The sequence below is a fragment of the Topomyia yanbarensis genome, unplaced genomic scaffold (genome assembly GCF_030247195.1).
Source record: "Topomyia yanbarensis strain Yona2022 unplaced genomic scaffold, ASM3024719v1 HiC_scaffold_76, whole genome shotgun sequence".
Classification (NCBI taxonomy): Eukaryota; Metazoa; Arthropoda; class Insecta; order Diptera; family Culicidae; genus Topomyia; species Topomyia yanbarensis.
Genome location: NW_026684002.1, coordinates 1 through 59,650, shown reverse-complemented (window position 1 = coordinate 59,650; position 59,650 = coordinate 1). Strand labels below are relative to the sequence as shown.

Below are 59,650 nucleotides of genomic sequence, written 5' to 3'. Positions count from 1 at the left end.
TGGACTATAGGCATTTGAAAAAAATTGGTAAAAAAAAGTTTGGCCATTTTCAAAAGACAGTCTAGATCAAAAAACAAAGTATGCAAAGTGGCTTTTTGTGACAAAGTCTTTATGTACAGAAAGTTTCACTAGAATCTGAGAGGGTGCTGCCAACTCTGAATACGATTTGGCGCGAAATTCATCTTTAACCATACTTGAAATAAAAATAATGCAATTGCATCCTATTTTTAATCTGCATTTTCAATTTTTGTTGTTTTTTAGCAATTTATGATAATAGTACACTTGAAATTTGAGCTCGAAAGTTGACACGATTTTTTTTTATAACATTTTCTTAATAGCAGAGTTTTTATTGAACAATTCGTTTTTTTTTCATTATTTTTAGCTTAAAAGGCCCTAAAAAGCTTTAAAAAAGTTCAGCACGTTCGTGTCAACCTGTGGCGAAAGACTACTGAATGTTTTTTTTAATATCTACATCCCCATTATTACAAATAATTTAGATAGAATTTACCACGTTAGGAAAAAATATAGGCAAGTATGTTTACGAATCTAACAAAAGAGCCGCAACTTAATATCATATGTAATTTTTTCACATTCAATCGCCAAAAATACGCTCAAACTTCGGGCTCGGCTGTACAAAACCATATACAAGAAACGTTTTTGTTTGTATGCGGTACATGTAGAGATACAAAGATTCGATCACAGTAAGCGTACGCGTCGGGTACAGATTTTTTTCGCTCCTGACATTTCTTCAATTACAAGTTGAAAATTGTAAAATTTTAAAGTTTTTTTTATCTATACTCGTCGCGTTTTGTTGACAAGTGGAAACACACATGTTCCTAACAGTGCCTTCGGGAAATCCACCTGTTAACCATATTCCAGTTGAAGATTGGATGCCAAATTCAATACCAGCTGCTAGGTCCATTGCGGTTGGAATTGATTACTAGAATCGTGAAAAGAGATGAATTGGTTTTTCGAAAATTACCTTTCACTTAGGGTAAAAGGGTATAATACGCCCCCCGGGGCTAAATGCCCCTCTTCGATTCCCAGGATTCCTGAATTAACTAAAAAGTAAAAATGACTGATAACAGTATCGTTTCGTGAAATCAACGTACTAAGTTAGTTTGGTATTTTTAATATGTTGCAAAACAACAATATACAAAAAAGTTTCAAAAGAGCTATTTTAACGTAAGCTCCCACTTTTTCCAATAGCATTACAACCAATTAGAAAAAGTCGGATTTGATAGAACTATTCCAAGTAGCTTACTAGAATATTTAGTTACTATCTTAGTTTTTAGCTTGGCTTAAAACTATGTGTGTGTGTAGAATTATCCATGCATTCACAACAGCTCATCACCGGCCAAAACGCCCCACCTATTGTTGTGAGGCATACTCACCGATTGCTGTGGGGCATACCGTCCTCTTGTTGTGGGGCATATTACACTTTCACCGGGGGCATTTTGCCCTGGGTGAAAGAAAAAACTAGAATTTAGGCATCTTTGAAAAATGTTTAATTGTACTTGTATCAGAATGTTTTTAATAAAAAATGAAACGGGTACTAATTTCTAGCTAATATAACAATAAATTAGAGTAGTTAGTGAGAAGATCATAGCGTCGAATGGTGAAATATAGCTATTTTTGCTTAAGGGGGGCGTATTAAACCTGTTTACCCTACATCGAAGAATATCGTGGTTTTCCTGAGGACGAGTCGGCGAATAAAAACCTACACGCGGTGCTCCAGATGATTTAATATGAGCTAGAGTTGGTGTAAGGATGATTCCGCAACATACTGTAAGTTGTTTATGGGTAGGATGCCGTGCCACCGAAATAACTAGTAGGGGAAGATGGGGTAAAACGCACCCCCTAAGGAAATATGATCATAACTCAGCTATAGAACATCAATCGGGGGAATTTAATTAATAATATCGTTTTGCCAAAATTTTCCTCTGTAATCACAATCATTACGCTTTGCAGAATAATCAAGAACATGAAAAATATTCGGTTCTTCAAAATCATTAAAAATTGCGTTTTGAAAAATTAGCGGGGCATAACCTGTTCGGGGGTAAAATGCACCACAACAACGGGGCATAATACATTACAACAACGGGGCAGAATGCACCGCAACAACGGGGTAGAATGCTCGGTGAACAAGCAAGTAGTTTTGTTTTTAACGAGATTTAACAAAAGTGTGCCATTAAAAAGTCTTAGGTTATGCAAATAGTAGGTTTTCAGAACAATTTTTCTGTTTTCGATTAAAAAATTAGCCAAATCAAAGAAGAGGGCATTTTGTCCCAGATAGAGCAGAGATATAAATTTAGCAAAAAGTGAATTATTTAATAGATTTTTCATACATAGTGCGACAGAACAATGAACAACGGCATGAATAGAACTGGAATGCACTGATATAATAATCCAAATTGCATTTATAAGAGCTTAAAATCCTTGTTGCGCGAGCCACAATAATGACACGAGAAGAGCATGTTACTGTATTTTGTTTATTTCTCGAGCTGCTATTGATGTACGGTTATCAAACTTTGACAAAGTATGTTTACTATGGCGGACTTCCGACTGGTGTTACCCTTTTCTAGAATTTTCAACAATTTTCGATATAAGCAAGGGTTTTACCCCATCTTCCCCTAAGTACTACTATGACTGAACTCAATATATGCAATGTGGTACACAGTCCCAAGTCGTTCGCCGCGGTTTCGGGAAGTTCCGGAGGGTTTTCTAAATGTTACTGGCTATGGTTTCTTATCGTTTTTATCTTTCGTGTTTGTGTGTTTGTTTGAGGAATCACTATTGTTGTTTTGCAGGGGTGGGCGTAGCGTAGTTGGTAAATCGATTGCCTTGTACGCAGCGCACCTGGGTTAGAGTCCCGACCCCGCACATAGGGTTAGAAATTTTTCACAAGAGATTTTTCTAACCCGAAGAGGCGAATGACCTTAAGGTTAAAACCTCTATAATCGAAATAAAAAAAAAAAAACTATTGTTGTTTTGAGCCAAATAGAAATAGCTATGACTTCTCAGTCGATTTTTAGTATCGGTATTTACGGTACAGTTTACGGTACAGTTATTTGTGTTTTTCGTCAACGCTCAACGAACGCGGAAGGTTTCTGATTTCATGATCCTGTACTGCCTATTAGGACATAGAAGTCCTATATGGATTTTTGTCAAAGGTGAGTTGTCTGTTGGTTTGTATTTTTATGCGTTTTTTTGTTTATATTACTACAAATTAACCGATTTCGCCAATTTTCTCTATTGTTTCAGAGAGCGAGTAAGGGCGCCATTTGAGCCAGACGCTACTGATTCCTGAAGGGCGCTATAACCCTGGCTCATTAGCCAGGGCAGTGCTAAATACTTCTGTCTCATCCCAGGAACCTAGGACCAAAGGAGTGACATTAACCCTCTTAGCAAATTCACTCTTCCTTATTCAAGGTTCAAAATAATCCGTTGATTAAATTATTCATTGAATGAATATGAATTTGTACGCTGCACAGTTGGCCTGGCCGCTTTAATGATTGTGTCATATTCAATATGTGCCACATGACAAGAAAAATTGTGGACGAACGTCTGCAATTTTCCAGGATCCCTACATGTATTGGCTGTGTATGTGTAGACTAGACTAGACTAGTATGCGGCACAAGTAGAGATACAATGCACATTATCCCCAGAGTATAGGCATTTTTCAGCATTCTTACTGGAAGAAAAATCCTCATGATTTCCGCAACATATTCCATCGCTGGCCTTATTGGTACTATGAGTAGCTGTGTGGTCCAATTGTTTGAAAATAGGGCAGTTCATGACCTGCGGTACAAACTGCCGGATAAGCAAACAAGCCTTGCACAAGAAGCTCGACAAAGCAGTCCCAGCGTAGGTAATTAGATTGGGGGTATAGATGCAAATTATTACGCTTAAACTCTCATCGGTAACCACACTGCCAATCTCGACTTTGTGAGTGGGTATGTTGACATAATAGTCCATCTGAAAAGCTAGCAGCAAGTAATATCGTTTGCTTGCTTTGAACCTATGTTTCACCACCAAAGACGAGGATCTCAACACGCATCAGCAAGCTGCGTCAACAAGACCCGATGGACACATGAAAGTTAATTTTAATTTTCACATATTGAAAAAATCATAAAAGACCCACAGCTCAGTTATGCTAACGCATAGAGCCGTGTCAAATAAACAAGGAAAAAAAATAACAATATATGTTATGTTCAACTTTTAAAACTTCAGAATGATTTTAATTGATTATCTAAAAAAAATGTAAACGCGTCCTCGTTTGACACTATGTCTTCCGTGACAGTGAATTTAGCCACATGGGTTAGCATTTTTGACCATCCCAGCAAAAGGATAGGGATCAAGGTAGCTCAGTGAAAGGTGTGGTTGTGATGATTCAATTTTATAACTATCGAACTATCGTGGCATAACTTCACTCTGCGCTGGCTCAAAGTTATTTGAAATATTAGTAGGAAATGTGCTGTTTCGCGAGACCAGAGCATATATATCGAAGGACCAACATGGCTTTTTTCCTGGTAGATCGACAACTACTAATCTAGCCCAATTCACTTCGCTCTGTATTAAAAATATTGAACTTGGATCTCAGGTCGATACTGTATACACGGATCTCAAGGCTGCATTCGATCGTGTAGATCACTCTCTTCTACTGGCAAAGATGAAGCGGCTGGGCGCTTCGGATTATTTTATAGGGTGGCTTAAATCATATCTCGTAAATCGTTCTCTGTGTGTAAAATTAGGAAATTACGAGTCTTACAGTTTCATCAACTTGTCGGGAGTGCCTCAAGGGAGCAATCTAGGACCGTTGTTTTTTCGTTGTTTTTCAATGACGTTTGTTTTGTTATACCTCCTGGGTGTAGACTTATATATGCCGATGATCTCAAACTATTTCTTATTGTGCGGTCAATAGAAGATTGCAAGGAACTACAGAAACACTTAGATGCCTTTTGTTGTTGGTGTAATCGCAACTTGCTGGCTCTCAGCGTGTCCAAATGCTCCATAATATCTTTTACACGTAGAAAAAATCCAATACTGTGGAACTACACCATTTCCGGGGAATCGCTAGAGAGAATGACAGTTGTCAGAGACCTCGGTGTACTTCTGGACTCACAACTGACATTCAGAAATCATTACTCTCATGTTACAGCACAGGCAAATAGAAATCTCGGTTTCATTATAAGAATCGCCAAAGAGTTCACTGATCCATATTGTTTGCGGGCACTCTACTTTTCACTTGTGCGATCTGTCTTGGAAGCTTCAGCACCCATTTGGTGTCCTTACACAAGCATTTGGATCAACCGAATAGAAGCAGTGCAGGCAAGATTCCTCCGTTTTGCTCTTAGAACTCTGCCGTGGCGTAACCCAACAGAGCTACCACCGTACATCGATCGCTGTCGTCTGCTCGATATGGAAACCCTAGCCAAAAGGCGGAACACATTTAGAGCAGTATTTGTTGGGAAGATATTAACTGGCCAAATAGATGCTCCAGACATTCTCTCACAAATAAATATCAATGTGCCCCCGAGAAATCTCAGATCGCATAACTTTTTAAGACTCGAGTTTCAACGCACCGACTACGGTCAGAACGAAACCGTTAGGGCGATGTGCAATGTTTTTAATAGTGTTTATGGCCATTTTGACTTTTCTTTATCATGTGATGTTTTCAAAAATAGACTAAGAAGGTTGACTTAGATTTTAAGATTCATTTTTTGTAATATTTGTATTTTTTATTTATGTAATGCTGTGTACTATGTTATTATATTTTATTGTAGTGTGAATCCATTGTAATCAGGTGTAAATACATGAAAAGATAATGGGTTTTTACGCCCATTTGAGGATTGCTTCTGAAATATATCCTGAAATGGGCTTTTCCCATTCAACTACATTTCATGTAGACCAACATAGGTCAGATGAAAAATAAGAATAAATAAATAAATAAAATAAAATAAAAAATAAAATCCTTTTTTATTACTTATTTGGCGTACAAAAAATGAAAAAAGTTCGATTACGTATCTTTAACGACAGCTGCATCGGAATAAATCAAAAACAGCATGAAGCTTAATGATCCTGCCTAATGGCCTTGCGGCCGATATTTGGAAACGGTACTCGCTATAGAATCTATATATTTTTCATAAAAATTTTGTATGGTACCGAAATATTTTCGTGATTCGCTGATTGAGCCAAATCTCTGTCCAACTAACGAATTTGATTCGTTAGTTGGACCAACTGACAGATGTTAAAAACTCTCCAAAGGAGACGTTAGGAGTGTAATTGCATCTTTTTCACATCTCTAATAATTATCAGATGTGAAGAAACGCTCGACAACTTCGAACTTGATGACGTACACAAGTTTTCTAGTTCCAGCCATCGAGAAGCGCCAGCAAGTTGATGCAATATATTTTGATTTCGCCAAAGCATTCGACAAGGTGCCGCACAACATTGCGGTTATGAAACTGCAGCGATTAGGACTTCCTCCGTGGGTAACCAGGTGGTTACAATCTTACCTTTCTGAACGATCCGCTTTTGTTAGAATCTGCACCACATGCTCAAGCGTATTTGAAACACCAACCGGTGTCCCTCAAGGAAGTCACTTAGGGCCCCTTATCTTTATATTATTCTTCAACGATCTCTGCACCCGCATCAAGTTTGGAAAACTGCTCTACGCTGATGATCTGAAAATCTTTCGCTCCATTGCTTCGGGACTCGATTCAGCTGTGCTCCAAGAGGATATAGTCAATATTGAAGAGTGGTGCTCGCTGAATGGAATGCAGATCAACGTCGATAAATGTAAGGTGATAAGCTTCGGGAGCTCGACAACTCTAAGGCGCTGCGAATATACCCTTCAAGCGTGTGTCATCGAGTGCGTGGAATCTATCCGTGACCTGGGAGTGTTATTTGACAGAAAACTTCGCTTCGCCGACCACATCACAGCGACAACGGCTAAAGCTTTTGCAACATTGGGGTTTTTGAAACGAAACACTGCTGACTTCGAGGATTTCTACACTCTGAAATCTATATACTGCGTATTGGTCCGTAGCATTTTAGAGTACGCTGTACAAGTGTGGGCGCCGTACAATGCCGTGCAAAGCAATCGATTGGAGCGTGTTCAAAGAAGCTTTGTACGGTTTGCTTTAAGAAAACTGCCATGGAACGACCCTATCCGTCTGCCACCGTATAATAATAGATGTATGCTGCTAGATTTGCCAACGCTGGAGTCACGTCGTACTTTCTTGTAAAGAATGTTCATTTTTGATATGTTGTCGAGCAATATTGACTGTCCCGATATTCTTTCAAGGATTAATTTGTTTGTTCCTCCTCGTGTTATAAGAAACCGACCGCTTTTATGGATTCCTAGGCCCCGTACAGCATACGGCCAGAATAATCCGGTAGATAGATGTTACCGCAAATTTAATGAAACTTCCGAAATCTTTGACTATCATATTACTCAATCTAGTTATAAGTTAGCGATTACTAACTTTTAACACTATAACAATAAGTCGTTTACACTTAATCTGTACGGTATCTGCCGAAGATCGAATAAATAAAATTAATATAGATTGATTGTCAAAGTAAATTTGACATAAGATTTCGACATTCAGATGCTTTTTAGTTGGACAATGGTCTTACTAGCGGAGGTCCAACTAAAAAGCGGTCCAGTTAAAAAGTGTCCTACCAGCGAATCACGACTGTATTGTGGTACTAATAATCGGTCGGTATTCCCGAGATTTGCGGTACCGGTATTACCGGTACCACAACCCTACGCACAACGCCACACGGCTTAAACTGAACAATCAGCCAATAAGACAAAAAATACAATATGCTTGGGTTATTCATCTTACCCCGTTCCGCCCTCTAGTGGACTGAGACATTCACATTTTAAAAGATTTCTAGATGGATCACCCAAAATACTGCTTATCATTTCCCTTTCATATTTTTCGGATACAACTTTGCATCGCATTTGTTCACCCGCTTCAACATCATTTAACAAATAGCTCTGATTACGTCTTGTCTGTTATGTAATTTTCTTATGCTGAAGCGCTGCGTAGATTCGCACGTCATAGCCACGGATGGCATTTATTTAGTTATTTGTTTGCGTATTGACCAAAAAAACTCAAAGTAAATTATTTTTGTTCAAGTATTCGGGCTAGGAAAGTTTCATTAGCCTAACTGGAGGTTTATTATTAAACTATAGGAAAGCGACTGTAGCGGCCATCATCCGGTGTGTGCACAGGTGCTTCGAATCCGAATTTAGGATGTAATCTGCAGCAATTAAGCAGTTTTTCGTTTGATTTCTTTTGATACAGCGTGGGGCAGTTTCGGAGTAGGCAGCACATATTTTTAGCTCAGTACACTTATGCTTCCGAGAAAGAATAAATTCAAATTCATATAAAATTATTTTTAATATTGATTTTGATAGGGTAAATTTGGTCTCATTATTTTAGTAAATCTAGAACGCTGGCTAATGAGATTTGTTAACCATTAACAAGTTCTAAAATGGAAAACTTTATTTCCTAACCTATTCGCACAATGTTAAGAACCAAGATAATAACACAAATGCCCTGAAAAATGGTGAAATGCTCGGGTTTGTGCGCAATGAAAACTCGAATCGAGTGCCCTTGTTTTAGCCCTACCATTTGACTCAATGTAGGATGACAATGGAAACATGGCCAAAATACGCTCGTCACCCTATGTGTAATATTTTTTTCAAATTTTTAGTTCAAACACAACAGTGAAAATGTACAGTGAATATATACTGAAGATATCGTCAAGTTAATAAGATTTCGAAAACAACCCTGTCATCTGTTATGAATAAATCAGCAAAAGTATCTAGCAACTCGAGAAGTAATTAAAATCTGCATCGCTCTGCTATGCAAGAAAACCCAACATTTCTGATGCAGGAAGAAAAAAAAATATGATAAACGACTAAATTGATGGACGTGCGATGAGTTATGTTGAGATATGTGAAAACGCTCTGAGAACTGACTTTTGCTCACAGCTTATGCAAAATAATATACATCGGACATGGGCACCGATACTGAGCTTCTGGAACACGCTAAGAACGGAGAAAAGCGTTTTATGAGGGTTGCACACAGTTCGCAGAATTTCGGTATGAGGCTAGGATGGCCATTTATTTTAATTGCATCGACGTTTCAGTATCCCTATTAAAACTTCCAAGGTTTAATAAATCATAAGCTATTTCATCAACCCTCGCCATTGAATCAAACGTGGCGTGATATTAGAACCAATTAGTCCACCCGTGCCAAAGTATATCCTATATTATGAGGGAACTTTTGTGTAGGCGAGGGTCTGATTGAAGAAAGGATTATGAATTTTGAGCTAGCAATAGGCAGCAATATCACACGTCGGTAGATAGACGAAACTGGCCCGGGTAAAGAAGAGAAAGGTTATAGTTCTGGTGGTTGGGTGTTTTGGTCTGTGGTTGAAGAAAGACCATCAAGGAGGCCCTCTTTTGTTTTTTTTGAGACTGCACAGCTGGAAGGCATAGCTGTAGCTAGTACTGTGAAAATGAGGGGAGTATTAGTTTATCTAAGACGTTCGTCGTACGAAGAATAAATTAAACGAAGAATGTTCGATTCAAATGATAATTGGATCAAGGCTGGAGCTGCCCAATCTGTAACGGCCGATTTTTTCAATTGGAAAAATCACACTTTTGAATTTTAGTGCCTAACTAGCGCCAATTTGGTGTTGGTTTAGACTTATCGAACTAGCATTAAGTTGGTGTTAGTTATTGACGAGGAGAATCCGAAGCACTGAAAAACAAACATACAAGTCTTGTGTCCCCAAGCATAAAAACATCGGCCGTTTTCGAAAATTTTTCCCGTTCGTGAATTTCTTATTGTTAAATTGCTGATTGATTTTCATGAAGATTTAACAATCCGTGTAGATATGGGAAAAAAACGATATTAACTTGTTTGAGTTTCGATGTACACAATCTTTCTCCTTAATAAAACAACTTTCGAATAAGTGACGATTTGACTTAGAATATTTCTAACTTAACTGAAATATGTGAATGTTGGGTTGTTTGTTTCGGAATAAAAAAAACTTCTATGTATCGAATAGATTGCAAAGTAGAATAATATTTTAAATCGTTTGTGCCGCAAATCAACAGTGTTAAAAAGAACCGCCAGAGCCTAGTTTCCATTGTACAGTGCATTGGAACAGATGCATCCGTCCCCGTCGCCGACCAAAGTCTTCGCTGCCTCTTGCACGTACTGTACCAACGGGAAAATATTGCTCAAACATCTGACGAATGATTGGTGAACTCGTGTGACCTCGTCGGCGTTGCACTTCTCCCTTGCCACACCATCGATGCACTGCTGGGTCTGCGGATCGAGCAGAATCGGGTCACCCACTTGAGTGTACAAATTGTCCAGTCGGAAGCCGCTCCGGCAGCTATAGTATCCTCCACGGATAAGCAGCAAATACAAGAGTTGCGGGAAGTTAGATTCGTACATAATGTCTCCTCGGCAGTACTGGATAAGAACGTCCTGAGGTAGGTTGGAGATGATGAGTCCTGTTAGGGCCAACTGTTGTAGTTCATTCAGTTCTTTGGGAATGTATTGTCCACTTGTGATCAATTCTCCATAGTATCGGTAGTAGCATCTGAAAGTTTCATAAGCGCGCCTATACGGGCAGTAGTAGGTCAGACTATCCAACGTGGTGTAGATACATTCACGAGTTCGTCGCTCGTAGCATTTGTCGTCAGCAGATGGAGCAAAGAAGTTTCGCAGTACATAATCACGTCCACCAATGCTGTCATCCCAGCCGCCAAGATTGATCAAGGTACAACGAATCAACACCTGCACCTCTCTATCATCTGGGAATGATTCGCGGATATATTTTTGGACGGTGCAATTCGGCACTTGGAAGTACTCGGCACATTCGTACAGGGCGGTTTCGAAACTTTTATACACGGTGTAGTGGGGAAGCTCAGCCAGTACCGCCGACAGATAGCATCCCAGAACGAGCACGGTTACGAGTTTTCCCATTGTGAACGCTACGAGGTTCGAGAGTCCAAGGGCACGGGGTTAACTGACTTGCTAGGGCTACATGTGGGCGTATTTAAACCTGCCCAGAGCGTATCATCCCGGACGTGCCTTTCGTACGCGTGCGGATTCAATGAACGGTGTGCCGGTAGTTTGGTAGTGATAACATTCGATAGGACAGTTTGCAAAAGTCATAACATTCAGAAGCAGGAAGTACGCTAAGTCAATGACATGGGCGTTTTTGAGCGTTTGACTAACTGCTAGAAAGTTACTGGTGAGGAGTCGAAATATTTTGCTATGACGATTCACACATTATTATCGAGTTTGAACATTTCATGTGAATTAGAAGGTTTGACTGAAATACATAGATATATTTAACTGTTCGATATTTTTAAATACCTAATCTATTCATGACTTATATAATTTAACATTATGTCGTTATTTTAGACATCAAAAGCTTGAAATCAATAGTTCGAAAGCAATTGAGACTGCAGTTCAAGGTTAGGTATAAGGAGTTGGAGTTTAAATTAAAGTTTGTCATAGTTCAGTTTGCTTAGTGTTACACACATTTGATCCTAATGTGATTAGTAGAGTATCGTGGGGTTAAGGTTGGACAGAGAATGGGCAAAAATCGAAAACGAAAAAAGCAGTTTTTTTCCACACCGTGTGTTAGATCTTCATAAAAATCAATCAGCTTATTTAGAATGTTGTTACAGTACTGCTGATTGATTTTAAAGAAGATCTAACACACGGTGTGGAAAAATACTGCTTTTTTCGTTTTCGATTTTTGCGCTTTCTCTGTTCAACCTTAATTACGTCTGTTTTAGTGATCATTCATAAATTACATAACGCAAAAATTGCCCAAAATTGACTCCCCCTCCCCCCGTGCAACTAATTGTTACAAATTTCCCTATCCCCCCTCCACTATTACGTAACAAATTCCTCGAAAAAAATTTTTTTGTTCAGTTAAAACATGTTACATAACGATCTAGCTTACTCCCCCTTCCCCAAATGTCCCAACATGTCAATACTTGTCGTACACCCTCCCCCCTAAACGCGTTACGTAATTTATGAATGGTCCCTTATTTGGCGAGCTCATGCGATGGTACACAGATTTTGACAAACTCGCTGGAAAGGTTAAACATCTGGCAACGTTTTGGTAACAATCATTTTATGCCTGGCTAAATATTTTTCAAGCTAAATCTAAAAAAGCGAAGGTACTTTTTTCGATGTTTTTAAAATCTGGGTGTGCGATAGATCACTATCTTCTGTGCGACGATCACGTTTGCGATTCGAAGCAATTTCTTGGATTCCTTTTCCTTCTCTTTTTGGATCATGTTTTTTGCGAAATATCTGATGCGCTTTCATTGATAACGAGCACTTTTTTCAGACGAGCACATGATGTTTCGAACGGAACGTTAAATTCTTTAGAGACTGATCGAATACTTGTGCCATTTTGAACAGATGCAATTGAATTCTTTATGTCATCTTTACTTCGTTTGGCGTTATTCGCACGAAATTTCGCATAATTTTCCTGCTAAAATAATTCAAATTTACATTATAGTAGTGACCTGTGGTGTCCCCAAACGAGCACAACACTCGAGTTCAGCATTAATTTTCACGTACGAAAATGCTCACTTGACAATTTTTTTCATCGATTAAATGTAGGGCGTGTAGTTGGCGGTGTTTTCAGTTTTCAATTTTTACCGCTTTAATGTAGGTAGATTTTGCAAAATAGAATACACGGCATGAAAGAGCAGACTGTTGGCAACATTTTTTTTAAAGTGTTTGATGCACTGTCTCCATTTTAGAGACAAAAATATGTGACGCGGAAAACCCGCCAACTTACCCCGGCCCCGGGGTAAGTTGGCGGTATGTGAGAATACTCCAAAAAATAACCAATCAAATGGAGATTCAATCACGTCAAGGGTCCTTTTGGAACGTGCTGAATGTCTTTTCAAGAAAACTGTATGTTAACCGACATTTGCTATTACGACATTTGCTGCGTGTACTCCCTATTCAAAAGCTAATTTTCGAAATTCTTCATGCAATTGGCCAGAATAAATGTCTCCTACATCGGCGAGATACACAAGAAATAGATTTTCTTACTTTGGAGTGAATTCCAGAAATAAAAATTTTTGATGACTTTTTTTGCACTGTAAATAGTATCGCCAACTTGCCCCGCATGCAGCACCGCCAACTTACACCAATCGCATATTTTATTAAAAACTATTTAAAAAATAACTTTTGTTTGTGGATATAAGTAATATCTATACGGATAATGAAAGCTCTTTTCATGCGCTATCGAAAAATATAATCATTCAGGAAATGAATTGAAAATCACCCTAAATAACGCAAAGTATTTAAAATTTAGAAAATTTACTTGGTATGCTCGAAAACACAATATCACCCACAACTTCCACCAAACAAATCGTTTTGCAACAAAAACACATTGGATAACGGGCTTCGCATAACTTGAGGTACACAAGAAGAGGCAGCGCTATATGTCTAATACAAACAGAGAAAAAGGGATTCCGCCAACTTACCCCAACCGCCAACTAGCCCCAGGGCTCCCCTACTACAACGAGGACGACAGACAATGCGTTTTCACAGAACAACGCGCGAAAACATAAACGACGCCGTTACTAATACAGCTGATCCACGGCTATAGTCAAAATGACAGTCGTCAACGATGTTCTCTGCCGTGTATCTAATTCACGCAACTTGAGCGACCTCTGCACTAACATAGGAAAGCTGATTCCCTATACCTGTTGTACCCTCATTCTACCCTAGTTAACAAAACGCACGAAACGAGCAGTCAATTTTAAATCCATCTATAATTAATTCACAAGCACTCGTATAACTCGATTTCGATTTCGTCTCTTCAGAACCGTGTCACTTGATTACTGCACCAGGTTGACTTAAATTAAATTACTAAATTTAAAAAATATTAAATTAAACAACTTTCACGATGGATGATGATGATGATGATATAGAAACCCACCATCAGTGCATGGAATACTCCGGTGGCTGAAGATTTAAGTTATCAACCAACATTCACATTAACGCTGTATGAAGGGCTAAAATAAAATGAATTAAACTTGCAAAAGAAACATGATTTGATTTTTCATTAAATCGTCTCACCGATTTACACATATTCTTTACAAAATGTTTTATCAATTTTTGATCGTACACCCTTCAATTATGTCAACGAGCAAACAATATGTAGGGTAATAATTTTTCCAAAACATTTTCTTGCATTCTTTAGTTAAAAATAATTGACACGTATTGTATATTCTGGCTGAATTTTATATTTTTTCCAAGTTATTATTTTTTGAACTTTTGAAGTTTATAAAATTGTACATTTTTCAATCACTGATAACTCGGAAACGATTCGATATATTAAAAAACATATTAAATAAAAAAAGTTGCATTTTCAAATGAACTTACCGAAAAAAATTTACAAAAAAATATTTTTTTGTTATATCTATCTATCTATCTATCTATCTATCTATCTATCTATCTATCTATCTATCTATCTATCTATCTCTATATCTATCTATCTATCTATCTATCTATCTTCTATCTTCTTCTTCTATATATATATAAAAGTGAATGTTTGTATGTATATGATTTATGGACTCCCAAACGGCTTAACCGATTCCCGTAAAAATTCATGCATAGTAAGCATTTGTTATGGAGCGTGTTTGTGTGCTATTGGTTGGGGATTACCTGCCCGCCAGATGGCGCTTCGGAACAAATTGTGTTTTTCTCCTATTTCGTTGAAAGTCGCAGCAACGCGCGATGGGTATTAGCTAGTATATATATATATATATATATATATATATATATATATATATATATATATATATATATATATATATATATATATATATATATATATATATATATATATATATATATATATATATATATATATATATATATATATATATATATATATATATATATATATATATATATATATATAAAAGTCAATGTTTGTATGTATATGATTCATGGACTCCCAAACGGTTTAACCGATCGCCGTCAAAATGTATACGTAGTAGGCATTTGTTATGGAGCGTCTTTGTGTACTATTAGTTGGGGATTATCTGCCCGCCAGATGGCGCTTCGGAGCAAATTGTGTTTTAATTCTATTTCGTTGAAAGTCGCAGCAACGCGTGACGGGCATTAGCTAGTCTATATATAAAAGTCAAAGTTTGTATGTATAAGATTTATAGACTCCCAAACGGCGTAAACGATTGCCGTCAAAATTAATACGTAGTAGGCTTTTGTTATGGTGCGTGTTTGTGTGCTATTGGTTGACGATTATCTGCCCGCTAGACTGCGCTTCGGAACAAATTGTGTTTTCCTCCTATTTCTTTGAAAGTCGCAGCAACGCGCGATGGGTATTAGCTAGTAACTTATAAAATTTGCAATTATTTGAAACAAATTGATTTTTTAAATCTGGACCAAATTTTTTTCACCTATTATTTTCTTTAAATATTAAGAAATATGTTGAAAAGATTATGTAAAAATATGGTAGTGGACATCAAAATACTTTGCGAGATATTACAATTATAAACTTAAAACAAGGCAATTTTACACTAAACGCCCAGAGATAGGCCTATTATAATTGAAATATCCCGTAAAATACTTCGAGCTCCATTCTGAAAATTTCACACAATCTTCTCGATATAATTATAAATTATTTGAAAAGCTAAAAAATTTTTTTTTTGCGCATTTCCAAAACAATTATTTGCTTCTGACAATTGCAGAATACATAAATTACATAATAAAAACTGATATTTCAAAAAAAAATCCGGTGAAATCATGCGAAAACACAACTTTTATTATTTAATGGTTTTTCCACTAATCTAATAGTTTCCAAGTTATCAGGAATCGCGAAATGTTCAATTTTATTAAATTTATGAAATTTAATAAAATATATTATGAAGTTCCAAAACTCATAACTTGAAAATCATATAAAATTAAGCCAAAGCTTAAAATTCGTGTCAATGATTTTTAGCTAAAGAATTAAAAAAAATTGGAGGAAACTAAAACTGACGTGGACTGACTCACATTCTGCAAATCTAAATTTTTTTGATGGTATCCAAGTGTTAAAAGCAAATAATTTTTTTAAAAGTCGCCCTGAAAACATTTTTTTTGATAACATAACTATATTAAGAAGATTATGTGAAAATTTCGGAATGGAACTCGAAGTATTTTACGAGATATTTCAATTATAACAGGCTTATCACTGGGTGTTTAGTGTAAAATTGCCTTGTTTCAAGTTTATATTTGTAATATCTCGCGAAGTATTTTGATATCCACTCCCAAATTTTTACACATACTTTTTAACGTGATTCTTAATATTCAAAAAATAATAATAAATAAGGAAAATTTTGTCCAACTTTAAATAAATTGAATATGTTTCAAATACAGCCGACAGCCACGATCTTGAGATGCTATGTGTCGACACTGAAACATCGCTTGAAACCAGCGGCGGATCAAGAAAGAGGATCCTTGGGGTTCGTACCCTGCCGAAAATTTTCAACTTTTGTATTCTATTCTATTCTCTATTCTAACTCTTACACAGACAGTATTGACAAGCATCCTGGAAAACACTGCAGGTATCCTTTAGTGTTTTTCTTGTCAACATTAATATTTGAAGCATATTACAATATATCGCAAATATTAAAACGGGCAAGCTTACTGTGCAGAGTTGGGTTTGAAGATGTTTCAATATTATACGGCATTTTAATTATTCATTAAATGAACGATTCAACCAACGAATCGTTTTGAAACATGAAGGAGGAAGAAACGAGGACAACCGTACCGACTGTTTCAGTTTATAGGGGGTTATGATAAAACGTTGGGAGTGACTTTGCTAAGAAGGTTAATGTCACTCCTTTGGTCCTTTGGGATGGGACAGAGGTATTTACACCTTACCCTGGCTCATTAAGCCTAGATTAAAGCGCCTTTACTCGCTCTCCTCCAAACTGATGTTGTCTTCGATTCTAGATCCGAGTCGCTCTTGGTTCGCTCTATTATTTACAATAGCGATATTAAAAGAGTTAAGTTTATTAAAAGTTCAGAGCGGATCTAGAGCGACCGCGATCCAAAAATAAAATCAGCGTTAGCATGCACCTGTGCTGTAAACTTTCATTGTTCTTAGGAGATTATTTCGAGAAAAAAATATATGCGATTATTTTCTAGTTTTAGTATTTAAGTATAAATAGATTGAAGCATGGCAGAATGGTTATTCGGTGGTTCAGTTGATGACATACAAGATACAGAGAGTGCGGCATTTCACCCCTACTCGGCATCTCTCCCAAAATTACCCTATGACTAATAACAATGGTCGATAAGAAATAAATTGAAATACTCCCTTATCCTTCAGGTCCGCCTTCGACTCCTTGGAGCTGTCTGCAATAGTTGCTCGACCACTCCCACGTAACACAGTTTGATGCAGTGAGTGAAATTCAGTGAGAAAAATCTCTTCCAGTAACTCCAGTTGAGGCCGGAAAAGTTCACCGGAAACACTTGCCGTCAATTGTTCAGAGTAAACAGTATTTATCCAGACAGCACACAACACTGTCAGTTCGTACCCTTTCGAATAATATTCCGAGCAAATCCAATCATTTCTAACATAAGGAAGAAGGAAGATTGACACAAAAATTACGCATTGAACATTTTCTCTAAGCCTGCTCCTGCCGAAAATTTTCAACTTTTTTAACTTTTAGAAATTTTAACTAGTTTCAATTTTAAAGTAGCAACCCCTCATTGCATACTCTTCAGGAATCAGAATATATTGGCTCAAATGGCACGTTCCCCGTACATAGTCGGGGATTTGTGCCTTGCCGTGTGTTTTCATCATTTCCTGAGCGGAAGGAAAGGACAAGGAGGTGTGGGGAAGTAGACTTGGAAGGGTGGGAAAAACAGCACAAAACAAAAAATAAACAACAGGTAAATTAAACTCACAAGTAGTTCAACTTGCCTGCGAATAAGCCTAAAGCTCTTTACCACATTGGATAAGAAACTTTAGTATGTCTCTGAGTTTCAGTCGACCAAACATGTTTTCGTCTATATAAGGACGGCTGAAGACTCGTAATCGCAATTGCGCTAGCGCTGGGCAGTTGCATATCAGATCATATGAAGTTCCGTAGTCGGATTCACAAAGATCACATGAAAAAGACTCAGCGCGCTGAATAGTTGCCATGTGATAATTGAGTTTGCAGTGGCCGGTTAAAGCCCTGGTCAGCAAGCCGCAGTGGAGCTTCGAAAAATGTAAGAGATTTTTCGAAACCACTGGGCATGGTTGTTCTAGAAACGCCTTTGTTTGGCGACACGTTTGTAGATTTCTCCAATAATTGCGGTGCTCGGACGAAGCCCAGGACCGTATTTTTTCCCTTATCCAACTTGTCGAAATTGGCAGCGCGGGCTCAGGACCAACGAAGTCAATCGCTGAACCTGCCCTGGCCAATTCGTCAGCCCATTCATTTCCAGTAATACCGCAATGTCCGAGCACCCAGACAAGGTAGATAGTGTTGACAATGCTTAGTTCTTCGATTTGGGTTCGGCACGCGATCACTAGCTTGGACCGGGATTTGTCTGAGCTAAGGGCCTTGATTGCAGCCTGACTATCGGAGTAGAAGTTTATAACTCTGCCGGACAAACTCAGTTGAAGGGCCGATTGCACCCCGCACATAATCGCAAAGATTTCTGCTTGGAATACAGTACAGTATCTACCTAGTGAGTGAGATTGTTCCAGTCTCATTTCACGACAGTAGACACCAGCACCAGCACGTCCCTCCATCAGAGAACCGTCAGTGTAACAAACCACTTGCGTTTGTTGTTGTCTTTCCATAAAGCCAGACAACCACTCCTCTCGAGAGGGAATCTTAACATGGAATGTCCTATAAGGAAAACTACAAGTGAGTGTAATATCGCTGGGAGCAAGAATATCTTCACCCCATGTAACCATTTGTGACCACAATCGTGTATGACTGGTAGCAAGATCAACATGATTACTGTTCCACAGCCCAGTAACCTGCAGTCTGTATGCACATGATAGTGCTTCTTGTTTTAAGTGTATGTGTAATGGTTTGATATTTAGAAGTGCCTCAAGAGCAGCAGTCGGAGTCGTGGTGAAAGCACCAGTCAACGCCATGAGCGCCATTCTTTGCATATGGTTTAGCTTTGACTGGACTGTCACCACCTCTCCCCTCTGCCACCACACAAGGCATCCGTATGACAGTATTGGACGTACAATTGTCGTGTAAATCCAATAGATGTATTTAGGTTTGAGACCCCAGGTCTTTCCAAAAGTTCGTCTGCACTGCCCGAAGGCCATGCACGCTTTCTTGACTCTGAACTCAATGTGAGCAGACCAATTCAGTTTGGAATCCAATATGACTCCAACGTATTTGACTTGATCTGCACACAGTAGCTCAGAATCAAAGAACTGCAAGGGACGAACCCCGATTGTTATTCGCTTCTTCGTGAAAAGAACCATTGAAGTTTTGCTTGGGTTAACTGATAGTTTAACTTGTCGACACCACTGTTCGACAGCTCTTAATGCCTGTTGCATTAAGTCAAAGATTGTTCCGATGCAAAATCCAGTAATTAGTATTTGGTAATCGTCAGCAAACCCGTAGGTTGGAAATCCAAGCTCATTGAGTTTCTTCAACAAGCCGTCAGCTACTAAGTTCCATAACAAAGGTGACAGAACGCCCCCCTGAGGACAACCGCAAATACTCAACTTCCGTATCTCAGCCTGTCGCAGTGACGAGCAAAGTATGCGGTTACTAAGCATTGCGTTTATCCAACCTGAGATACATGCAGGTATCCCATGACCGCGCGTCGCTTCCAGAATAGACTGGAAGGACACATTGTCAAAAGCACCCTCAATATCTAGGAATACACCCAAGCTAGATTGCTTGAGCGAGAAGGCTTTCTCAATGTTGTAAACAACATCGTGAAGCAGAGTGATCGTGGATTTCCCACACTGATATGCATGTTGCATTTTGTGCAGAGGATATTCAACTAAACTAACGTTCCTGATGTGATGATCGATTATCCGTTCCAAAGCTTTCAGAAGAAAAGAACTTAAGCTGATAGGCCTAAAACTCTTGGCTTCTTCATAGCTTGAGCGCCCCCCTTTGGGAATAAATCTAACAGTTATTTCTTCCCAAAGGGGGGCGCTCAAGCTATGAAGAAGCCAAGACTTTTTTAACTTTTAGAAATTTTAACTAGTTTCAATTTTAAAGTAGCAACCCCTCATTGCATACTCTTACCTACGGCTAAAAAAGTAAAAAAAATCGCGACCGGGATTAGGTTGACGATTTTTAGAGTGATTGCATAACCTTTCTATATGAGAAAGGCAAAAAGGTGCCAAAGTCCAAAAAAGTCAATTTTCGCCAATTTTATTTTTTTTTAGATTACATCAAATCTCGACGTTTCATGCATTTTAAAGACATTTGGCATCAAAAATACACACTCGATTTGGAAATTTTCAGTTTTGAACATATTTCTATATGAGAAAGGCAAAAACGAAATTTTTATGTGGTACGGAAAAATTTTTGACGCTCCGTGGTGCAACTGGACACACACATATATATATATATATATATATATATATATATATATATATATATATATATATATATATATATATATATATATATATATATATATATATATATATATATATATATATATATATATATATATATATATATATATATATATATATATATATATATATATATATATATATATATATATATATATATATATATATATATATATATATATATATATATATATATATATATATTCACAGTAGGCATTTGTTATGGAGCGTGTTTGTGTGCTATTGGTTGGGAATTATCTCCCGCCAGATGGCGCTTCGGAACAAATTGTGTTTTCTATTTCGTTTAAGGTCGCAGCAACGCGCGATGGATATTAGCTAGCCATTAATAAAATTTTCGTGAAGGAATAATAAGGATTATTTTACATCTCCAGTGTTGAAATTCTTCGAAAGACAATTTCACAATATCATATTATCGTATAAAGTACGATTCACACGATACATCAGACTTCCGTCACAGGTTTGGAACGTCAACGGAACGTCAAGATTAGCTACATGCAGTTAAATGGAAGCATTCACATCAACAACGGCACGGCAACATCAACGGCACGGAACGTTTTGACGCACGGCACGTGTGAACGGGCACAAGAGAAAAGTATTAAACTTATCCTGACGGAACGGTGACGTTCCGTTGACGTTGACGGAATCCGATGTATCGTTTGAATCGTCCTTAAAAGTGACCCCATATACGAGATATAGAGAGTGCGGCATCTCTCCTGACGCGGCACTCTCCCGAAATTATCATATGATAGGTGGAAATGTTGCGAAAAGGTTTTCGTAGTAGTGACAACTAGGGTTCGTCGCGGTGCGGATGTGGGCGGTAAATGGATAGTCCGCACCGCAACCGCAAAAAAATAATAAAACCGCACCGCTTACCGCAACCGCATTGCATTTACCACACCACGGTAATGCGGTAATTGCGGCAAAAATCATGTATTTTAAAAATTGTGCTGAAAAATTATTCATTTGTTTTGTATAGCCATATATAGTAAAATGTTATTCTTATTTACACGAAAATTATCTTTGACTCCTCAGAATGTAACATTTATGAAAATATTCAACTTTGCAAGTTTTATTAAGAGGGGTAAGGGTTTTGGCGTGAAAAAAACACCTTTTCTCGAATTTTTTTAAACTTTGCGTGAAGCGAACTGATCAAAACTTTTATACATTATAGTGTATCATTTCAAAAACATACTGTAATTTTTCCATGCAAAAATATCGACAAACGATACGGTGACGAAGCTTTTTGTAGAACTTCTCTGGAAAAACATGATTAGCGGTGTTACCTGCCATTCAAAAACTACTTAACCGATTTATTTCAAACTTTGTATATAGATTCTATGTAAAAATACCTAACCCCTACGTTAAAGTTTCGAGATAAATTTTCATTTAGGGCAAAAACTGTCCAAACTATGCAAAATTTGGCATCTGGGCTAACTTTGACACTTGTCACAATATGAAGAAAGACTTTGAGAAACACAAAAAATAGCAATGCCCTACACTAACTTCGAAAGCTTTACTTTCAAAAAGTTACAAAATACTCCTAACTGAAAAATATTATTTGTTTATTTGGTAAAAAATTCACAGTTGGACGAACAATGGACGAAAAAAAATTCTTCTAAATTCGTTTGGTTTGATGAAGATAATTACATTCTTTGGATTGTTTTTAAGTCGTAGTATCATTAGTTCATCTCTAAGTTCTCCAAATTAATCAAAATTCACAGTTGAGAAAATGTCATCGAAAACGATTCATAATTCCACAATTGCCAAGAAGAATCAGGAGAAATGAAGCATTTGGTAATTGGATTTGACAGTAAAATTCAATTGTTTTTCAATGATTGGATTTTGCGTTTTATGTATTTGAAAAGGTTCGTTTCTAATTTTTTTCTTTGAAAAATAATGATGCCAATTTATATTGGACACAGCTTATAGATTTTATTTCTTAGTAACAGTATGTTTTATCATATTTGAATGACCAAAGTGTAAAAAATCAAGTAGCTATAAGTCGAAAACAGATTATATTCGGATTTCTTTTCAAATCATTGTCAAGTCTATGGAAATTAGAGCAATTAAATGTTTATCATGTTTCTCTATTGTAGGGTAATAAATAAAACTCGAACGTTCTGATAGAAAGATGTTCCTAATAATGACATTTTGCTAAGCATTTGTTCAGAAAATAAATCTAATTGCGCCTTTCTCAAATGGTAAAAGTCGGAGTTTTAATTCACTTTTTAAAGCAGACAGCAGACTTTATCAATTATTTTTTGAAGCGCGGTTGCGGTAATACCGCGCGGTAAAAGTTAATTTTCCGCACCGCATCCGCGGGAAAAAGTGTCTCACCGCACCGCAGTTTTTGCGGTGCGGGTGCGGTAAATACCGCGCGGTTGCGGTAATTACCACAACCGCGACTAACCCTAGTGACAACACAGCATCGTGTTTTGCAAAGTTTATAAAAAATATTCAGCAACCCGCCAAAAGGCGGAGTTAGGCAGAACCAGGATAAACCTAGGTGCTTTGAGTTCTATGGTTATTCGTCTTTGGTAGTTACTAGGTTAGAAGTGTGGTAAGCGTGCAACAGGTTGACAACAAACAACTTTGTGTGCAAAGTGAAATCAGGGCAGACATATAACGATATGAATGTCACTAGTAACTTGTAAACAATGTTAGCTGTTGTTTGTTTTAGTAATTGTTTATAAAAGTCCCTTGGGTTAATTATTTAATAATTGCTCCATGAATTGCTTCACTCAAATCGATATCCAACAGTTCATACAATAGCTAAGCTTAGCTCAATGCAACGCCGCTGCAAAGCTGAACTTTAGTATTGGCCCAGCCTGCCTTTCACGCACATTAATTTTTCTTATTATTGATTAATGGATCAACTGACCTTTACCTTATGGATGGAAAGTTTTTGTTTATGTTGCAGCTTCCAGCTTCCAGTGCTGCTGTTACTGGTTCGAGAGGAAGCATAGGTACTTTCTCTGGATCAAATTACTTTTCATTATGCCACGACGGCTGTATCCAGGTTTTATGAGCCAATTTTGCACCAGTTGCCATCCAGCATCTTTGTCGTTCAGATACAGAACCACTTTAGCGTGTGATTAAAAGTTAGCAAACTTAATTCCGCTGGGGCCTGCAGGAACGGAAGCACACGATAACGGTCGTAGCTGCTGGCGATGGATGTGAAAGTTATATTGAGTTTAGTGGTAAGCTTCTGGAGTCAACTAATGGCGCTAGCTTTGCAATCGGAAACTTTTGCGGCGAGCGAAAGTATGTCCAGGATTGGTTGTTCCGATTGTGGTAAGTTGATGATAAAATGCAACGCTCTTCGAGAGTTAACTTTCATAATTCTTCGCTGTGTTTCGCTGGAACCCGCGCCAACCAACGTCTCAGTTTGTGGTGGATTAGATTCAACGAATTCGCGTGTAGTAGGAGGCAATTACAGCGATATCGGATCTTATCCTTGGATGGCATCACTTTTCTACAAGGGGGTGTTCACTTGCGGAGGGAGTTTGATTAACGATCGTTACGTTTTGACGGCTGCCCATTGTGTGGTACGTTCGGATCCAAAAGGTTTCGAAGTATTCCTGCGCAGGCCCAGCATCGTGAGTACTAATCCAGGTATGAATGATTAATTCGTTTCGGTTTCGGTATACTGGGATTAGTGATAAGTTTTCATCATCAATCTTTGTTCACACTTATTAGTAGGGTGGCCTATTTTGGCGCTGTTTGGAAAGGTGCCGCAACAGCAATTATTGTTTCACAACAAGAATGCTCGTTCTTATGTCAAAAGACCGGAAGCCTCCGTATTTAGCTAGGGCACCATTTTTTGCTTCTGTGACTCACTCATCTCGAGAAATCACCACAGCAGGAATTGAAGTAACATGTTGTTCTCCCAACGAGGCACACAATACGAAAGGAATTGTTTTTGTCGTTCACTTCGTGCTGACTCGGGCAGATGAAGAAAGCCTACTGAACATGGTGACCGGTGTCTTCTTCAAAAATTTCTCATTACTTCGTTCAAATCGAACGAGATACAAATTCGTTAGGACATGTTTTCTTTAGCGCTCCTTTGGCGCCTAGTCCCCCGTTGGCTACGTGGCTGATCAGAAAGAATAATGTGTGATATAAAAAGGGTTGGATAAGTGATAAACTTTCTTATATGGCTGAACGGAGCAGTGTCAAAAAGTTGAAATAAAAATATTAAAAGGAATCCACTAAAGTCATTGAGGTCAATGACACGGTCAATCGGGAATTCGGACTTCTCAATCTGACTCAATATTGATCAAAATTTTGGTAATTTGCTACGACTAAATCACGGCGATTGGCGAAAGCTGAAGCACCCCTGAGTCAGTTGAGTCTTACAAGAATACTTTACTCATTTTTCCGATGAAAAAACTTTAGCTAGGATCAAAACATGACTAAAAAGAAAGGCAGGGCAGGGGAAGTTTTTTTAAATTTGGTTGGGACCTCTTTCGATCGGTCATTTGCTTTGACAGTTCCTGCGTTAATACATTGCCGAAGCCTGGAAATCTCCATTTTCTGCAGTTTCTATTAACATACTGCCCGTAGTTAGATGTTAATTGAATATAAAAACCTATATCTCTTCTTAAATTTATTTATTTTAGCGCGCTGTATCTTGTGCATGCCTATCACATGAAGTGTATTTTCTTTCTCTGGCTGTCATGGTGCAGCAACTAGGACTGCCGTTTTCTATCATTGTGCCATACAGGCACAAGTTTATGCCTAAGTCAAAGCAATTATGCCATTATATTTTCCAGTAAAATACTGTAATATTTCCTGGCTAATGCAATTGTTCAAATAATTCCAGAAATGGTACAAAGACACGTTGCGACAATTAAATTGAACCGCTATCAAGGACTAAGATACAATAACGACGTGGCCCTTCTCGGCTTACAGGAGCCGGTTTCAATTGGTTCCGAATTGATGCCGATATGCCTGCCGAACGGATCGAGTAGCTACCAGGGGGAAAAGGTTTTGTAGCAGAAATTCCACACTCCACTAACTGGCAGATAATTGTCTTCTATTTCAGGCTACAATCATTGGTTGGGGCAGAACTGCGAATGGCAGTTTGTCGGATACGCTGCAGCAGCTTACGGTTCCCGTTCTGTCGAATCAGGAGTGCAAACGGACCGGTTATTTTCGATTTCAGATTACCAACCGAATGATGTGCGCAGGGTACCTGGACGGAGGTCGGGACTCGTGTTATGTAAGTAGAATATTTAACGGGGAACAACCTCCAATGGACAATATTAGTTTGATTGATTCTATGAATTGACAAAAATTCCATGCTCTGACTTTCTACAGACACATCCAACGAACTGAAAGTTATGCCTGATAGGGTAAAGAGACCTTTTTCTACTCTATTCAAACTACCCATTCTATGCCGTTGGTTAGAGCAGCGTCTAACATGTTTGTGCTACGCATTGGTGCTAATAGTACGGCGAAACTTGGCATCTCGATACGAAATTCTATTGCACTTGAGCACGAGTTTTTAATCATTTTCGGGCCATTTTTGGCCTCATAAATGTTCTTAGGAACGAAGCAAGAATTTAAATGCGTTCCGTAATGCCAATCATCGAAATATTGTTGCACAGCATCATAATAATCAGTAGCCTATACGATAAAGTGCCCATTTCACCATATTAAGGAGGATACCTCACTAGCTCGTTAATTACTCGGCTTACAGTCGATGAAAAGCGTATAAATTGGCATCAACAGCTGTGTTCGTTGTTAAGAACCAATCTAAGGGACGATCCATAAATGACGTAGCATTTTTGAGTGATTTTTAACACCCCCTTCCCCCATCGTAGCATTTCGTCACAAACCTCTGCATACCCCCTGCTAATTACGTAGCTTGACGGTAATTCTCCCCCCCCCCCTTGCCCCGTAAAATTTAAAAAAAATAAAAACGATGTTAGTTATTCTCCTTTCATACAGCTACGTAGCATGACATGACCCCCTACCCCCCGATCGTCACACATCATCACAAAATACAAAACTCCCCCCTCCACCATATAATGCTACGTCATTTATGGATAATCCCTAATGATACAGAAGCCCTGAAAATGATGAAATGCTCGTGTTTGAGCGCAACAAAAACTCGGAACGAGTGCCCTAATTATCGCCCTGCCATTTGAGCTAATGCGTTGAACAAAGATGGCAGACGCTGCTCCAACCAACCGCTTCAAATGGGTAGGGTGATAATAGAAACATGGTGAAAATAGGCTCATCACCCTATAGAGTTTCAATTTTGAGCCAGGTCAGAGAATTGTAAAGCGATTAAATCGAGTATGTAGTGCGTTTATTTTTTGTGAACCTATTACTTGCAGCCTGTGAGCCGAGTTCGATTGCCATTAATTCCGTTGGAAAGCTATTCGGAAGGTGCAACGTTTTGCCAATGAACGATTCGTGTTTTTTGTTGTTTCACGAACAATTAGTGCCAATTTTGTGAACAACGACAAATTGGCAAAACTAACTTGGTTACGGATATGAGACACATCGAAAGTTAGTCGATTATTACTATTTTGAATGCTTCACGTAATAATTCCCATTCATCCTCATCGTAATTGTTTTTTAAATAAACCCATACCACTCTCGCAACTTGTACGTAGATCTAATCGAGTTGTCAGTGGTCAGCCTAGGCTACAAGTGATATCTCATACTCGGCCATTTTGACCGTAACAAGCAACTAATGAAGGATGAACACTAGAGTGACAGGAAAAAATGACCCCTATCGGCCCATGCCTGAGTCGATTCATAGTCCCACCAGGAGTATTTGTTTCAAATTTGAAGCAAATCGGACAAGGATAGCTACCGGACCAACGTGCCTGAAGTTTGTATGGGATTGTTCGACAATTTACATGGAGAAAACCCACTAACTCTCATTTTCGCCGTTAGGTGGCACTGTATGCATCGAATTATCACTGTAAGTGAAAATAAGAAATATAAAGTACTTATCAACAACTTTGCCGAAGACTGCTAGTCAATCCAGCTGTGTTGAAAGAAGTTATTAAACTTTTAACGAAGTGATGTCTGAGGCAGTTTTGCATGGGGCCTAGCAGTGCATGGTATCAGTACTCGATTCACACGAACTAAACATTTTTGTGAAATAATCATGAGGTTTAGGTTAATATAATGTTCAGAAGAATTATAGTAAGTAATACGAGTCATGTTTTGGTTTGCAAATTTTAGTTCCACCTTTTACCGCGCAGAGGGCGCCAACACTAACTTTTCAACGAAAAGAGATAGAGATTAAGTGTCTTCCACAAAGTTGTATAACAGGAGTTTTGCATAATTCTTTTGAACATCTCGATATTCTATCTCACTTCTATGAAAAGTTAGTGTTGGCGCCCTCTATGCGGTAACAGGTGGAACTAAAATTTTGTAACCAAAACATGACTCGTGTTACTTACTATAATTCTTCTGAACATACTATTGAGCTAAACTCACAAAAATATATAGTTGGTGGGAGTCGAGTATTGATACACAACCATGCACTGCTAGGCCCCATGTAAAACTGCCTCAGACATCACTTCGTTACAGTGGCGTAGCCAGGGGGGGTTTTGGGGGTTAAAACCCCCCCCAAACCAAAATTAATTGGATTGAAAAAAAAATTGATGCTGACGAATTTAATTTAATATTCCACAAAATATTTTTGGAAAAATATTCTCTGATCACTACATTGAGAACTGTGTTTAAAGCGTCATGAGAACTTTTGGAAAATTATGGGAAGGGGATCTTGTAACTTATCTTTTAGCCAAAATCCCATAGTTGTCAAATTACTTCAATGTAAAATAAAATAACTGTCTGAATTATTATGAGCTCCATTTTGGAAAGATGCTTCAAAATATGGATTAGAGACAATTTTTCGAATGGGAATCTAAATTTGAATAGGTTGATTGCATATAAAACATAAGCTTGTTTACCGAAAACTTACATACATTTCAACATTTGCTGATAATGTATTTTTTTAGATTGTGTAGAGTTTAGACAACAATTCAATATGGTTAACAACAAGAATAACATTTCAGAAACTAGTTAAAAGCTGATGTAATTTTGTCTCTAGCAGGTCAGGATCGGTTTTATGAGCATTGGATTTTTGTTGTATTATCAACTATATGAATAGCCTCTTAGCAGGATGCAATGAATGGCGTACTAAAATTTGGTGTGCTACGTACTAGTACTGCAAGTTGTGAGGTTGACTATTGAAGAAAAGTAAAATTAATGCTCGATAAATTTTTAACGGTCACGATCACATTCATTCGAAACTGCCAAATTTCGATGTTAAGTAACATTGAAGAATTTCAAAACGCAAAACTGTTCATCTGCTGATAGAATAATTTTGACGGTTAATCCTCCTAGAAGTAATTATAGACAAGAATTACTCTTCAACCAAATTTGGGTCGAGACTTGTCTCCAGCAAAGTTTTCGAAAGTGCTATTTCAAACAACTTTGTCAAAGACATAAATATCCCACATATTCAGAGTATCGAAATATAGTAGTAGAAAACCTTTACAACAAGCTATTTTGAAATTACTGTATTTGATAAATCTCTTCTGCAGTAATTAAATAATAAATTCACATTGCGTTCAAGGTGCCTTTGAAGCTTACAAAAAAATAAGGGAATTGGATATAAAACAAATAATTCCCAGATATTAAAAGGACTCAAAAAAACAAAGAGCGATTCCATTTTCAGGAGCTAGCATCAATTCGGCGCAAGTTTAGTCCGCCCACCAAGTTAGTGTCAAATTCTGATGAGATGAAGTCGAAACGCAAGTTTCAGTTCCATCCATCCTTAATTTAGTTATAGGTTTTGTGTTCTCAACTCGCAATGATTGTTTCAAACAATTTTATCCGTAGCGCAGAAAAAAATAGTTTTCACCTAAATTTTTCATCACTAAGAAGAAATATAGCAGGCCCAGTCCATTTAAATCCCTATATGTTGAATTCATGTAGCCTTTATATTTTCAACAAAATTGTTTGAAATGACATTATCAAAAACTTTGCTGAAGGCACCATGTCTCTTAATATTTTTGAAAAATTAATTCACCATAATTACCTCTATGAGAGTTAATCACTAAAATTTCTATATCAAAGCAGGCGCTGTTTTATGTTGATAACTTCCCGAAGTTGTCAAACCTTCAAAGTCAAGAATTATTATATTAGGTGATCTTGAACGTTGAAAATTTTTTAGATCATTTATCCCACTTTAAAAGATCGCAATTTTTGACTTCATTGACATATTATACAAGAAAATAATCTATAGAGGTTTGAAAACTGTTCTATGTTGATCCTTCTTGTTTGTAGACTGGAATGACATCTGTTAGACTACTTATGTTTTTGAGTTTTCAATAATTTATCAAACTCATATTAAATTTTAGCATTTTTTCAAAAAATTTGCGATTTCCATCAAAACCCCCTCCAAACCAAATTTCTGGCTACGCCACTGCTTCGTTAAAAGTTTAATAACTTCTTTTAACACAGCTGGATGGACTAGCAGTCTTCGACAAAGTTGTTGACAATTAATTTATATTTATTATTTTCACTTACAGTGATAATTCGATGCATACAGTGCCACATAAATGTGAGTTAGTGTGTTTTCTCCATGTAAATTGTTGAAAAACTTTAGGCGCGTTGGTCCGGTAGCTAAACATGTCCGATTTGCTTCAAATTTAAAGCAAGAAATCCTGGTGGGACTAGAAATCGACTCAGGGGTAGGCCGATTGAGTTTTCAAAAATTCATTATTTTTCTGGGCACTCTAGTGAACACGATATTATCGCAACATCCTGTGAATTGCTTAAATGGTGTTCGATCAAGGGTTGATCAAACAAGAATGTATGTAAATCGGTCAAACTTTTTATTGAAGAATCAAATCACATTTCTTTTGAAAGCTCCCCTCACACAAACGAAAAAATATTCACTCAAGCTTCTTGTTAGTTGATGTGAATTGCCGGGCCTTTCGTTTGACTCCTTCCATCAAGTTTTGCATAGGCTCTTTGGTCGCTCTCCTTGCCGCAGGACTCCAGTTTGCCTTGAACTGCATCTCGCTGGCAACTGTCTTTCACGTCCTCTTGAGGGTCTGCATGACGATTACCCGATATTTTCTGGCGAGCTGGGAGGGTTTATGTTTTTGGGCACCACCTGGACGCTGTTCCGAACATTCCACTCCATCGTCTTTTGTAAAGGCAAGAAGCCAAATCCAAGCAATTTTGTTCCTTGAGGAAAGGCATCATATGTTCTTCCAGGTACCCAGGCCTAGAGGCCGTGTGGCATCCGGCGGGTTGAAGTTTCTCAACCAAGAATTGATCCACTGGGCCGAGGACTGAATGGCTGGCAGTACTAAATATGCCAGTCTCGCATGGAGTGTCGTGGGTCTCACCCTTGCTGTGTTACGCAATTCTCTGACACAGTGGACGTTTGGCTATTCGCAAATCGTGTGATTCAAATGATGGTCATGTCCCTAATACATACCCATTTCGGAGTTTGTTATAGGCGATTATAAGCCAACGTGTTTGGTATCTTCTAGTTGCTGTACAACAAGTGCTGATGATGAGATGTGTAGTGCTATAATCGAGTATGGTTAGAGTAGCACAAATTAATCTTCAGCATAAACGTACAACTATGAATCTGTCCCGCCTTGTGCAAGAAGGAAGAGCTTCCATAGCTTTGGTTCAAGAACCGTATTTCCATAAAGGAAACTTCTATGTTGGAAAGCTATTTAACCCCGTCTTCGTAGCTTTCAACAAAAATGGCACGACAAATGTCTCGTGCATGTATACTTGCGAATAATGCTATTGATGCATGTCTTATATCCGACCTCACAAACCGCGATATTTGTGCTGTCACGGTCACTGTTGATACGAAATACGTCTATTGTTCGGCATATTTACCGCATAATGAACCATCACCTTCTAATGATTTCAAAAGGGTTGTATCAAAATGTGTCTGAAATGGGTTTCCCCTCATAATCGGTAGTGATGAAAATGCCCACCACATAATATGGGGCAGCTTAGATATCAATTTGAGAGGCACCGATTTAATGGAATACTTAAGTAGTACAAATCTGCACATTCTTAATGCAGGAAACCGCCCAACATTTGCACGAGCTGGAAGAGAAGAGGTGTTGGATGTAACTCTCTACTCTGACGGTAATACGCACGAGTTGGCAAACTGGCTCGTACCAAACGCGCTCGTACCGGCGTTATCTGATCATAAGTCTTTGATCATTTAAGCGTTTCACTAGATATCGTCATATTTCGTAATCTCAAATTCACGAACTGGGATCTCTACGAAGAGAGCTTGGGGACTAGGTTTAAGGGGTATCTCCACGTGGCTTGGATGAGGTTGTAGATAAAACCAACTCACTCATGTTATGTACAAGAGCTTGGAATCGCAGACGCAGAGACGGGTCGGAAACCCTTAAGTTGGCTCGTAAAACATACAGAAATGCCCTTCGATCCTCTGAGCGAAGTCGTTGGGAAAGCCTCTGCACAAATGTCTCAACGAGACTAGCAGATTGAACAAGTTATTTTCGAAATCGAAAATTTTTCATGTCAGTTCGATTAGAACTGCTAATGGTGAATACTTGTCTGACGAAGATATAGTACTCAGCTTTCTTTTTGACACACACTTTCCAGGCTGTACGAAGCCATCACTGATGACTGCCCTTTAGTTCTTTTCAGGTAGCTCTGATTCTTGGGCATTTGCTCATAGTATTGTGATGCCCGAATTTATCAAATGGGCGATTGAATGTTTTGCTCCGTATAAGTCTTCGGGAAAAGATGGAATTATACACTTCAAGCATACTTTGAAAAAGGTTCTTATTTGTAGTCTTGCAACAGGATACATTCCATTAGCGTGGCGGGAAATAACTGGAAAATTCATTCCCAAAGGTGGCAACGTCACTTATAAGGAGGCAAAGAGTTTTAGACCGTTCACTCTGACCTCCTTCTTTCCCCAATCAGTGGAACGTTTAATCGACCACTACATTCGAGATGTTAGCTTGTACGAGCACCCGCTGCATGCAATGCAACATGCATATCAGCGGGTGAAATCTACTACCACCCTGTTACAACATTGAAAAAGCTTTTTCACATAAGCAATAAAGTTTAAGATTTTTACTCGATATTGAAGGTGCTTTTGATAACGTGTCTTTCGAAGCCATTTTGGAAGCAGCTCGAGGTCATATAATGCATCACGAACCAGATACACGCAATGCTTAGTAACCGACATCTGTGGTCATCGTTAAAACTAGTAGACATAAGAAAACTGGGAGTCTGCGGATGTCATCAAGGTGGTGTGATGTAACCACTTCTATGGAACCTCGTCGCCGATTCCTTGTTGAAGAAACTTAATGAGCTTGGTTTCCGACATACGGTTTCGCCGATGATTATCATTTAATGATCACTGGTATTTTCATTAACACACTTGTTGATATGATGTGTTGTTGAGCAATGGTGTCTTCATGTTGGATTATCAGTAAATCTAAATAAAACATCAATGATGCTTTTCATGCAACGAAGAATTACAACCGGAGCTCGTCCGTTGCAGTTCTTTGACTGTGAAATTATTGTCGCAGATCAAGCTAAGTTCGTTGGAATTATTCTTGACTCAATACTTAATTGGACAGCTTACATCGATTCCAGAAAAGAAAGCTTGCATGGCCTTCGGTCAATGGAGACGGGCTTTCGGCAAATCTGGGGACTCAAACCCAAGTATATTCAGTAGATCTACACAACACTTTGTAAGACCAATACTTGTATCGATTTTGTTGGTTATATTCGGCAAATTTGAGACTAAGAGAAACGAAAGCGTCGGCGGTAAAACGTGATGATGAGTTATGTTCTACCATAGACCATGCGGTAGCCTTGGGTGCAACGCCCAACTCCTACTTAGCAGAAGGCAAAGAATGATGAGCCTGCCTAGTGCTAGTTTTCCGTTTTAAGTGCAAAACTCTTTCGCTCTAGAATAACTATCCGTCTTTCAATTTCATTGCTTCCTTTTCTCTTAGTCTCAAATTTGCCGAAAATAACCAATAAAATCGATACAGTAGAACCTTGCGGCAATTAAAACAGTAACAATTTTACACTTTGGGTAATATGAGATAATATCCGGCGTACTGGTGGAACGAAAGGCTAAGCATTCTCCGGGCTACTTGCCTAAAAGCCAGCGTTTAAAGAGCAAGATGTGAGGCAGTTAGAGAAGCGTGTAAGGTAACATTTCGGGCGGCCAGGAAACGTGAGATAGTGCTAAGCAAGTCCACCTGCTACAAGGAGCTGTGCAGAGAAGTAGACGCTAACTCCTGGGGCAATGCTTACCGTGTCGTTATGGCCAGGATCAAGAGTCCAATGACGCCAGTCGAAATGTACGCCGACAAACTGAAAATTATTGTGGAGGGAAGGAAGCACGACCCAACCGCATGGACGCCTACACCGTACGCTGATGCAGATGGTGGAAATGCAGGTGACAATCGAGTTTCCAACGACGAACTCCTTATAGTGGTAAAAGGGCTGAAAGCGAAGAAAGCTCCCGGACCGGATGGTATCCCCAACGTGGCACTGAAGACAGCGATCCTGGCGTTTCCGGACATGTTCAGGATAGTCCTACAGAAATACCTGGACGATGGCTACTTCCCGGATAGATGGAAGATCCAGAAGCTGGTGTTGCTGCCAAAACCAGGGAAACCATCAGGAGATCCAGCATCGTATCGGTCTATATGCCTGCTGGATGAGAACGGACTATCGCAGAGACAGTTCGGGTTCCGGAAAGTGAAGAACGCGTTCAACAGTGTTAGCTGGGGGGCCATCGCCGTAGCGTTGCATAGAATGCGGGTTCCGGACTATCAGTGCAAGGTTCTGAAAAGTTACTTTCAGAACCGAGTACTGGTCTACGATACGAACATGGGGCAGAGGTCGATTAGGGCCACGGCGGGAGTACCTCAGGGCTCCATACTCGGCCCAACGCTCTGGAATATTATGTACAACGGAGTGTTAGCACTGGAACTGCCCAGGGGAGTGGAGATCGACGGCTTTGCAGATGATGTTGTCCTGACGATAACGGGCGAGACCATTGAGGAGGTGGAGATGCTGATGGCAGAGACAATAGGCATCGTGGAAACCTGGATGGTTAACGTTAAGTTGCAGCTGGCTCACCACAAGACCGAAGTAGTGCTGGTCAGCAACCGTAACCAAATCCAGCGTATCCAGATCAGCGTCGGAGGACAATCCATTCCATCGATGCGCGCACTGAAGCACCTGGGTGTGATGGTTGACGATCGGTTGAATTACATCAGCCATGTCGACTATGTATGTGAGAAGGCTGCGAGGACAACTAGCGTATTTGCAAGGATCATGCCGAATCACGGAGTAGCAAGAGGCAGCACGAGACGTCTCCTGGCGGGTGTCTCATCCTCAATACTGAGATATGGCGTACCGGCCACGGCTGCTGCGCTGAACTCAAAGCTTCAATTGCCGGGATGATTCCCATCTGAATCACTCTGGCTGAGGACGTAGAATGCTACCAGCGGAGAAATGAACGTAATGCAAGGAGACTGGTTCGAGTTGACTCGTTGGCTAAGTGTCAGCAAGAGTGGGATAACGCAGAGAATAGAAGATGGACCTACCGGCTGTATGTGTACTTGGGTACATAGGAAGCATGTGAACTTCCATCTGGCTCAGTTTTTGTCCGGGCATGGATGCTTCCGGAAATACCTACATCGGTTTGGACACGCTTCGTCACCCCTTTGCCAGGAGTGTGTGAACGTGCAAGAGACACCGGAACACGTGGTCTTCGAATGCCCCAGAGTTGAAGAAGTCCGAAGGGGTATGCCTTATATAACAGTGGACAATATCGTCGAAGAGATGTGTCACGATGAGCATATCTGGGACGCTGTCAACAGAGTTGTTACGAGTATACTCTCCGAGCTGCAAGGGAAGTGACGAAGGTACTAACAAAGTAACGACATTGGTTAGAACGCCGCAGTGGAACCACAAATAGGGTTTCGGAAGAAATTTCGCCACCGGGAAACTCACCGACGGTGTAGACTGGGTCCACCGCCGGGGACCAGTTGAGTAGGGCTCGGGTCGTCTGGGCGCCAGAGAACCGAACGTCAGGCTTCGCCGAAGCGACCTAGACATTCTACCGGGTGGCTCGTGAGTAGGCTAGGTCCACCACCGGGGATTAGACCGAGTAGACCGCGTAGAATAGCCAGAAGTGGGTCGTTGGGGCGCCAGTGAACCGGAAGCTACGCTCCACCCGCAATCGCTGGATGGACCTCAGCACCTGCTGGCTGACCGTTGAATAGGCTAGGTCCACCGCCGGGGACTAGACCGAGTGGCTCACAGAAACGTACATCGGTATCGGGAGCGGTCTACCGCCGGGGAATTCACGATAGGGTAGATTCGGCGCCGGGAACTACCCGACAGAACAGTGACGAAAAGGGGAGCTAATTGGCTCACGAAACAAACACCGGTAACGAAAGAAATTCCCTTGTCGGGGAACTCTCAATCGGAATAGGATAAGCGGTAAAGCAGGGAGCTGAAAAGTTCAAGAAAGCGGGTATCTGTGTCGGGGGAAATTCCTCCGTCGGGGAACTATTGGTCGGAGTAGGATGAGTTCACCGTTGAGCACTATCCAAGCGGATCGTGATAAGGCCGGGAGCTGAATGTCTCACGGAAACATGGCTCACCACCAGGACGAGAACTAAACGGTGACGTAATGGAGACAAGAAGCAGAAGAGGAAACGAGAGTTAAATTAAAGTTCATAGGTCGTGCCATTCCATGAACCAAGCGAGGCTAAAAAAAAGCCAGGTCTTCAGTGAATGTCATCCAACTGGTTGTGGCAAGCGAATCAACATCAATCCTCTGGAACAGTAGTCCGACCTGGTTCCCAGCAGTAAAGACGGGAAGAAACAAGTCATTCTGTTAGTTGAGCATGAGGGTGGCTAGCGCCTACAGGTCCATATCGTTGAAAGCGGCCTGTGCTATAGGAGCAGAGACACCAGAGAAGTCCGACGAAGAACGCAGATTGACACCATGTCAATGTCTGAACATGGCTGCTACAGGACGGAGTGCATAGACGTTGAAGAGATACACGAAGCACGTGTTTTTTTTATTGCCCACGGTTCGATTCAATGCGAAGCGAAATGCTATCAACAGGATAGACACCAGCCCAGATAACACTGACTCACTGACTGATAGAGCAGCAGAAAGAGGTGCGACGAAAGCGCAACGAACCCCCCCCCCCCCCTCCCCACGAAGTAATACGATGACGTAGTTCCGAGGGGAAGAAGGGCGTAAAAAGGAATGTTTTTAGTGGTTAGGCACGAACGTGAGTCGTGAGTCCCACACAGTGCCAATACACTACAGGCCAGGCTTTTGAAGCTTTTTTAACTTTACTATAAAAAAACACATACGCACAAACAGTTGCAGAATTCAAACATCTTTACTATTCCCAGAATGTTAAATATGGATTTATACTTATCATGAAAGCAGAGTGCAATATTCAAACCTCGATTCGAAGTAAACTAAATTTGGTTCCCTTGGGGGTAAAGAGGAAAATATTTTATGCTCATCTGCTAACTGAGCAATTTATTTCCGTTGCTCCACCAGACTATGATGAGGTAATAACAGAGCATCTCATAAAGGTTTGCTCTGTCACAAGCTAGAGGATTCAGCAATGAGAGAATGTGGTTTCTCTCTGTTCTCTTGGTTACTAGCAGAGGTGGGTAAGAAAACCAACCGGTACGTATATTCACCGGTACGGTTGTCAAAATCTCAACACGTGTAAACGAGTGATACACATCGTATTCGGTTTTGATTTCATTTACACGGTAAACGAAGTCAAAACCTCCACCGGGTCTCAGTTTCTAAAACCAAACCGAGTCACTCAGCACCGCTTATATGTGTGCACGAGTTTCTACTCGTGTTGATGTATTTTTAGGAGCGGTTTCGGTTCGGCTTTAGAAAACCGAACCTGGTTTTTTCTATACACGGTGCTGCGGTTAAAAGAAGAAGCAGTAAATTCGTATGCAGTGCTGCCGAATAGACAACTGAATTGAGTTCAATTAGTTGTTGAGAGTCGATGGGGCCATATCGAAATAGCTGGTTCTGAGCAGTTGTTAACAGTTCAACATTTGATGTTTGTTTCAATGCTGAAAAACAAGATGGCGTACACTAAACTAAAAACCGTTACCGTTGGCGAATAATTGCATGGAAAGATGCGAGAAATGTAAATATATTTGATTCAGCGAAATTGTCTAGAGCATATAAATTGACGTTAATGTCGAAATGTTTAAACTGAAATTAATGAAAACAATGAAATCAGCGAAGTCAATGAAATAACAAAAACAAAAAATCCATTAAATTTTTTGAAATCAATAGCTTCACATTCATTCAAAGAGGTCTGTTGTATTTATATCGCCAATAGTCGTATCAATGAAATCTAATCCATGTCTGGTTGTGCTGGTTAGGCGATTCTCGAATAATCTCGAGCATATAGTCGCATTACGTATACACAGGGCCGTCGAGAGCCGCGCCGGGCCCCAGGGTTTGAAGTACTCGCGGGCCCTACCATGTATGACTTCTTATTTCAATATCGATTAGAGAAATTATACGGATGTAACCGTTTCAATTAAACTATTTTTTTAAATTGTTTATTTGACATGATTCAATGCGTTAGCTTGACAGAGTCGTCAGTATTTTAAACATGTAATACATGGAAAAAATGAAATTAATAAAGGAATATTTGTGGCTGGCCCATCAGAATGGCTTACGTCCTACTTGCCATTGCAATTGGAATCCTTTTTTGCGGCGTTGCCATACAGTCCATATTTCCATCGTTCATGCTCCCTTGACGCACGTTAATGCTACCATCGTTAATGCTGCCCAGAATCTGAGCTTAGAAAAATTGACATCCATGCGTGAACTTAAAGGAGAAACAAGATTCAATTCATGCCCGCCGCGATGAATCGAATGTTTGGTTTGTTTCCCTCGTCCTTCGATTTTTCGGTACAACGCATTCATGTTCGCATATGTTCGGTTTCAGGAGCAAACTGAATCTTGTTTCTATGATAGCTCTGAGAGGGATTATCAAGCAAAAGAGCACCAGATATGGATTACGCAGTTCAGTTATGCTCGAAAATGTAAAAGAACTTCTGCCTTCAAACTGTCCACATAATAACAAATAAATGCTTTGGTTTGTGAATGAAATATTTCCTCTGCAGTCAACCATTCGATTCTTCATAAAATTTCAGTTAGTTTAGAAGTGAATGAATGAGGGAAGCGTTGAAACTGAATATTGTTTCAGCAATTTATCAGAAATAAGCAACTAAATGTGCAATTTCGCACCACTGATGCTGCCTTGTTTCTTGTTGTTGGTACATACTGTTGATTTTGAGATACTGGATTCAGCTATTGCAGTTGTCACTATGACCTGAACGAATTTTCTTTATCGGTTTCTGAACATGGTAAAATCGGTTTTGGAATCAGTTGTTACACTTGCGCTAAATTCCCATATTTTTCTTCATCAAATGTGTACACTGGAACCTCCATTTACGAACCAAGCCAAGGGTTCGTAAATTGAATTAGTTCGTAAAAAAAGTGTTCGTTTTTTTGGGATTTAGATTGTAAAAAAAGTTCGCTTTACATTCTTACTAAAACGCATTGGTTGAGCGACATTATCGATAACCCTAACAAAATTGGTATTTCCGAAACGGGCTTGACAAGTACATGATGAAAATGGATATTTGGTACCTTTTTGAAATCCAGGATGGAGACGTCCGATTGAACAATAATCTCGATAACCCTAAACATTTGGGAATTTTTGAAACGTGCTTGAAGAGTAGATGATAGAAATGGTAGCTTGGAGCTATTTCGAACAATTTCTGTATAAGCTATGAGGGTATTTTTAGGCGGGTTTGACGAATAAATGAGCGATGCCCTTTTGGGGGCCTTCTGGTTTATAAAATTTTCTATAATCATATCATCCGCATCACAAATCACTATATCTATATCTATTCTATGATTATTTTATTTCGAAAATGTCAATATTTCAGGTTATACAGATATCTTAACTGGAATTCGCTATCTTAGTTTTCAAAATGGCTTCATACATTGATTTTCGTCATCTATTCGTCAACCCGATCAATCTAGAATATTCCCAGTTGGGAGTTTCTCTTGACTGCCTTGGGTTAATGGTTAGTGGTAGATTAGTTTGAGGTCTGATCTTGATGATATAAATCGGCTAGGCTCTGCACTGCCACCATACTCGATACTTTCCATCTTTGTATGTGGTAGTAGCGATATCTTGGTCAGGCGGGAGGAGTCTTGCTTGTTATTGTTGAAAATTGCGGATATTGGGTTCAATTCCCGATGCCATCAAGCATCTTCCCGGGATGGAAATTTGCTTGATGGACTCTGGTTGTTTGCGAAATATTTGAAGCCTATCTGGTTGCGGTCTTTTGAAGGAAAATATATGTCTGAACTGTTAACCAGTCCGTATTTGTTTTGTTCACTGGTTTAGTCATGTGTAAAAATATCAATTATCTATTAGATAAATCGTCCAGCTCACACCTTTGTAGGGGTATGAGGTGAGACCATCATCATCATCATCCCATTCCGAAAATATGAAAGTTTTATTAGTAACAGCTAAGAATATGTTAAATTGTATACAACTTCATACTGTACTGTGCGTATTTAACCATTTTTTTGAACACTTTTAAAAACACTTGCGATAAATGAAACAAGAATGGTTCAATTGCACTGTTAAATGAATCTAACAAGGTTACGTTCACGTACTTCAGAAAACCATTGGAGCGACTGGAACGTAGTTGATTGTGGTATATTTGCAGTGCCAACAGAAACAAAAAACTTCAACAATTATATTAAAATAAATTAAATTCATTTAAAAACGCGGGCCCCCAAAACAGACCCGGGCCCCAGGGTAGTTGCCCCCCCTGACCCCCCCCCCCCCCTCTCGTCGGGCCTGCGTATACATATATCCTTATTATTACTGTATGGCGCATCGAATTGATACATATATCCTTGCACAGAGGCAATTGCGTGTATGTGTGTGTTATTCACATATGGTAAGCAACTCAGACGCAAGTGGGGGAAACTCACTGTTAAACGATTAGGTCCTTATTTACTGATTACTGGTAAACATATTTCGATTATTGTTGCTGTTACTGCACATCGCTTTGACATATTATGGAGGTCCTCTAGAAGGTTTGGTCGCGAACATTCGAGTTAAGAGAAAACTACCACTCAATTATTCAATTACTAAAAAAAACTTAATTTATTGAGAACAGCAACCAACTAACGAATAGCAAAAATACTTTAATAAGCCGCCGTTGGAAACTAAGTTTCTTTAAGGAATAAATATTTCCGGCGATATCAGTCGATGTGTGTATACAAATCTACTGCAGAACAATCAAATTTAAAAAAAAAATTGCGCGAACATTAATCTGAAAAAAATATTCACATTGTAATCAATTACGAAATTGTCCGTCTCATTACAACAAAACATATAAAACGTCCTTCAATCATTAATCTGGATATTGGTCCATACTGTAACCATGCTAGGCCATAATTTTTAATATAATTCCACCATTTTGAATTTCTAATTTACGACACAATTCAAGTTTCGTTTCCTTGGAATTATATTCCTATTTAAATATGCATGCTTTTAAATACTAAATCGTCGTGAAAATAACACCATATTGGGATGCAAATAGGCGACGAATAACAATTTTAAATCTCTAGACAACTTTTTGATACCAAAAATACCCTTGTTTCAGGATTTTTACCATTAAAACGTTATTAAATGCCAGTAGTATTGAATATAGCTCGCCATATCATATTTTAAATGACGGCAGGCATCAATTTGCGATCTTTTAACATATTTCCTATATTAAAAATTTCCATGTCGCATGATTCTAGATGACAGAATATCTTGAATATACCGCCATCTTAAATTTTGATCTGCTATCTTAGATATAAAAATAGGGGAGACTATTAAATTTCCTTTTACTTTCGATTTTTGGGGAATTTCCTATACCAAACATACTCATATTGCAAACTTCCTGATGATAAATCATTATGAAAATGTCGCAATATTGAGTTAAGGAATGCCATTTATGACAACGAATTTATTTTATTTGAACAGAAGATACCTTATATTATACCCGAAAGAAATTTGTTTATAATTCGTAATAAAAATACTAGCAGCACTAGCTTAGCCGATAAACATCAACCCGAATACACAACCACAACACAACCGATGTTTGGTTTCGTTATTCTCGTGTTTCCTTCCCATACTCGTGCACCGGTAAACGAAAATCAAAACCAAACCGCGGTGCTGTGTAAACGAAACTCGGTTTGGTTTTCGTGTCTCGTTGAAACAACCAACGGTAAGACCGCACACAATGTAAAGGAAACATAAACACTTGTGAAAATTTGGTTTACCGTACCGGTACTCAACCGGTATTTTCCCACCTCTGGTTACTAGGCAAAAAATGTGCACTAAAATAAAACTCATGTTATAGAGGGTAAAACATTTCTCTATCTCTTTGTTGCAAAGATGAGCAAAATGGAGCCTGGTTGTAGTACTATTGAAGAAAATTAAAACAAGCTGTATTAAAATTTTTCGTAGTTACGACCATTGCCACGAAGCGCACTTTTTTTTCGCAGAGGTTTGTGTTGAACCCTCTCCCAAGTGAACGCTCAACTGATTTCAAAAATGTAAAACAATATTGAAGAAAAAAGTATTGTGTATTTGAACGGGTCGATTTTCCATTGATTTTTTTTTTCTTAAAAAAACATGAAGTTTTATAGTGTTCAAAATTTTAAACAAAGCGAAAATTTTTGGATGAAAAATGAACCTGAATGCACGAGAATGTAAATACGAAGAATTTGAAATCATAATTATGAAAATCGGTAAAGTAGGTGTTTTGAGATATCACGTTCACCGTTCAAGGAACTCCATGCCAAGTTAATCGCTTTCAAAGTTTTGTGTTAAATTCATTCGTGCATAGAACAAGCGTGCTGTAAACGGCTGTAGTTTGAAATCTAGTGCTCCAATCTGGAAGAAATTTCATACCGATATTTCCAAAAGTGTGTACTTTCAGAATATGCAAATTTTCAATTTTTGAAGTCGCAGCATGCTATATAGCCTTTTAATCAATTACCCTCTTATTATGTGAACGGTTTGATGAAATCCCAGGTTATGCGTTTATGGCAAAAGGAATGTTTAAATACTCAACCTTATAATGAACAAAAGTACTGTAACTGCTTGGAGTTCATCTTTACGTAAATCGAGAAAATAATCCACAATTCCTTGTAGATTAAGAATAGGGTGTTGCAATTTGACACACAAAAAATTATTCACGAAGGATCCTCATCCAACCTGCCAGTAAGCTAAATAATAGATGAATAGCTAAATAAATAAATTATTGTTGTTGGAATTTTCAAAGACGGCTGCGTTGTTTCACTTTTGTATGAGCTAAAAAATAAGTAATGAAAAAAAACTTTGAAACATGTAAGAATATCTTATTGTCTCATACCAGGGCCATGGTATATCTGGCTACATTACCATACAATTTTGGGCATTGAATTGAATAGGCATTGGAATTCTCCCTTCTGTAGACGAACAAGCCGGAATATTAAAAATCGCCCCTTGACATGAAAACATCTAGACAAATCTATTCTTTTCATCTGATTTCATGTTCTTCTCTGAATAGAAATTACAATATTTTGTATTATGCTGAAGAACGAGCAGGTACTTTCATCATCGCTTGTTATTTCTACTTTATGCAGGGACAGCAAGAGTAAGGTACGTTATAAAACGCTCGTTCCATCCAGTGGCGTAGTAGCGGGGGGGGGGGTTTGGGGACGAAACCCCCCCCCCCCCCCCCCGAAATATTTTGGAGAAATTTGAAAAAATTGAATATGTTAAATAAAAAAATGCCTAATATTTTAAATGAAACTCTCAAAGTTTCCTTTGCAAAAGTTATTTTGTGAAAATATTTCCTTGTAGTGAAAATTGGCTGCAGACTCGACACCTACCTGTCGGCACGTTGTGGAGGCTAGCTCAACCGCCAAGGACTATAACGAGTAGATCGCGGCGAAGCGAGGAGCTAGGAGTTTAATGGTTCACGAAATGGATATCGGTACCGAGAGAAATTTCGTCACAATTTGTAGTCCTTGACTGACGGCGAACATGGAATGGAGAGTGTAAGAGAAGTATCTCCATAGATACCACCAGGCGATTCGCTATCGCATCGGCCAATGGAACCCTGCTGCAGCACGAAGAAGGACGGGCGACAAGCTAAAGTGGAAGACGAAAGCCTTTAACGAAAACCTCTTTGTTGAGTTACTTCGGCGAACAAGGGAATCAAGTACGTTGATACGGCTAACAAGAAGGATTGTGACGGCTTGTGACGTTACAATGTCACGAAAACTAGGGCGATGCAGTAGACGGCGTGCAGCTTACTGGTTACTCAGTACGTTACACGCTGCTTGTCTTAGAGCCATAAGGCGGACTCAGCGCGCAAGATGGAGAGTGAGAAAGGAGTGCAAGCGACATATCTAGAAGGTAGGGACTCTTTAAAACGGAAGATGAAGCTTAGCAAGCCAATTGCCATAAGTAGTTGTGCTGAGAAATAAACGCCAATCCTTGGGGGACGCGTACTGAGTCATCATGACGAAGACGAGGGTCCGTCGACACCAGCTGAAATATGCCCGTGTAAGCTAAAGATAATCGTTGAGGGTCTCTTCCCGAATCACGATTCAACTACCTGGTCACCGACACCGTACGGCGAAGAAGAAGGAGGTAACACAGTCGAGTGGCAAGTGACTAACGACGAGCTCAAAGACGTGTCGATGTGACTAAAATCAAAGAAACCTCCCGGTCCGGATGGAATACCAACCGTGGCGCTGAAAGCTGCGATCCTGGCATATCCGGACATGTTCAGGATGCTACTGCTGAAGTCTTTAGATGATGGTAATCCCCGAAATGAGGAAGGTGCAGAAACTGATGTTGCTGCCAAAGTCAGGGAAGTCACAGGGCCATCCAGCCTCGAATAGACCAATGCCGCAGCGTGGCATAAAAGAATGAGCCAGATCCTGAAGAGCTACTTCCAGAGTAGATGTACCAGCTGAACAAAAGGGCAGAAGGCAATGCGTGTCGCAGCGGACGCTACTCAGGGCTCCGTTCTCTGCCCAACACTTTGGAATGGGATGTACGATGCACTGATAATATAATTTCGTGAATATAATGAATCATGCAATGCACGAATTCATTCGTCGTTTTCTGCAACTAAGTATTTTCTAGCATTGTAAATAGTAAGTTTTGTTCATTTCATTTTACACATTTAATGTACACTGCACGAATGTTATCGTTGATAACGACATTATTTTTCGAGAATGAAATGAAATGTTTTGTTTATTTTAATAAACGTTTATGTATATTACAAACGATTTCGTTGGTCGCATTCGATCTTTTAGGATCGATATTTGACAGCGCCGATATTGCTCCGGTAGAGAAAAACTCAAAATTATTCATACAAAATCAACGAGCAGTTCGCGACGGCTCAACTGATGCTGTACTGCTCCAGATTCTGAATCAACTGGAAGCGAAAGAGGTTCAGAAAATCTTCCTGCAACTGGCGGACACGGATACGACTACTAAATAGTCAGACAACAACAATTATCTGACGAATACCAACAATAGCTCCATATTGCTCTTTTGACGTGGACGGTTTGACGAATGGTGTTCGTAAATATTATAAAGATATTCGTATATAACAGCGAACGACTCGTTTGCTGAATGAAGCTGTTTCGTAATAAGCCAACGAAAGTCATTTTGTGGTTCTCACGAAAAACTCGTATTAAAAAATAAAAGTGTTTCGATAGAACTCGTTGAAAATCGTTGGTTTCGTGGACGATGTGTCAATAACGGCGAGACACTTGAAGAAATGGAGGTGTCGATGACGGAGACAATAGATGCGATCGAGAGCTGGATGAACGGGTCAAGCTGCAAATAGCTCACTACAAGACGGATTTGTTGTTGGACAGCAACTACAAAGCGGTTCAGCGGATACAGATCACCATCGAAGGGCATGTGAATGCATCGAAGCGTGCACTGAAGCAATTGGGAGTGATAATCGACGACAGATTGAGCATAAACAACCATGTCAAATGTCGGGTCTTTGTCTAATGTTTCGTCATCGATACTGCGATATGGGGCTCCTGCTTGGGCGCTGAAAACCAAGTGAAACCGCGAAAAGCTGAACAGGACGCTTCGATTGCTTATCGTACGAGTTGCGATTGCGTATCGGAGGCAGTATGCCTTGACGCCGAGATGATCCCCATCTGCATTACCCTGACGGAGGATATAAAGTGCTACAATCAATGAAACGTCAGAAACTTGAGGAAGATGATGAGAATCGATTCGATGGCGACGTACCAGCAAGAATGGGATAATACGGAGAAAGGAAAGTGGACCTACCGACTCATCTAAACCTGTCGACGTGGGTCAATAGAAAGCACGGTGAGATGACCTTCCACCTGAAACAGCTCCTACCGAGCCACGGCTGCTTAAGGAGTATCTTCATCGGTGTGTGTACGCAACGTCAACACTGTGCCTGGAGTGTCTTTGAATGTCCGACGTTTGAAGTCTTTAAATGTCCGAGGAGAGTCTTTGAATGTCCGAGGTTTGAAGTGACGTGCAGGGAGCTACTTAAAACGGGAGGACCGGACATCAACCCGGATAATGTAGCCTACTGAATGACAAGCGACGTAGAGACGTGTAACGCAGTAAACAGAGTTATGATGTAGATAAGTGATTCTCAACCATTGCTGGGAGTCCGCGAAGAAAAATATAACAAATTGAAAATAACATATTGATAGCATACAAAATTGATGTTTATCTGTGGGGGTCCGCAGCAACCCAGTGTGATATCTAAGGGGTCCGTGGTACGAAAAAGGTTGAGAACCACTGATGTATATCATGACCGTCTTACAGCGGAATGGACATCGAACAACGGTTTCGGGAGAGCAATCACCGCCAGGGAACTCTCCGCACGTATAAGCTAGATCCACGCCGAGGACTGGTCGAATAGACTGCAACAGAGCAGCGAGTATGAGTCGTCGAAACACCAGCGAACCGGACGTCACGCTCCATGCGGATTCGCCAGACCGACCACGGCACCCCACCGGTTGTTCTGATAGAAAAATAGCAAAAACCAAAGAAGAATCGATATTGGGAAAACTTTTTTGGCCAGGGAACTCTCCGTTAGCGTAAGCTAGATTCACCGCTGGGGACTAGACTGAGTAGACAGCGACGAGACACCACTAGTCGCGAGTCATCGGCGCACCAGTGCATCGGATACCCTGCTTCACCAGAAACGCCGAACTAGCTTTAGCTCGATCTTGGGAGAACTTCTCTCGCCGTGGAATTCTCTGTCGGAGTAGGTCTGGTCCATCGTCGGGGACTAGACCGAGTTGTTCGCGAACAAATCGAGGACTGAATGGACCATCAAGGAAATAGTGCTAAATGGCCCAAGAAGAGAACTAAATGGCTTAAAGGAGTTGCGGTGCTAAATGGCACCGGTTACAGAGTCAAAGGGCTCAAGAAGTTGTGGTACTGAAACCAAATAGGAATCAGTATCGAGAGAACTTCTTTCGTCTGGGACCTCTCCGTCAGCTTACAGTCAAATTCACCGCCGGGAACGAGACCGCGTAGACCGCGACGATACACCACCAGTTACGCCGGGGCTCCATCAAACCGGATGCCCTACTCTACCGGAATCGCCGAACTGATCGCAGCACCTGGCTGGTTGGCTCGAACTTCTCTCGCCGGGGAACTTTTCGTTGGAGTAGGCTAGATCTATCGTCGGACACTAGACCGAGTAGTTCGCGAACCAGTTGGAAGCTCAACGAATGGCACAAGGGAACTGAAGGGCTCAGTAAATTAGACAGTCTGAAGTTTACCGCCCAGATTGCCCTCGTAGGGAAAGAGCATTTATTCTATACCAACAGCTAGCTTTCCTACCTTGACTACCCAAACCCGTTCCCTGAGTTGTTGGTTTTTGAACATTTTTTTCCTGCTCAGAATGTTTTTGAACATTTTTTCATATATATACAAAAAAAAATTCATATCCCCCCCCGAAAAATTTTCTTACTACGCCACTGGTTCCATCGCATTTTTCGTTTTTTTTTGTAAATGGAGCGGGCGTTTCGATGCTTTTGTTTATTTTCGCGAAAAAGACATATTTTCGCCTATGTACTGCAGTTAGGAGAAACTCTGTTTTCGGTTTATTATATTGTAACGAGAAGTAATTATCATTATTCGTGGCGATAAAAAACTGCACTGCTCATATTATGCCAAAATCATTGAATGAGAATTCTTATGTCTTGTTCTGAGTGATCAGCTCACAGTTCCAACTATTTGACATGTGTATTTTCATTCATAGCTAAAATGTTCTATTTGCATCCTTTGTCCTTTATAAATTTTTAGGTACAATCTATGAACCTGCATAAAAAAGAATCATCAAAATATTTTGTCACTCATATCAGGTAGAAAATTTATTTTCGCGATATTTACATATTAATTGCATTGATCCACTGAGGGCTAGATTACCCTGTATTCATCGCGAAATAATTTCGTAAGGGATCTCACCAAAAAACGAAATCGGGCCTATCATAATAATCGAATGACGATAGTGACGAAAAGTAGTAGAATCTCGCTGCTGGTCAGATTATAGCAATAAAGGGCTATTAAAACAATGTCTTTCGCCGATACTTCTTTTGTTTTATTGCTATTTTGATGCTCTGCAACAGAGCAGGCCACGAAGATCGGTCATCGCTGAAAGCGAAAAAAGCAGTTCTCAACAAACATATGATTAGGGCTCAAAAGCCAACTGTCAAAATTGACTTTGAGGAGAAATTCTGGAGAAAATATGAACAACCCAACCATAATACTTAATAGTCATCGAAAGAGAAAACTTTTCTCTATAGTGTGCTACCAACGGATGTGCTGGGCGAGTAACGGTTCGTCCGGAATTTTCCCTCAAAGTGAATTTTGACAGCTGGCTTTTGAACCCTAATCATATGTTTGTCGAGAGTTTTTCTACATCGTCTGAAAATCAATCAGCAGAACTCGTAAAATGTTCAGAATATACTGGTATATTTTTATATAGATTTAACAAAAGCTATTGGAAAACACTGTTATCTTCATTTACAGAGGTATCTGTGCTCATAGCTTTCTCTCTCGCCCATTAACTAAATAAATACCTATGAGACCTGATTTATAACATAATTTGTTAGGAAAATTATTCCATTATTTCATTTCATCCGGTACAGGGCGACAGTGGTGGACCACTCCAGTTAATCGATTCTGCCACGGGAAGGTACGAGATCATTGGCGTTGTCTCCTGGGGAAATGAGTGTGCCCAGCGCAATTACCCCGGAGTTTACGCCCGAGTTACCAAATTCGTTAGCTGGGCCAGAAGCAACAGCAAGGACGCCTGTTGGTGCCAGTGAGAGATGGTAGATTTTTTTGTTCTATATCACAGCGCATAGCCCTGAGCGGGCGAACCGAATTGTAACAATCACATCAAAGTGCTACCGTTTGGTTGTTGGCATGCTTCAAAAAAACTTTTTTTTTGTGATGTATGAGATAGAGAAGAAAAATGTGACAGATATGAGAATATATTTTAAACAGTCGTGTTGTCGAAAAAACATAAGACGTGTATTATGAACCTGCCAGTGTCAGTCCAAAGCAGCAACTTGAAACGATATTTCATCTAATGGCGATTTCGCTTGAACCTGAAACTGAGTCAGGTTCTAACCCCAACCGCTGTCAGTTCATACATTTTGACAGCAGTTGGGGTTAGGAACTGACTCAGTTTCGCCTCAAACGAAAACCACATAAGAAAGATAGAGCATACTACCACGTACCCAGTACTTGCAACGCTGGTTCGACAAAGCTACTGCTACAAAGAAGCAACTGAGATTAATGGATGAAAATTTGTATTAGATCGGTTCAACAGTTGAGTTTGCCAATTTATCGTGTGCTTAGAGATTGTTGGTCTTTAGGCATGTCTGCTAAAACACTTTGAAACACAAATATAACGCCATTTTGTTTTAGTAAATACACGTTGCTTACGTTCTAGATTATGGAGCGCTATATAAAAGAAGGATTGGGATCGTATTATGCAACAAATGAACCGGGTAAGCCTTTAAACACTGAGTAACAGCAATAGCTACCAATCGAATAATTATTCAATCAGAAGTACTTGATGCAAATGTATCGAATACAAATCGTTACGTTTCAATTTTATTAATAAATAAAACACTTGTAAAAATATTAATGTTTCTCTAATTGAAAGAAAATCGAAGAAAAAAAAATATTATAATACAATAATTATAATACTGAAAAAGAAGTCGTAGAAATTCTTTAGATCAGAACGTTTTAGGTGGCATGTTCATGTTGATATGCTCCAGGATGTAACTTGAATTAACCAGTTAGAACCTTTCCTAAAATACAGCTAGAGAACAATATTTATTCTTTCGGCCAATGTATCTATGTTGAAAAGCGGCAGCAATTCTCATTGGGGGACAAATCAGTTGAACTTAGCTACGGTAGAAATCGAAGCGAGTACCGTATTAATTTTCTTCCAGAATAGATCGTACTACCCGAGCAAAGTCCAACATCAAAATTACAGCAAATAGACAACATATTTTGATATCAAGCATCAAATTGAAATCTTATTTTGATATCAGTTTAAACTTTTTCAGATATGACATATTTTGATCTCATTTTGATGTGCTTATATTTTTAGAAAAAAAAATGTTTGTTTCTATTTCTTTGACAAACATCAAATTGATTACTTATTTTGTTATCAATGAAATATTTCACCATCTCAATTAGTTTTCAATTTGCTTTCACTGATAGCATAAATAGTTTTCTGTTTGTTGGCTACTCTTCCTTACAAAGAGAAAAATATTCAGATGAGCGATTAAAATTAACTTGCAACCGGGAGAAATTATGTAGCCGACATCATTAAAAAAGTGGGCCGAGATTGCTGCCTTGTGGTACGCCGAGCGTATTGACGAAGGAGTATGATTCATTGATTCTCAACTTCACAGATAGAGAGCGAGATGTGAGATTTTAACCCATTCATGCTCATTAGACCGGCAACAATTTTAACTTTTTTTTCGGAACACTGTTAAGGTGAAGATATGTGGAAGCCACGTTGCTAGGCACCGACTCGCTTGTTTACATTGAGAAAAACTGAAATTTGAAGTGAAAATTCAAACGCACAAATGAGAGTTTCCGAACATTTTCCTTTGGTCATCTGCATATTGGCAGAAAATTTGAAGTTTTGTTAGTAAACGATTAAAGTATCGCGAGTGTTTTTGCAGTGGTGTGTGAATAAAGTGCATTTGAAAAAGTGCAATGAAAAGGAGAAGAAGAAAAATAAGAGTGTTTCAAAAAGAAACCCCAAGTGAAGAGTGATGATATTTTCGCACAAAATAGGAGCTACAGATGGCATTCCGTCAAAAACTCGGATTGATTGTATAGGAAAATGTTCCAGCTTCCTTAAGTAGCAGTTTCGTGGCACACCAGCAAGGTTAGTGTGTTGAAAAACGTATTTTTATATTTGCTCATGTCAGATACATGGTTAGGCAGGGGAGAGGGGTGTGTGCAGCGTAGCAGTTATGTTGTGGCTCGCATGTATAATGTCCTTAAATCAAACGGTAATTGGATTCATATACCACTTGTCAAATGTGAGATTTTTTCAAAAACACTAATTAACTCACAAGAGTTTTCAAGTTTGTATGTGAAAATATATGAAAAACAGGCAATTGAACAATAAATTCAATACAAAATTCCAGTATCATTTTGTGCATCCCAAAGTCTGCAGATATATAGCTTAAGATGTAAGGAACAACATTGCAGAAGACTGCAATCCGATCCGATTTTGAAGTAAAAAGATATTCAAAGTTAAATAACTTTTTGGGGGAACCTCCAATCAATATGCGATCTTCAACATAGCTATTCGTTATAAAATAAGCTACGTGACCGTAAGTTTTGAGGTACGCAGAGTTACTGTGAAATTTTTTGTTGGAATTTAAATTTTTATTTCCAAGTTTTCATATATATTACTATAGACATTTGAAACCTCTTGTGGGTGAACTAGAGCTATCGGAAAAAGTTCATATTTTGCATATGATTATCATTACCAATTACCATTCGAATTAGCAGTGTTCCGAAAAAAAAATCAAAATTGTTACCGGTCTAATGCCCATATTTGTGGACAACAACGTATTTAAACAGCTATAACTTTTGATTGAGGCGACATTTGCTCACAAAAACAAGTAAGGCTCATTAATGTGATTGTTGTCTTTAATTTGAGTATTAACAGTTACAAGGATCAGCTCTAGAACTGAAGTTATTGCAATTAGTCTGATTGGATTCCGATGGAGCAGTGCTGCCAGGGACAGTTTACGTTGACGACCGAAAATGTTTTTTTCATTTATCTTCGTTATAGTGCAATATTAATGAAAACTGATAAAACTTATCAATTTAGACCGTCTTTGGCTACGTTTTCCACATAATTGCACTTTGTAATTATTCTAGGAGAATTGCATTGAGCATTAGAAGGTAAAAATTGACCAGCTTCTAGCACTGCCATGGAAGCACCTATCTTTATGAAAATAGGCTTTTCGTGTTTCTTGACCCCACCGTTTTCAAGGAAAAATAGTTTTGAAACCCTACATGCACTAGAAAAAAGTTGGGCATGAAAGGGTTAACCAATCCATACAATTGGAAGCCATATCAAATCGTTTGACCTTTGTCAACAGTAACGTGTGATTGACGCAATCGAAAGCTACTTTAAGGTCTGTATAAGCGGTTTTAATGTGTGAGCCGTCCTCCAAATCTATCTATCTGTATTTGTATTTGCATTTGTATTTGTATTTGTATTTGTATAAAAAAAAAGTCCAACTGACAATTTGTCTTAATGAACTATACTTAACTAAGGTAAACTAAACATAATTAAAATAATGACAATACACGACGACGAAACTGCGAAGAGTTCATGACGAAGTCAAAAATTTCAGCAAACTCGTTGAAGCGACGACTCATTGCTAAAATTGGACTATTTGTAGCGTAGTTGGTGCTGCGCATTTCAGAATGCAGTAGGGCTCGAGGGCGAAGAGAGCGGGTAGGCGCGTAGAGATTGATTTGCGCTAGTAGCTCCGGATCATCATATTCAGCCAGCAGAATCTTTGACACGAAGGTAGCTTGCGCTGCATGTCTCCGGCGTGTTAAAGTATTAAGTCCTAAAAGACGACAACGGTCCTCGTACGGTGGCAGGTTTAATGGATCGTTCCACGGCAATTCACGTAACGCATATCGTATGAATTTACGCTGGACTGCTTCGATCCTAAGGCTCAACGTAGCTTGATAAGGGCACCAAACGACGTTTGCAAATTCCAACTGCGAGCGCACCAATGAGCAATAAAGAGCCTTGAAACATAGAGGATCCCGAAATTCGTTGGATATTTTGAAAATAAATCCTAGCAATCGATTAGCTTTGTCGATGGTCGCTGAGACGTGATGAGTATACGTTAGCTTTTCATCAAGAACGACTCCTAGATCCTTCACGTGGTCAACGCGTTGTAGCTGAGTTCCTGCGATGTTATAGTTGAAGGTAAGCATATTTCTCGTTCGATAATAGCTGATGACAAAACATTTTGCAACGCTAAGGACCATCATGTTTCTTACACACCAGCTATAAAAGGTGTCAATAAGATGCTGTAGCTCACGGCAGTCGGCTTCATTCCGTATAACAAGAAAAAATTTTAATTTTAAGTCGTCGGCAAGAAACAGCTTTCCTCCACGGCTTAGAACGAAAACCGCATCGTTCACGAACAGTGAAAAAAGTAGTGGACCTAGCGTACTACCTTGAGGAACTCCGGAAGTGTTGAAAAAGGATTCTGAAACAATATCGCCAATTTGAACAACGACTTCACGGTGCACAAGGTAGGATCGAAGCCAATGGCAGAATCTAGTAGAACACCCTAGCTTATCAAGCTTTGTTATCAGTATCTCATGATTAACTCTATCAAAAGCTGCCTTTAGATCAGTGTAAATAGTATCCACCTGCAATTTCTTAGACATTTGTTCCGTGCAAAATGACGTAAAGCAGACGAGATTCGTCTCGACTGAACGTCCTGGGAAAAATCCGTGCTGGGATGCGCTAATGTAGTGTCGACAAGCAGAAAACAACGCTTCGTTGATAATTGATTCAAACACTTTAGATTCGACTCCTAGCGAAGTGATTCCGCGATAGTTCGCTATGTTGCGTTTGTCGCCTTTCTTGAATACCGGAAACATTACTGACATTTCCAATCCTCAGGAAACGTTTGCTGCTGAAGCGATAGGTTAAAAATATATGCAAGTGGTGTTACAAGTAAGTCCGAACATTTTTTCAATACAGTCGAAGGTATAGCACTGAGGCCAGGTGCATAAGATGACTTGGTTTTCCGGATTGCAGATATAACCATTTGTTCAGAGACAGTAAACACATCAAAATCAACAGCACAAGCAGGAACGTCACGAGAGGCATTTTGGAGTTCGATTGCGGTTGGCGAGTCAGTTGAAAAAACACTCGAGAAGAATCTGGCAAACAGCGTACATTTCGCCACAGTTGTCGTAGCTTCTTCGCCGTCGTAAAGCATCCTTGATGGAAGTCCAGTTTCTTTTCGCTTCGTGTTGACAAATGACCAAAAGCCCTTCGGGTTTCGGCGCAGATTATTCTGGATGCGGTGTACATAGCGTTTGTACAGAAGCTTGTTGTAACAACGATACTCATTACTGGCTAAAGTGAACATGCGCTTAGAAAGAGGATTCCGTCGATTTGTGTACGCACGTAGGGTTTTTGCTCGAGTACGTTTTAGCTTTCGAAGAGTGCTGTTTGACCAGGGCGGCTTGCTAGGAGGCTGACATTTAGGCACTGAGGTCTCAACACAGTTCAGTAGTAGTCGCTTGTAGATGGCAACTGCAGCATTAACACTCACTTGGGCATGCAGTACACTCCAATCAATTAGCGACAGAGAACTGCGCAGCTTTACAAAATCAGTTTTGCGAAAGTTGAGACGGTCGACAGAAAGAGTTTCTACATACTGAACTGATCGAATAGTGCCAATTGAGATTTCAAGCGCGGGATGAAAGTTGTCAAGTGGAACAATCACGCTGGATGGTTCATTGACGGAACATACAGGTATAATAGTTTCACTAACAAAGACGAGATCCAGAAAGCGTGATTGGTGGTTAGGAATCATGCTTACTTGACTTAGTCCGTTGAAAGCAAATCCATCCAGTAGCAAACGACTGGCGATGTTGGTTGTCGAAGCAATCGGGTCTGGGTAAGCGTATCCGTGTCGTGACGGCACCCAAATGAGCCCTGGGTGATTGAAATCACCAAGGACAATCATCACGTCATCCGCGCCAGCTTGTGAAGAAGCGTTATTCACAGCATCCATGTGAAGTTGCATGATATTGCAGTCGAGTCGCTTTTCAGGAGGAATATAGACAGCACCAATATAAAAGTTCATCGATGGAGTTGTAATTCTAATCCAAACAGCCTCAATACTGGTTAAATTGCCTACATCAATCTCACATGAGGCAAATGCGGTGGAAACAGCAATCAAAACTCCTCCTCCACGTCCGCGAATACTATTGCCACTATTTCGATCCGCACGGTATACGGTGTAAGCATCGCCGAAAAGCTGCACTGATGTTATCCGCGCATCGAGCCATGTTTCGGTGAAGACGCAAACATCGTAGTCACCGTCCACAGCAGCTAAATACACGTCATCAATTTTCGTCTTAAGCCCTCTCGCGTTCTGATAATAAATCCGCAAACCATCAGTGTCATGTGAGAGGTGTCGTGCCGCATACCAAGTTTCAGGACTGCGGGCTCGATGATCACTATCACCGCAAATAGCGTGGTGAGAGCAGGATGTACCGTTGTCAGGAAGGGGAACAAGCTGCGATGCGGAGGGAATGACTGCGTCATAACTGTTGTGTCCAGCGGCTGACTGCAACGGGAGGCATACTTGAAGGTGCGCAGTATCACGTGTAGCTTCGGAAGGACATATATTATTCAAATGTTTACCTGAGCGGACAGATGCGATGCGATCGAAATTATAATTTTGACATTGGAGGTTCGCTGGAGCGGTAGAGTCGATTGAGTTGTGTTCATCAGCAGACTGTAAGTGAAATTTACATTGAGGGTGTGCAGCATCTTGAAGTGCTTCGGAAGGACATATACCCTTCTTGGCTTTACCTGACACAGAAGAAGTTGCCGATTCGTCAGGCAGTCTGAGGTCGCCCACCGAGGAACATGAAGTTAGACAGACGAGTTTATCCGGGATAGCTTGGCGCTACTGTCCACCACCAGATGGATTCTTCTCCGCAGCAATCCTGATGATAGGCCGTTGAATTTTTGAATTGGTCACAAATTCACGAAAGTAGATGTTCTCCGGCCAAGAGTCTTTGGACAGAGCCTTATCTCTGCATGATTTGCTAACGCCAACTTTGAAGGTGATGAAGCTTAGAGATGAGAGATCCTTGTCCTTAGGAACTAGGCGAACTATTTTTGGTTGCATATCCTTTCCCAGACAATCTTTCACAAGTGTAGAAACCTCATCGTCCGTCGTGCTGGGATCAAATGCAGACAAATAGACCCATAACAGCTCCTCAGGTGGTGATACTGTTTTTATCGATTCAAACGCAGCTTTTGCTCCACGAATATTAGTGATTTTTGCTTTGAGCGGATCATCTTCACGCTTGCGCTTAGGAGTGTTTGGAACGGGATTATATGCAGCAATCCTTGTCCAAGGTGTATTTACCGTTGGATATAGCGGTTTTGTGTCGACTTTAACCGAAAGAGCTTTAACGACATCTTTTAAATCAGCTATGTCATCCTTCAATGATTTCAGAGAATTGTCGTCGGGCATTGTATTGTCGCAACAACGCGAAGCCATTTTGCGGAAATTATCGTTACAAAACATATCAGCACATCCGTTACACATCCAGAATAAATTCCGTGAGTAGATTCCCAGGACATCACGGACGTCATAATCCATCTTGACACATATCATGTGAAACGAATTTCCGCAGTACCCACGACAGGTGATTCGCTCAGAATCATTTATAACTTTCGAGCAGTTGGTACAAGCCATGCTTTTGAGCGAAGAAAAAAGCGCCTACCGAGTATGCAATATACGCAGCAAAAATGAGGCAAACTTGCATGCAACTATCAGCTATCCACCAGAAGATGTCGCTTTTGCCAACAAATTGAGCGTAACGTTGTGCAAAGTGATAACGTCAAGTAGAAAAAAAACACAAAACTATCACTTTCACTAAAACAACAATTGCAGCTATCAGATATGATGCTGGTTAAGTTCACGAAACTTCAAAGTTCTTGCACAACCGATTAACACGAAAAATAAACAGTACAAAAATAAAAGCGATCACGATTGTTCAACAAGTATAAATTGAAAAGAAAACTACTAGCTTTGTTGACGACTGGGGTGTAGCAAACAGTGATGCCAATATCTATATATCTATATACAGTGAAAACCCGTTAATTATCAGCCCCCAATTTTGTCAGATTTCCGGCTCGATTTCATCAGCCAGCCAGGTTAATAAGCTATGTCTACGGACTAATGTTTAATATTTTAGCAGCTTCAATTTATTAAAGGTATATTAATAAATCTTGAGCGTTTTTTCAAAAAGACATATCTACAATGAGTGACTCTCTTTGTTTACTTTCTCTTTCGAATTTTACGGCGTCACTATAGCACATTTCACTGATTTTACAGTACAGATCGAAAGACGGTGGTTTTACTAGCATATTATGCAAAGAGTTGAGGGATAAATGTTTAAGTGACCGAATTATTAACAGAAGAGAAAGTGAACAAAGAGAGTCACTCATTGTAGATATGTCGTTTTGAATAAAAGGTCTAGAAATATGTTTTATTATTGCCCCCATTTTGTCAAACGAAGATACACCAAAGGGGCTGATAAAAACGGGTCTCCGCTATATATAAAAGTCAATGTTTGTATGTATACGGTTTATGGACTTCCGGCTTGGCTTGGCCGATTGCCGCAAAAATTTATACATAGTATTTGTAGGTATTTGTTATGGAGTGTGTTTGTGTGCTGTTGGTTGGAGATTATCTGCCCGCCAGATGACGCTGCGGAACAAATTGTGTTTTTCGCCTATCTCGTTGAAAGTTGCAGCAACGCGCGATGTTTATTAGCTAGTTGTTTATACAACATCAAGTGAATTAACCAAGTTTGTGTTTGTTGTTCTTCCTTGAGAGAAACCATACTGGTCTACGGTAATGCACGAATTATCGAAATTAAGCAGTCGATCACCGATTAGGATCTCCAACAGTTTTGAACCAGCACCCGATGATGTGAGTCCACGGTGGTTTGTTACGTTTCACTTGTCTCCTTTTTTGAAAACTGGGAACATCCACGATTTTTTTCAACCGATGGGAAACACTGACTCAAAAAGTGATTGGTTGAAAATTAATTTCAGTGGGATACTTGGGGCATAAGCACGCTGTTTCAAGACTTTAGATGGAATGCCATCGAGTCCAGCTAATTTTGAAGATCTCAGTTCTCCGATTGCAGCAAGAATGTCCTCATTAAAAAAATCAACTGTGCTCATATCTATAACATACATGGGAAGATTCTGGAAAGAGTTTTCCACTTGTAGTAAAGTTACATCAACTTTCTGGAACACCTACAGAAAAAAAATGCAGGTATCATTCGGCGAACTAGAGGTTTCATTCGCCAAGAATATGCTGGATGGAAGTCCGTTTTCCTTACGTTATCCGTTCACAAATGACCAAGAACGTTTTGGATTCTTTTTAAGCTATCATTGGGTTCTCATCACATTTTTGGAGCCGATTATATTGCTTGAGCTTGATCTTGTGCGACCACCCCTGGCTGCTACTCCGTTGTCGATCTGGATTAGCTGAACTCGTACAGGGAATAAGTAGATAATTATGCTTGGGAGTAGCGAAACATGTGCAACTTCTGATAATACTAAAGTGTTTATTGATCAATACCGGTGCCGGCCAGGTCCGAACGTAGATCGCGGAAGGAAAGGGAAGGAATGTTAGTCTGATACTTGCTTTTGCTAGAGGCCGTATATATACTACTGCGCACTCCACAAGTATCACGGGAGGAGGATATTTGTTAGTAAGTATAGAAGTTTGATTCTGGTCTGATAGCCAAACACCAGAGAGGTGACTCCACTATCTGGACTAGATATCGATCAACTTCACATTTTTGGAGCTGATTATATTGCGTACGAAAACTGACGCTTCGAGATAGGTTTTCGATAGTTACCAAAGATCCTCAAGGCCGCGGCTCTCAATCGTTTCAGTTCCGTGAACCACAGAGGCTTAGAGCATCGACGTGCAGCAAGAATGTGTAGGTTGAACAAATGCTTCAAGGCACTCGTAAATGTATCTACTGCAGTATTAATGTCAATTTCATCTTTGAGTACCGTCGACCAATCACTGTCTCGAAGTAAATTGCTAAATGCGTTAAAATCTTCTTTGGACAGATTGAATTCTCTATCTTCAGGTACTTTCATAAATTGCAGTGGGAGGTGAATCGATCTCAATTAAGGGCTCATGAGCTTCGCAGACACGCCAGTTTGATGATGTCTCTTCATTAACGAACAGTAGGTCCAATGCTCGTTCCCTCATATTGCCTTTTAATTAGTAACGACTTACCATCTTCTTAATGTTGAATCAGCCGGATCAGGGTAGATGTGACCCCCGGGAGTTTTCTTCCAGACAAGTCCAGGTTGGTTATAATCACCGCACATTAAGAAAAAGTCATGTGATTTG

At 39.6% G+C, this 59,650-nt stretch overlaps 2 protein-coding genes across 2 annotated transcripts; one reads left to right on the top strand and one right to left on the bottom strand.

Annotated features, from left to right (window-relative positions):
* Positions 1-10,166: 10,166 nt before the first annotated feature.
* LOC131696131 (general odorant-binding protein 45-like) lies at positions 10,167-11,024 on the bottom strand. Its single transcript, XM_058984676.1, has one exon. The coding sequence runs from the start codon at positions 11,022-11,024 to the stop codon at positions 10,167-10,169; it is 858 nt and encodes a 285-aa protein (XP_058840659.1).
* A 12,916-nt stretch (positions 11,025-23,940) lies between these two features.
* Positions 23,941-50,000, top strand: LOC131696126 (proclotting enzyme-like). Its single transcript, XM_058984671.1, has 5 exons — positions 23,941-23,976; positions 24,070-24,297; positions 25,508-25,671; positions 25,730-25,906; positions 49,061-50,000. The coding sequence occupies exons 1-5, from the start codon at positions 23,949-23,951 to the stop codon at positions 49,238-49,240; spliced, it is 777 nt and encodes a 258-aa protein (XP_058840654.1). The 5' UTR covers positions 23,941-23,948; the 3' UTR covers positions 49,241-50,000.
* Positions 50,001-59,650: the final 9,650 nt, after the last annotated feature.

Bases quoted from the DNA above. Each gene is read 5' to 3' on its own strand.
- LOC131696131 (XM_058984676.1), bottom strand. From the start codon at position 11,024: ATGGGAAAACTCGTAACCGTGCTCGTTCTGGGATGCTATCTGTCGGCG.
- LOC131696126 (XM_058984671.1), top strand. From the start codon at position 23,949: ATGTCCAGGATTGGTTGTTCCGATTGTG. The intron at 23,977-24,069 runs GTAAGTTGATGA...CCAACGTCTCAG, and splicing joins GATTGGTTGTTCCGATTGTG to TTTGTGGTGGATTAGATTCA. The intron at 25,672-25,729 runs GTTTTGTAGCAG...CTTCTATTTCAG, and splicing joins GTAGCTACCAGGGGGAAAAG to GCTACAATCATTGGTTGGGG.